We start from the raw sequence: 72,089 nt of genomic DNA on the forward strand, positions 1-72,089 counted from the left end.
ACTAAGTGGATACAGTCCTTGGTCTGAAGAAAAAGCCTACAGGTTAGTAAGAGAGAGGCTTATTCAATAAATTAGCAAACTGTGTCATTTCAAATCTTAAGAAGCACCATGGAATATTACTCAATTCTAGGAAACGACAGCGAGCTAACGCCGCTTATACTATCCTGGATTAAGCTTAAGCCGATTATCCAAAGTGAGGCAACACAAGATCAGGAAAATGTGTTCCACATGTACTCGCCATCAAATGAGTACTGACTGATTAAAACTATGATGCCCAAATATGGTAGTATTCATTGGGATTCGGGGGTGGAGGGAGGGTTAGACCTACATCTCAGGGATGTGGTGAGCCTTGTGGAGGGGAAGGACATACCTCTAACCCTTCCTAGGGCGAGGCAAAGATATAAAATGTAACCAAAATGTCGAAAGAAAGAAAGAAAGAAAGAAAGAAAGAAAGAAAGAAAGAAAGAAAGAAAGAAAGAAAGAGAGAGAGAGAGAGAGAGAGAGAGAGAGAGAGAGAGAGAGAGAGAGAGAGAGAGAGAGAGAGAGAGAAAGAAAGAAAGAAAGAAAGAAAGAAAGAAAGAAAGAAAGAAAGAAAGAAAGAAAGAAAGAAAGAAAGAAGGAAACATTTATTGGGTGTCGGGCAGGTGGAAGGGGGAAGGAGGGGATGAGTGTATACCTACATAATGAGTGCAATGAGCACCACCTGGAGGATGGATGCACTAGAAGCTCTGACTGAGGGGGGAGGTGGCAGGGGCAATATATGTAACCTTAACAATATTTGTACCCCCATAATATGATGAAATAAAAAAAATAAAAATAAAGAAAAGAAGCACCATGGACAAAAAGGGCAGGTGCCAGGAGAGAGACTAATAGGCAAGACTACCTTAAATTTGGCTGATGAGGGAGGCTTTCCCGAGGGAGTGACATTTGGGCAGAGAACTGGAGAATAAGCAAGAGCTGGCTAGGAGAGAGAGGTGGGGAAGGACATCACAGGGAGAACAGCCTTTGCAAAAACACGAGGCAGAGTCATAGAAAGAGAAAGAAGCCCAGCATGACTCAGTAGAATGAGGAAGTGGGAGAAAGGGAAGGTAGGCAGTTGAGTTCTGGGTGGGAGGAAAAGCTAGTAGAGGTATTTTAATATTTTTTGAAAACTCTCTATGGTTTTTATGAAAAAGAAATTTGCGCTCTGCACTAGGGAGAGCAGAGAAGCTTTTGCAAGGGAGTCCTGGCAGTCTGGGGAAAGAGTGTTGGTGGCTTGGACTTGGGTACGACGGTGGAGATGGAGAAAACAAGTGGTGATGGGCAGAATAAAGAGCTATTCCTCCCTCAAGAGAATGTGGTGGTGGATTAGTTTGAGGATGAGGAAGAAGCAGGAATTACATCTTGAGCGTTTATTCACCCATTCAACAAATACGTATTGAGGGCTTACTACAAGTAAGGGCAGTCTGCAAGACAGGGCATTCCAAAGATTGATAAGATTCCACTCTGGCCTTTGAGTGACTCACAGTCCAGTAAGGAAGACAGAGAAGTAGACAGACAACTCCAGCAGAGGGTAGGAAGTGCTATGATAGCTGCACATTCCAGATCCTATTACAAGCTATCACTATTAAGGTTACCTCCACCCGTCCAGATGACCATAATATGTATTCTGCTTGGGTGACTCTAGAAGACTATTTTACCAGTTGCCCAGAATACTTTAGGAAATTGAGTCAGAAAGGAACTAATTGCTCATGGGTTCTTTCATCCTCACTGGTTAATAACTAGCCTCTTAGCCACCCAGATGTATTGAGTTTAGTCTAGAACATTCACTCGTAGAAATGGAAGTGCTAAATGGATCAGAGATCTGGGACAAATGCAGGGTCAGTCACTGTGACGAAGTGTTCCTGGCATCATACATTGGTAATTCCTCTTCTGTTTTCTTGGAAGCCCTTGAAGCCATGACATGCCACTAACACTACTGTCCTCCAGCTTACGGTTATTGGCCAATCATTCCAGGCTGCATTATGAAGATGACTTTTACAAGGATTTCCCTCAAACCTTGCTAAGTTTGAGTCCCTATATCATGACCATTTCCATGAAGGTGCTTCCACCTGATGTAGAATTTGCATTTTAATTTGCCAATAAGATATCATCTGGCACCTCCAAAATCATTGCATGCATGCTTTGTGTCAGGCACTACGGGTCAAAATGCAAAAAGAACTATTCCCAGAGGAGTAAAAAGATTGCTCAGCACCATTAAGAATAAGGAAAGTATTGTACGGGGCACACTTACAATAGCTGAGAGCCGAAGACTGTGTAGTCTCTCATTCTGGCTGGGAAGCCAGGGAAAAGCTGTGTTTTAACTTCCTTTTTTGAAAATTGTAGCACTATAGTGAATCAGTGATGATGGTGGGAACACTAAATGAAGTGTGCCTTTAATTCTATGTATTGACTCTTTTTCAGTCATTTTTTATTTTTTACCTTCCATTCAATATCCTAAACTCAAGCTATATTCACTTGATATCTACAAGATTGAATGATAATCCTAGTGACAGTCCCAAGGTTTGAAAATGCAAAGATAAACAGTTTTCTTATAATACGATGCTGGAATTAATTTTTCTTCTAGGTTCATACAAGACAATTTTGTTGGATTTTAGTCCACTGTTCACAAATATACTTCATATATTTATCTGAAGATATCACATGAGAAGCAAGACTTGAGTTAGACTGCTCAGCTGGTACTGATTCTTAGTAATGACAAATATCAGGAAAAGGAAAGAGGATGGAGGATTTTCTTCTATCATCACTTCCTGTGGCCCCATCCTGTGGATGTTGACCCCTGCATATGACCCTGATGTGGTCCAGACTTGACCAATCAGAGCATTCTGTCCTCAAGGAGGGAGTTTGGTTCAGAGATGAGCATGTGACCCCTGTGAGACCAATCAGAGACCTTCCTGGGCCTTGCTGGAACCATGATAAAGGTACTTTCTCTTTGATCTCAATCTATGAAGCAAGTATAGGCTTGAAGATTTAGTGGTCTCTTGCTGAGAGAGAGAGAGAGAGAGCGAGAGAGAGAGAGAGCAAAAGAAGAAATATTGAGACCTAAAGGCAATAGTTGAAACCCTGGAGAGATGGTTGCCTAAAGAGAGCTCTTAGTTATAGAAGCCAATGAATTCACACTTATTTGTGTTTGTATCTCTTACAACTGAAAAGTCCTGACAACCACATGGAGTCCAGTTATTACTACAGATATTAAAATAAGGGACACAGATAAAAGTCACTGCATTTCAGTGAGAATGCAGGCTACCCTGGGTGCTAGAGCAAAGAGTTCTTGTGTTATGAAACCATTGCAGCCATGAAAAATCATGTTTTTCGGATATGCTTAATGACATGGGAAAATTCTCATGAAAAAAGTCAATTGCTTCCTGGGTGCCATGGCACACACCTGTAGTCCTGGCTATTTTGGAGGCAGAGGTAGGAGGATCGCTTGAATCCAGAAGTTGGAGACCAACCGAGGCAACATAGTGAGACCTCCATCTCAAAAAATAAAACAAAACAAAAATGTCAATTGGAAAACAATGTGTTAAGCTGTTAATACCACAAGATTTAGTTGTGTTTTTTTGTGAAATATGTATTTATATAATTGTATAAAAAGTAGACTGGAAAGATATATACTGAAATTTTAGAAGTGATTCTCTCCATAGGTAGAATTAAAAATAATTTTAGTTTTAATTGTCTTCTTTATACTTTATTTCCTAGATTTTCTGCAGTACACATAAACTGTCCATGTAATCTGGAATACACAGTATATTAATAAAGTCTAAAAATTCATACTTTTGGGTTAATCCAAGATAGCTTCATTTAGCTCACGATGCACCTCAAAATGTATCAGAGGTTGTATTTCAAAACATCCTATCAATTGAGTATTTGATTTCCAAAGGTAATTCTTGGGGTGCTTGTGTATTTTATTATAATGAATCCTTACCAACTGGATCTTGCCCTGTTCCACTTTTAGTTCAAACTAGTAATGAAAACAGTACCTTCCACATGGAGCAAAAGGGTCCAGTTATTACCACAGATATTAAGATAAGGGGCAAGTTCATGAACCCTCTATGGATAGGGCAGCTGTGTCATCTGGAGGACATTTCTTCTCAATTTCATCTGACAAAAAGGCTGGATGTCAAATTCTTAAATAAACAATGGCAAGCTCCTGTGGGGGAAGAGCAAGTCAAATCGGAGATACTTGTTCTTGGCATAAAAGTATTATATATGTTTAAGAATTAACTTATCACATTTCACAGCTAACTATAAACTAAGAGGGCTAGGGAAGAAAGGGTCAAAGCCTGCCCTAATCGCTCTCACTTTAGCAAGCAGAATGAAACGAAGTTTCCTGGGGTAATTAATCAAGTTGTGATGAAAAGCGAACACACACTGGACACTTTTTTTGGTCGGGGATTTGGTGGAAATTGCCACTGCCTCACGAAGGACACTGTCATTGGTCTGGCAGAAGGTTCTCACTTAGGAAAGAATGTATAGTAAAGCAGGGCCCAGCCTTCGAAATAAAGGCTTAAAGAAAACAGCAGCAATTATCTGGCATTGCTCTCTCTGAGTTTTGGCTTCAATTCTTGCTGGTAACAGGAGGCCTGCGGGTTTCTACGGTGTGTTGGGTGGAAACGGTCTATGCCTGGTGATTTTCACAAACAGATGAATATACTCCTATTTTCAAGCGTGCGATTCAGCCACTTGGACTCCAGCAATAACTGCCACTCGTTTCAAAGAAACTGGTGTAATGCAGTCCTTACTATCTGAGCTCATATCTATTACGAAAATCAAGCTGCATGTTTTTCCAGGTGCTACCATCTTGGAAACAAGGCACAAGGGGACTGAAAAATGTGTTTCAGAACCTAATGTGAAAGCCTCCAATTAGGCTTTTTTTTTTTTTTTTTAATCTAGCTATTGCAAGCTGTTTTGGCTAAAACCCGAGTGTACTTAAATGTCTTCAACCCTGTATATTTGCCGTTGTTACTACTGATGTGTTATTTTGAAAATATTCAAAAATACCATAAAATTAAATGTATATTTCACATTGAAGTTTACTTTGGTCTTCTTTATTCACTTCAGTGTGAAATTAGGCAATGCCTGTTGATTGTCAGTAAAATGAGTACAGTAGAGTGACTAAATAGCAAATAGTCCAACTGTCAGAGGATTTCTGAAACAAGACCAGGAAAAACAGCAATATGGAAAGAAATGCCATTCAGGGACTTTGATTCTCTATCTGTCTCTTTCCGGTGTCCCATATTTCAGGCCAATCCTACTCCATCCCCTTCCTAATCACACCCCTGTCCCCCTCCAAGCAACATGAAAAGCAAAGAACAACTCTTCTGATGAACAACTTTTATTCTGAATTATTATATATTTTTTAAACTTTTTGCCCAGTTAGTCATATGTCTGAAAATGCATAGAGTATCCTCTTAAGCAAGAGTGTGACTCAAACTCTCACTACATACTTGCGAAAGAACTTTGGCATGCCCCATCTCTGAGGAGGCTGGTGGGGTTGAGACGGGACCGAATAGTGGCAGAATGCCTTCATGAACATGGAGGTCACGCCTGACATCAAGGCTGGGTGGATCTGAAGGGTGGGGTAGCCCACTGTGCACCACCTAAAGTGGGAGGGGCTGAAATGCTGGGGAAAAATTGAACAGACACTGAAGGAGTCAATCCATGGCTCCTGCCAAGTGTCTCCTCCTCTTCTTCTACAGTAAATTTGGAATCCACCCTTATCTCTTTTACCTCACGCCCCGCCAACTCTTTTCTGGAGTCAGTATTTGTTCTCTGCGTGCAACCATATTTTATTCCATCTCCCAGATTTAAGCCAGTGTCTTGGTCATAAATCTGGCCACTTCCATCACACTACAAACCTTCCAGCTTGTACAGCCCTTATAATCCTGCAATGATACCGGTTGCTTTCCTGAATGTTTCATGAAGCTTCTTTGTAAGGCTTTCTCTTGCATTTTCAAACCTGGATACCTTACCTATTCTTTCCACATTGCTCATCAGAATTATCAATCCCAAATAAATAGATCATCTGTAGGTTTACTGTGAAATAATAGGTTAGATCCTTAAAAAAGACTAAAAATTATTATATGATGTAAAAGCAGTTGAGTTGATAGCACTGGCACCAAAAATCAATGTAATAGTTGTCACTATAGAATGACTGAAGGTGAACTAAGAGATACTTCTCAGTAGCTGTTAAAATGGTATTCTTTTTTTTTTTTCTGAGTACTTTCAAAAATTACTTTTGCTGCTTAATGGTTCATAAGAAATACATGATCACTGCAGAAAAATTAGAATACATAGATAAAAGAATTTTAAAATATTACCCATAGTCCTATTACTGGACCATTGATGTTTTTGGCATATATTCTTCAGGACTTAATAGTATAATAATATTGAATATACTAATGTATGTGTATAGAATATACTTTTATACACAAAGAGATGTGAGTAAGTATCCTAAGTATGCCAGAGCTCAGATTCAGGTACACTTGCTACATGCTATATCCGGTGTCACTGCCTACTCTTCCCAAATATCTATTTGCTTCCACATGATTCACAGAGACACTGAGAAGCCTTATAAGAAATGAATTCAAAATATGTTCAGATTAGAGGTTCACACATACATATGATAGTTATGACTGGAAAACTCAGTATGTGTGTTTGGGATAGCGTTTACCCCAGTATCAAAGAGGATCTATGGGGTTCCTGAGAAAAAAATGCATCTTAAGAGTCAAGTTCATTGGTCCAAACTCAGAAACGGGGACTTCAGGAGAAAGTCATGATTCTGGATTCAGCACAGAGCTATGATGTCAGCCCCCACCCACCCCACTGCCAAGGCCCCTCCTCCTAGGGTTGTGCACTCTGGGGACAAAGACACCGAGCAAGCAAAAGAGTGAGATGAAAATCTAGGATTCAAACAACCCTGTGTTAGGGCTCCGTTACCTGACCATAAGAAGAGAATTGAGGAGGTGGTAGAAGTCAGCCTTACTGGTCATTGTCCTTAACGGAAACTCCATAGACTGTTGACATGCCCCTCCCCATACAAATATCACGTTGTACTCTGTAATCTGCTTTTTAAAATCTAACTTATATAAATTTGACCACAATTTATGTATAAATGGTGGTTTAGTAAACTCCCTTGTAGTAAAATCTTTGGGCATATGCTAAATAATTTCATCAGGATGAGTTCCTAGAAGTGGGTTTGTGGGTCTTATGGTGTGCACATGTTTAAGACCTATGACATGTACCATATGTATGTTTGTTATGTGTCCTCTAGAGAGACTGAACCCACTTACTCCTACCAGCACTGAAAGAAAGTGACAGATAAAATTGTTATCCTTTTAATTCCTTTACCTGCTAGCTGACATCCCGGATAGCGCATCCCTTGCCTTTCTAAAGCCACCACCCACTGTAAATAATGGGGAGCTATTAAACCAAGTGGACCCATCTGTGGTTTGCAGCCCTAGTCCCACCTTAGACCAGGATAGCAGGCACCACCCCATGCGTAAATCATGAATCTTGGCTGATCTTTTTCTTCTTCACTCTGCAAGCTCGTATCTAACTTGGCTATTCCCTGGCATTTTTTTTTTTTTGAGTACTATATTTTCCTCCTGCTTAGTATCATGTTGTTGGAATAATTTTCTTCCCTGATATATTATTTTACTTCTTCCCAGATCTACTCTTATTTGGTATTTCCATACAACTTTTCCAACCTCCCTGAGCATGTTGACTTACGCAGTATGAATTCACTCACATTTGAGCCACTTTAAATTAATGTGCCAAATAAAAACCTGTGAGACACTGCCATTACCAACTGTGCCCCAATACTGAGTCTGTTTCTTGCTTGCTTTCTGTTTCTTTCTGTGAACTCATTTTTGGTTTCATCAATATTCTCTATTCCTGTTGTCCCTGTCCTATTCAATTTTAGAAATGCATTTTTAAGATACTCAATTGTTTAAAAGGGAGCCAAAGAAACATAAAATGGGCTGAGGAATACATTATGAATGTAAACTTTTTTTCCCACTTGGCAAAGGTTGTAAAAAAAAAAAAACAATGGTATTTACATGGAAACAAAATAAATTTGCACTCTTATACACTAGTGGGTATAAATCGATACAGTGTTTCTGGAAGGTAAATTGGAAATTCATATATCAAAAGCCTTAAAAAGCATTTTGTGCATGCAATTCTATCTCTATGAATTTATCTGGAGAAAATAACTGAACAAGTATACAAAGATTAATGTAAAAGTGTGCTTATTGCAGCATTATTTATAAGTAAAAATTGAAACAGATGATTCAATAATAGGGAATTGTTTAAATAAAATGGGGTTCTATGTGCATATGGAAATATATGCAGCTATTGAAAATGACGACTTAAATTTATGTTTACAGTAATGGAAGAACGTTGATGATATAATGTTAAATAAAAAACGGCAGGTTGCAGAATAATTGGTGTAGTATGATCCCATCTTGGTAATAAAGGCATTTGCATTTATGTAACCAGAGTAGAAAAGCTGGATCCCATTTCTATTGGCATGCATGCTTAGCATGGGAGAAAAGGACACCACAGAGAAGTGTTAGGGACACTTGTGCCCAGGGGAGGAAAAGGAGAAACAGGAGAGAAGGCTTGGCCAGACTTTGTAGAAGCATGATCTCCATAGAGAGGAGGGCATTCCCCCAGTGCCAGCCCAAGGCAGCACATGGTTCTGGAGCCCTGAGCTTGCTGGGAGTGGAGGCGCCAGTTCACACCTGGGGAGAGACAGCTCTGGAAGCACCGGGAGAGAGCGTCAGGCAGGGCAAACTTGGCCACAGTGACAGCAGGCAGCTTGGTGCGCAAATGTAAGAGACCTCTGAAGAAAACGGCATAATGGTGTATTCTCCTTTTCTGTCTGTGAAAGCAAGTCTTATGATCATAACAAAGTCAAGAGAAGGGAAAACACACTCCACCTCTTCAGTGGCGGCCGTGCAGGTAAACCCATATGGCAAAGGGCATGAACTTAGGGGAGGTTAAAGAATGGAGATCATTCTTGCAATCCACCAAACCTGCATTTTCTCATATCTTGAACAATAATCACATAATATTTGTGTATTTATGCTTATATAAACAGATGATGTCGTAGATGGTTACACTAATGGTCCCCAAAGAACCATGTCTGTCTAGAAGGTAACTTGGAAATGTATACATTTCCACAGTGTTCATGACCTGTGTTAATTTTCTAGGGCTTTTGTAACAAAGTACCGCAAACTGGGTGGCTTCAGACAAAATTGTGTACTCTCACAGTTCTGGAGGGCAGAAGTCAGAAATCAAGGTGTTGGCAGAACCATCTTCCCCAGAAGGCTCTAGGGCAGGACCCTTTCTTGCCTCTTCCAGCCTCTGATAGTTCCAGGTGCTCCTTGGTTCATGGCAGCAAAACTGCAGCCTCTGCCTCCACCTTCACCTGCTCCTCTCCCCTCTGTGTCTCTGAGTCTCTCCCTGGTCTTATAAGGACACTAGTCATGTGGTTTAGGGGCCCGCTTGACTCCAGTATAGTGTCATGTTAACTTGATTATTTCTGCAAAGGCCCTGCTGCTAAATAAGACTGGGTACTGAGTACTGGGTACTGAGTACTGGGTACTGGGTACCGAGGTACTGGGTACTGGGTTAGGACTTCAGCTTCTCTTTGAGAGGGACACAGTTCAGCCCCTAACAGTGCCCAGTGTTGTCCACTCATCGTGTACGGGCCGCGTGACTTGCTTTGGCCACCAAGAGAGCGGTAAACTCAGCACGGAGAAGGCTTGCCCCCTTGGAGGGCCGCCCCACGCGTGAGGAAGCCTGCTGCAGCTTCTCTGGGGATGAAAGGACGACAGCCCAGCGAGGCCCAGCCACTGCCGGTGTCCCAGCTGCGCCCAATGCCCAGCCCACCCTCCAGCTGAACCTGCGCCCATGAGGGAACCCAGGTGAAGCCACAGAACTGCCCAGGCACGTCACAAAATTGTAAGAAATCATAAATTATTGTTTCATAGGAGCCTCTGCATTTTGGGGCGGCAGCAATAAAAAGAAAAAACCTGATACAAATAGTTGTTGGTTTTTCTTAAGTCTAAGCCCCAATCAGAGTTGATGTATCCCAGCCCACCAGTTCAAAAGTCACCAGTTTTATTGCAACTGAAAAAAAAAGAGAGAAGAACTTTAGAGATAACCCAGACTGACTTCTTCATCTCACAGATGAGAAAATTGAGACCGGGGAGCTGCAACCATGCCCCTGCAGAGGCAGGCATGGGCCTGCTGACACGGGTTCTGTGCTCTCCCGATATTACCAGGAGGTCACACGCTCTAATCTGAAACTACTGCTCCGAGGGTGGGGCTGGCTCATGGTCACACAGCTATTTAGTGTCAATATCAGGGCTAGCAATCAGATTTCCTAACTCCTCATCTAGAATTCTCTTCCTTTTGGGGGATGGTGGGTATACTGTGTGTGTCTTTTACTCACACATTTAGCTGAGTATTGTCCTGTGAAGCGTTATCTTCGTCCCAGAGTGGGCTTCAGGGGGAAAAAGATACCATGCCTTATCTTCCCTAGCTCTGAAACCTCTTTCTTTTCCTTTTTCACTCTCCCTTCCTAAATCCCCCAGCCCTGGAAATATGAGTAAGAATTCCTACCCCTCCCCATCAGCCACCACTTCATGCAGGATGGATTAATGAGGTTATGTCTCCAAAGAACTTTGAGTTCCTTGGAAGAAAGGCATCAACATGCAAAGTGGTGGTTGTTATTGCGATTACTTCACTGAGTAGGGTTTCACAGCTGTCCTGATGGAAAAGGGGCCAACAAAACAGAATGCCAGTTTCCCCCAGCAGAGGAGCAGCTGGGATGGATTATAAATGAGACCTGTGTGCCCGGTTCTCTTTTTCGTCAAAGCCCATCAGCCTTTCTCAATGCCCAGCTCTCCCCTTGACAGCCCAGCAGGCTCCCTGAGCCAGGCAGGTGTGGGCAAAGGCACCGTCTGAGCTCCACGTGCGTAAACCTGCTTGGCAGGGGCTGCAAAACCCTATATTCTGAAATGGGGCCAACCCATTACCAGTGCTCAGTAATGCAGTGGATTTCTCCAGTGGTGATTCGGGGTAAGTAAACATTCTCATTGCTCAAACTTCCCTCCACTTTACAGGGCAGGAGGGACGGGGGAGGGAGAGGGAAGAGGGTGTGCAGACTCAGACAAGTGTCACTTTGCCAGGACCAGAGCACCTCTACTCACACTTCTGGCCTTTTTGCTCCTTCCTTCCTCTTTCTCTCCTTCCCTTCCTTCCTTCCTTCCTTCCTTACTGCCTGCCTGCCTTCCTTCCTTCCTTCCTTCCTTCCTTCCTTCCTTCCTTCCTTCCTTCCTTCCTTCCTTCTTTCCTTCCTTTTCTTTCCACGTAACACATATTTACTGAATATCATGTCAGGCACCATGTTATGTCCTGGAGAAATAATGAAAACAGGCTGCAGTCCTTGCCTTTTCAGGAGTGGTGATGGTGTTGGAGAGAGACAGACGAATGGACAGAACATCACATTCCACAACACACTCCAAAAACCACATTGCTACGGCCAGACTAAGTATATGGTACATGCAGTCCCTAAGTACAGGGACATGCAGAAGAGCCACTCACCCTGGTTGTACAGGGATTTTGGAAGGCCCCTGCAGGACTGATGGGGGATGGTCAGTTCACTGGTTCTGTGATAGTATAAAAATTGTCAATGTTTTACATGTGCATAGAAAAAAAACCAGATTCTGAGCATTATAATAGTATTAATCATACTGTAATCATAATATTGTTCTTTCATTTATTGAATACTTTCTATGCACCAAGTGCTACTGAAAGCTTTAAATACATTGCCTTATTTAATCCTCATAACTATTTCGTAAAACAGGTTCCATTACTGTGTTTATTTTACTGAAGATGAACCTGAGGCCCAGAAAGATTAAGCAACTTGCTCGAAGTCACAAAATTCGTGAGTATGAGCATCAAGTTTGCTCCCACAGGGCCTCACGCCTGAGGCCACACCTGCAACCGGACGCAGCAGCCCCTTCGTACAGAGACCTCCCACCTCCACACGCAGGTTAGGTCTGTCTTGATCTGACTTTAAAAAAACAAAAAGGTCCATAATAGCAAGGCATAATACTCATACTGGGTTCTCAATAAATACTTCCTAACTAAAAAAAAATTTTTCCTGAAGCCCAGGTAATGTAGATTTTCTAGTGCATTAGGAAGGATGGGTATGTAAAATGATTTTCCTCTGATTCAGCAACCCATGCATGAAATAGCATTTTTGTTTTTGATTTTTAGAATCAAATCTTCCTGTATTTACTTTTCCCAGGTTTACTGAGGTATAATTGACAAACAAAATTGTATATATTTAAAGTGTACAATGTGACATTTTGATATACATAGACATTGTGAAATGATTACTACAATCAAGCTGTTAACATATCCATCACATAACACAGTTACCTGTGTGTGTGTGTGTGTGTGTGTGTGTGTGTGTGTGTGAAGGAAATAGAATTTTTAATCAACACAAAATTGAATGTACAAATAGATTGGCAAACAAATTGGAAAGTAAGTTAGGAAGAGAGTTAACTATGGACTTAGGGGCAGCTTAGTCAATTTTAGTTATAACTTGTCTTTAACTTGTCAAACTTTTTCTAATCCCTTTGTCCTGTCTATTTAACTGGACTGTAATCCTCTGGAGATCAGAGACTTGTCTGTCGTCCTTTTCTGTCCTCGACAGCACCCGATCCCAACCTCTCCTTTGTGCTCCAAGGGTGATCTTGCTGCGTCTGCATTAGGGGAATTTATCACAGCATCCTTCAATGGGTGAGTTAGTTGTGTGCAAATTTCATATGAACTTTTGAGGACATTTATTCAGGCACATAATAGATTCCCAGTAAATGCCTTTTAATTTGAAACCAGGGGACACCTGATAAAAACTCAAAGCTGGTGGATAAACCAACCCAAGTCAAATCTTTCAACGAGCTCATGCACTTTCTTCAACAACTTGTGCTCTTACAACCCTTCCGTCCTCCACGGCCTTTCCTTCACTCCCACCTCTGTGCAGCGTTCCTCACCTGCATGTCGAAACCAGGTTTTTACTCTCCTGACTGTGATGCTCAGTTATACATTTCCTTTGGGGGAATCACCCAATTTGAGAATGTTTTTTTCCTTAATATGATGATCACCTCAAATACCAATAAAAATATTTTGCTTTGTTTTTAGATTTTTTGCATGTGCATGTTCATTTTTATTAATGTCAGGTGTTCTGTTTAATGTATCCTAATAATCTGGCTTGCATAGCATCCTTAGTGCTTCCTACTCAAAGAAAATTTCTTTGCTGATACAGACAACAAAGATGACATATTTAATCAAAAAAGTAAATGGTTAATGCTCCCTTGCTTCTAGCATAGAGTTGGGCTCAGCATTTTAATATATTACCTCACTGGAACTTGACAACACCCCTCTGAGGTAGACACTATTATCATGTCCATACTAAAGATGAGAAATTGGGACTTGGAGGTTCTAAGTGATTTGCAAATGAATTGCTGGGATTCAAGTAGATCTGATTCCCTGGTACTCTTAAAGACTAGACACTTCTGCCTTTTCTTATTATATTTACCTAGAATCACTGATTTCTCCTTGAGTTGATCTCATTTGCCTTCCACCTACAGAGGTGGAAACTGACAGACCCGGGTAGGTGTTATGCCTACAACCCCAGGCTGTTGGGTGTTGACTGTGGTTTGTGGGTGACACCCCACCATTCCTGCGCGTTTTGGATAATGAGGCTAAAAAGGGGAGGGATCGAGTTGTTCCGCTTGCTTTGTGCAGACACAGGTCACGTCTGAGTGACGGAAGTAAACAGACACTTAAGTATGTCTGGGCTCTGTAGAAATTAGCTGTGAAAACAGCTTCTGCCTTTCTCAGTTCCCCAGGACAGTGACAGAGAAAGTGAGTTGGGGGAACGCCACAGAGCGCCACGTCTTTCTGTGGTTACTTTATATTGTAACTCAGGCATATGTAACCAAATTGTCATTTCCTGGACCTTTCTTCCATGTGTGGCATTTCCTCTGAAGCAAGTTGAGCTGGAAGGGGACAGGGACTTGGCAGGCTGCCTGTGGGCTAATCAGCCCCACAGAAATAAAGAAATACAGAGCTCGGACTTGGCATCTGGTTGGAGTCTATCCATTATACACTAAAACTATTGCAGAGGAATCTTCCCTTTTTCAGTTTTTCTTCCCTTTGTTTACCTAATGCCACATAGGGACCCGGCAGAATATTTGGTGTCTCTCTGATCTCTGCACTGTGCGCAGGTAGAATGTGGCAGTGGATGTGGGACAGGCTATAGGGTGGCACTTGAGGACATCCAAGCCACCACTCCCAGGACACCTCCCCTTCTTACGCCAATTCAGGCTCAACATTATTTTGAGGCTTTGAAGAGTTAATCCACATAACTGCTGAGAACACTGCCTAACATAAACAAGTGCTCAGTAATGATTAGCCATTTCTCTCCCTTATCTAGTCCTCGCCCCTGCCTTCTCATGTTAGATCTGTAAACACAGGAACTCCGAGAGTTACTGCATTTATCGTGTTCTGTTGTTGGGGATGGAATAGGCAGTGACAGAGGACCTACTATGTGCAGGCACTAGCAGCTTATGAGGATCAAGCAGATTTAAAGTGAAAAGCAAAATTGGTAAAGAACATTAAAGTTACAATGATTCAGATAGATAGTGAAATGTTTGGGGACATTTCCACAGCACTGAAAACTGGGTTTCACTCCAGGGAGATGGTTTTATTGAAGTTTCTGGGGACAGGGGATATAGAAGTAGTGTTGTAACAAAAGGAGCTGATGCCGTCGTTAGATGTTTCCCAATTATGAGGCCTGACTGTCCACAACAGGCATACCAGCTTTCCCTTCTCACTGGCCCTTTGCACGTGGCTTCCCTTTGAAGTGCTTCTTGGTGATTGGCTTTATGAGCTGATGGTTTCCTATGAGGTATGATTCGAAAAGAACCAGGGAAGCTTCCACCCAGAAATGGCCTGTCTTCCCAGTGGCTGGTGTGTTCATACAGAGCTAGGCTCTACCTTTTTCTGCTCCACCAGCTCCTTCTGTTCTTATTGCAACTGCCTGTGGCTCCCTGAACACTTCATGCTGGTGATCACCCTCAGGCCTGTGCTCTGGCTCTTCCTTCTGCTTGCAAACCTTTACTTGCTTATAAGAAAACAAACAGAAAAAGAATAAACTGTGAATATTCGAAGGTGCAATTAAGTCACTGCCTTCTTCGTCACGTGGTCATCCTGAGCACTTCCCCTTCAACCCAGGACAACTTGACCAAGGCTTTGCTGGTGCTCGCTGCAGCTGGGTTAATGAACCCCACATAGAGTCCACTGGCAGAGGGTAATGAGAACACCTGCAACCTGGCATTATGCTCGCCATTGAAATGTCTATGTTCCTTATGGACTAGAACTCTCTTGAGTACAAAAACATATCCTAATCATCTCAGCTTCCTCAGACGCTAGCAAAGTTTCTGGCATTTAATAGATAATCAATAAGCATGTGTTGAAAAGATCAATGAATGAATGAATGAGGCTAAAATAACTCTTGATCTTCAGAAAGCCAGGAAGAGGAAACTGAAATCAATTATTTTTACCACTTTGAGCAGCTTTGGGTAAATGGTCCTGGAAGAAAGGCTAAAATTCTTAGCTAAAATATTTTCTGGCAAATTTATTTTACCTCATTTTCTTTATTTCTGTGCCACACAGCACTTGGACCAGTATTACATGGTAGGTGCTTAAGACATGTTTGATGAATAGATGGAAGATCAAAGAGATTTTATTTTCAGCCACAGGATCTTGGTGGTGTCCTGGGGTGGGGGTAAAGTGGCCCCTTAGTCTAGAGCCAGGATGGAGAGTGACAAACACTTTCTAGAGAATGGAATGGGAGCTGCTATCCTGAAAACCCCAACAACAATCATACACATTAGCCATTCTGAGGCACAACCCAAGGAGGGCATCTCTTCCCTCACTCTTTCTCTAAACATATATAACAACATAATAGTTTGAATGATATTAATATTATTTATCTTTTCATTTTATGTATTCATGATCAGCTTCCTAATCAATACAAAGTCATATTATTGCAAAGTAATAAAAACATAAAGGAAAATTATTATTGGGGTCTTGACATTCAATATGGGATTTTGCAGTATGGCAATGGTCTTGAAAGCAAGCATTATTGAGTGAGAATTTTCTAAATTCCTCTTGTGCCAATTTGACATGTCAAGACTATGTTGGTGGAACACATTATACAGTTTCATGTAAGGGAGAGATGAAGGGGACATAAAAGAAGAGTTTGCACCTTCCAGAGCTGAGGGATTATGGAGCAGGCCAAGTGGAGCAAAGAGCAGAAAGAGGTGAGGAAGAAAATGGGGCAGCTGAATATCTCCTCTCTGGATCTTTGAGGTTCCAAGAGGTGAGAAGGGGGAAACAGACAAGTTGGGACCAGAATGAGACCACACGGATTCTTGACCCACCCCTTGTTTGGGGTGGAGACAACAGGCCTTAAAAGTATTCAGGGGCCTTCTGTAATTCAGAATGTGGAGTGGGCTGTTAGGTTGAGAAAGGGAGAGGTTTGTAGGCTCATGCACCCGAGTTTCCCCCTTGTTCTCCTGCAGCATGGGTGACAATTTGAAAAGCCACAGACCTGCCACAGGCTGCTGGGGTGGAGGCTGAGATGACCTGCAGCCTCAGGACCAGGGTTGCAGGTATGGCAGAGACTCACAGGGGTCTTCACCAGCAAGGGTGAGGTGGGGCGTGGGGCACGTCTTCAGGGCGGGGCCCCCACACTCTGAGCAAGCCGAGCAGAAATAGACCACAAGTACATCAGCCGCAGATGTCAGCTGCAGGCGCCAGCTGTGGATGCCAGCCATAGGGTGGTGCCAAGCATTCCTCAGCAGACACCAGGCACCTCAGGCCCAAGCACAAGTGCAAGCCCAGGGGCGCCCTTCCCCCAGCACCATGGGCATGGGACCTGGAGAGAGGAGCAAGAAAGGACTCTGAAGAGCTGAGAGGGAAAACTAGTTAATATAAGGATTCTGCATAAATGATTAGGCCAAACCAACGCTAAACTAAATCAGACTAAATATAGTTTTTTTTTCTTGTACCCAAACAGATAGATGGTCTCATTAAAAAAAAAAAAAACTAGATCAAGTAGCTAATTTTCTTTGAATACCTGAATATTATGTGGGTAATTTTGGGACTGTGCTACTCACAGGCAGTTTTGAGCCCTGTTGGCTTAGTCATGGGGCTCAGGAAGGACATGGTTTGCAGGGTAAAGCTAGAAGCAATTCTATTCAACATCACACCAGGAAGGTTCCAGGGCTTGGGATACTACATCTGTCCTGTCTCCATCTCTTCCATTCTCGCCTCTGAGCCTTCTCTTTCCCTCCATCCTCTCTTCTTTCATCTCTTGACTCTTTTCTCTTCCTCTCTGAAGGAGTGAATACACGCAGATGGGCAGCTGTGTCAGAATGCTTCCTTTGTGAGCTTTTCCAATGTTCAGAAGGAGACGTCAAGCTGAACTACATAAGCCACCCAGGAAGCACCTCTCTGAAAGAGTTATAGGTGTCCCCAAAGCGCCTTACAATGAAATTAGTAATCGAGCATATATTTCCACTTCAGAGCCAAGAGAGAAATACGAAAGGGAGAGACAAAAGCTCTTCAGAGGACTTCGCATTTAGCTGATGAATATGTTAGTGAATTGAAGAAACCCTCAAAAAGTTTAGCAAGTGGAACATTCCTGATGTAGTACGTTAACTTGAGTAACCTAATATAATAACCATAAGGAAAAAACAAGTCATGCTCCCCTGAGACGACCTATAGTCATAGAAAGAAGATGTGGAACTTTAAGTAAATAACTAATTGGAATGATCCAAAGCGCTGTTTTGACTAATAGTGGGGTCTCTATTTGGAAATGTGAACTGTCCTTGCTTTGAGGTTTTTCACACACAAAATAATCCTGCTGCAGTGAAATTTTGGAGTGTTTAGCAAGTGACACAGTCTTGGAAAATAGGGGGGAAGATTAAAACCAAGCAATTTCAGATCCCATCTGCAGGACAAAGACAAGCAGGTAATAGTAATAAAACGTCCATGCTCTGCTCCCTCTTTGGCCTCTTTTAGTTTGTGTGAACTTTTAACCTAAGAAGGTTAGGTTTAAAATCAAATTCGGTTTGAAGCAATTTTGAGCCACACAAGTGGGCAAGGATGGAGGGTTTTGTATTAAAATGACCTCTTCCCTTAGGGATGACTTCTTGGGTGTCATAATCCTTTGGTCCATGGCAGGAAGGAGTAGCATTAACTGAGCCCCTAGTACATGCCAGGCATGACATTAATTATCCTTCTACATGACTTAGTCCATTTAATCCTCACCACGACTCTAAGACTTGAAGAGTTATCTCCATTTTAAAGATAAGGGATCATTTGGTCCAGCCCCTGGGTGAATTCCTGAATTACCAGGATGGATGTTTGTCCTTTCTTCTCCCAAAGCCTCTGGGAAGAGAAGCCTCCCAACCTCCCTTTCTGATATTTTGAACATAAATTCTGATTTGCGAGCCAAGTCTTCCTTATACCACTGATTCCTTAGTGATTCAACCACCACACAACACCACCTGTGTTTTCCTGACCCTGGCTCCCTGGATAAGACAGCATCAGAAGGAGGAAGGTCAAAGGACAGGAGAGACAAGGCATAGATTTCAGGTCACTGAGCCTTGTTCTTTAACTATGAAATGCAAACTACACCCTTACCATTGCAAAATATATGCCCTTTCTTTTAAAAAGTAAATTATTATATAGTATCTGATAAAGAGAGTGGAATTCCTCTGACATCCACCCTCAGTGTATTGCCACTACCTGTTGGTCTTTAACAAAGAACTACCCAGGGAAGGAGTGTGGTTATATCCTTGGGCTCAGCTGCTACAAGTTAAAAACAGGACTTTAGTCAGTTAGAAATACTGAAAAGAGGACGTTAGTTTTGGAGCCAGACAGACCTGGACTTGACTCTCAGCTCTGACCTTGGGCGAGTTCTCTGAATTTCAGTTTCCTAGATGTCAAACGTCACAATAACACTAATTCATAAGGCTATGGACAGGCAGAAAGGTCAAGCATAAGCTCTCAGCATGATACGTGGCACAAAGTAGGCATTCGATAATTGCATCCAGTTCATTATCCCAGATGTTCCAGATATTAGGATCCTTCTGCCTGCGGCATAAAATAACCAGCTGCTGAGACAATTCCCCAACCTCCTCATTATTATTTTGTTTTCACTGAACTAATGGCTGGACTTCAGGCGTATAATTTATAGAACAAGCTCTTGATAAAATTTGTTGATTTTTTTTTTTTTTTTTTGAGACAGAATCTCACTCTGTTGCCTGGGCTAGAATGCAGTGGCATCAGCCTAGCTCACAGTAACCTCAAACTCCTGGGCTCAAGCGATCCTACTGCCTCAGCCTCCTGAGTAGCTGGGACTACAGGCATGCGCCACTATGCCCGACTAATTTTTTTCATATATATTTTTAGTTGGCCAATTAATTTCTTTCTATTTTTAGTAGAGATGGCGTCTCACTCTTGCTCAGGCTGGTTTTGAACTCCTGACCTTGAGTGATTGGCCTCCCAAAGTGCTAGGATTACAGGCGTGAGCCACCGCACCTGACCAAAATTTGTTGATTTTTAACACGAGGTGTCTATAGGAATTTTCTTCTGTTTGTGTATCTTTATTGAATAATTGGAGTTACTCATAATAAAGTAAACACTAGAATTAGTAATGATTTTATATAATTTTCAGACTCTCAAAATAAATTTCATTTCTGTAATGAAAGTCAACCAGCCCCACTTTTGATAAATGGAAACCTTGGGGCTGTCCTCTCCCGTCCTTGATGGGGAAGGAGGGGGTTGATGCCATGAGAGAGCCTTGAAATGGGGAAGGCTGTTTCTTCCTAGTGAATGCCCAGCCATGCACCTGGGTCTGTTGGAAAGCAAGACTTGAAAGTCTCAGGCTCTGTCACTGCCAAGACCCTGTCACTCCCAATGTGCTCCTTTCCAGCTGTGGTCCATGATGCATCTTCAGACAAATTATTCTGCAGCCATTGATCGTGTCCTACTCCCTTGGGATGGGGCATAACCACATTTGAGAGCTAGACAGAAATACTGCCTGACAGATGATCCGCACTGGGGCCAGAAGGCTTGAAGTGCAACATCTCCCAGCTGACTTGCCCGTGTGGGCTCTGTCTGGGGCCCCCGCCTAACAACTGTGTCAGTGGCAACAGGGCCTATGTGCCGAAACGCTCCCCACTTCCCGTCTGCGTATGGCCTCAGGGCTGCAGAGCGATGGCATGTCTGGACTTTGCATCCTAAGGCCCCACGCACCTCCATCAAACAAACAAACAATCCTGTCTCCATCTAGCTGGACGATAAGCTCCATAAGGGCAAGACATTTTTTTGTTTAGTTTATTGCTCTATGTCCTAGATGTGTGCCTAGCAGATAGATAACAGGTCCATATTTGTTTATATGAACAAAACTGACAAAAATCCCTGCTTACAATCTAGCCAAGGGAGAAGAAAGTTAAATAGTCAAACAAATAAACTCATGTTAAACAGCAACAGTTGGAACATAAAGCTCAGTTTATGTCTGTTGAATGAATGAATAAGAGGAGTTTTTAACAGTAATGTCTTTCCTGAGTTTTCCTCAAGGGAAGAAAAGTTTTAATAGAAATAAGCAGTTAGTGAATATGCTGATTATGGGAATTTGCTTTATTAAAACATGAGATACTTCAGGATACCTGCTTCCCATTATAAAATGTGTTCTTTATTTTTTTAGAGACAGGGTCTTACTCTGTCCTCTAGGCTTTAGTGCAGTGGTACAATCATAGCTCACTGTAGCCTCCAATTCCTGGCCTCAAGTAATCCTCAGCCTCCTGAGTAGCTGGGACTACAGGTACATAGTATCATACCTGGCTAATCCATCCTTCCTTCCTTCCTTCCTTCCTTCCTTCCTTCCTTCCTTCCTTCCTTCCTTCCTTCCTTCCTTCCTTCCTTCCTTTCTTTCTTTTTCTTTCTTCCTTTCTTTTTCTTTCTTTCTTTCTTTTTCTTTTATAGAAACAGGAGTCTTGCTATGTTGCCTAGGTTGGTCTCAAACTTCTGACCTCAAGTGATCCCCCCACCTTGGCCTCCCAAAGCGCTGGGACTACTGATGTGAGCCACTATTCCTGGCCGTCATAAATGTTCTTTATTCCGAGGTTTGGTTGTGATGCAGTAACTGATGTCGTTTCCAGATTATAAGGCAACATTATAGATGAAGACAAACGTGCTCATTTTTATCATATTTACTTTTGCTATTCCTAATTACTGAAGGATTTGAAATGGCCACTTAGATCATTTTATAATAAGAAGAATTACATTTCAGTAATTTATCTGTCAAAAGAAACATGATTTATTCCATAAAATTCAGTGTGAATTTATTGTTTATATTTTGAAGCATGGGAGTGAGTTGAGGGAGGTTCTAGAAATATTTTGTGCTCTGATGAAGTCTGAGGACCAGAACAGTTTAATAATTCTTTCTGTGCTTCTTTAAAAGGATTGACTTCCTATAATATCTAGCTATGACTAACTCTGACCATGCCAAAAAGCTGTTATTTTTCCTCATGGCACTATCTCCATATGTTCTGACCATTGCTATTTAATTTACTTGTTTGACTGTTTAACTTTCATCTCCCTTGGCTAGATTATAAGCAGGAATTCTTTTGTCATTTTTGTTCTTGCTTCTCCCCTGGTATCTAGAATAGTGCCTGGGATGTGATCAGTGCTTAATAAACAATTGCGAAATAAATGAATTAGTTAAAATTCACATTACAGATCCCAATATCTGTGCAAACATATCTTAGACAGGAAGTGATGGTAGGAAGTGATGTAGAAGAAGAATGTCTAGACTTGGATAGGCAAGAGATCAAGCCAGGTCCACTCATTTTTAGATGTGTTGTCATCAGGCATTTAATCTCCCCAGGGGGCTCTGTTTTGACATTGCAAAGTGTGCATAACAATAACTGTTTAATAAGATAGTTATGAAGATTACATGAGATCAGGGATATAAATGTACTTTGCACAAAATTGCTAAGACTTACAGAAACATCAGACTTCATCATGCATTGGTGCACATGTCTGGTAATAGAATGAGAGACTGAGTTGCACTAACCAATTACTTAGTCCTATCTGTCTGCTAAAGAGGCTACCCATGGATGCTCAGTTGTCATAGTAAGTGCCTAAAGGAAGATGCTTTTGTTATGAAATAGCAGGGATCAGGGAACTCATCAGAATCCTATAAGGAGCTTTTAAAAATAATATATTCTTAAGTGTAATAGCTATATTACTTGTTCATTATCATTTGTCTCCCTTGCCACCCCCCAGGCTGCCATATATGTTATGCTTTCTTGTAGGTGGAATTTAGTCCTCACCCATGAACACTGAGCATGGCCACAGAGTTGCCTTAGTCAATGAATTGTAAGTGGAAGTGATGCATGCCACACCAGTGTAGAAACCTTAGATGTGTTGGCATGGTCTGGCTTGGCACCCCTTTAGGCTTCTGCCCTCAGTTAAGAGAAAAGCATGCCCTAGTTAGTGGATGCTCCTCTGCCTGGGTTCTGGAATGAGAATACACATGCTTCTAGGTCAAGCCCAGGCAAGCCAAACAGAGCTGCAGCAGACTCATAGCCCTCATGAAATATGAGCACAAACATTTGTGTGAGCCACCGAGATGTCCAGGGGATATGTTACCTTAGCAAAAACCGACTAATATGCCAGGATCCATTCCACATCCCCTGAAGTACATCCTCCGAGACTCAGGAATCTGTGTTTTTAAAAAGTTCTTTATGGACGGGAGAGACAAGATGGTTGACCAGAGACACCAGCTGCTAGATCATCTCAGAAAGTAGGAAAAGTTTTAGATGAAAAAGAAAGGACAAACAAACAATCATAGGTTGGATGTAATTTTAAGGGCAAAGTATCAGAACCTACAAGAGATTCCACAGGAAGAAGTTGTAGACCAGAACAAGAAGGAATGAGATATCAATGGAGGACAGCCCCCGAGAGGCTTGGAGACTGTGAAAAGGTGGAGTGGTTTGTTTTTCCCTGCCTCACATCTCAGACAGCCAGCAGGCTCCTGAGCTGCTGTAAAGTCTTTCTACTCTCACAAACCCAAAAGCTGCTGCCTCCAGTGAACTGGGAGCTTCTTGAGGACAAAGCACTAGCCTGCCAAGCCCCTCAGGTTCACTTCCCATCACCACAGACCTGAGACAAAATAGTTTCTCCACCCTCCATGCACTTTTGTCCTCCCCAGGGACCTTCAGCCCATCAGTTTTTATCTTGCTCATTCCCACACAAACATTTCCCAACTCTGGCCCAGACTACAAGAGCCACGAGGAGCTGGTGGGTCCCTGGGGACCTGTGTGACCCCAGAGCCTGGACATTCTGGTGGGCTGCTTTCTGGAGAAAGGGACAGAGATGACCACAGTGCTAGCTTTTCTCTATCCAGACTCTTATCCTCCCCTTCCACTACCCAACCAATGGCTATGGAGAAAGAAGATTGAGCCAGGGCTCACAGGAGCTTCTTTGCCTCTCCTTTACCTTATATACTACACTGGGGCTTCTGCAGAGAGAGAGGCCCAAACCTTTCCTCTTAAAAGTCTGTAGAGGTCTAAGGGGTGCTCAGACTGTGAGATCTCTGCTCACTGGCCCTCCCCAGTGCTGCTTGCCCAGATGTTCCATCAGAGCAGAGCACACACCAAAGTGTAGGGACACCAAACCTGCTTGAGCACTCTATAAGGAACTCAGGAACGGCATGCCTCCCTCTGGCATGGTCAGGGATTGATCTCTGGGGACAAGCCCACAGGCCAGATCTTGTACCCCCAGGACATAATCATGTTATTCAGGGGCACAGAGGGGAGATTTGTGAACTTAATCTCAGGAGGCAAGTAAGCCTGCTTGGGCAGAACTGAAAAGAGAGCACAGTGTAGGTCTCAGCCATAAGTGCACTCATGGAGTATGCCTCCTCCCACAGGAAGGCCACGTTCTCAGCCCAGGATGGGATCTTGGACTTGGAAGCTCCCAGCCTGCAGTGCCATTGTGGGGGAGCTCAGCTTGCTTGAGCTTCTGCCTCCTAGCATATGCCAGAGGGAGACCATGGAGCAAGGGAGTACAGAGAAGAGTGAAGCCTGCTCCTAACAGCTGGACTGTGAACCTCAGATGGCCCTGCCTCCACAAATAGACTTTCTGGCTGGGTGGGGACACTTTGACCCTCCCTGGAAGATTTCTCCAGAAGCTGGGAGCAGACCTTTGACCCCTGCTGAAACAGCTACCTTATGAACTTTTGTGAAGCCTTCACCCAACCCAGCCCTGTCCAGCCTCACTCCCCCACCCACCTACCCACCTCTGCTGTGGTGGAGAATGATGCACCTAAGTTACAAGGCTCCATCCACCTCTTGGAGCATTCAAGTGCTTCTCCTGAGTGCCTAGAGCTGGTTAGATGTCCTCAAAATAATAGTGCAGATTATTCCTTCCAGCAATCACCACCTACTGACAGGTATGTTAATTTTCACAGTCCTTTACAGCATTTACTGACTAAATCATACAAAGTGTGGTTGATTTTTACCCACAAGCACCACCTACTGTTTCAGAGATTAAACTGGGCATGCCAATACCATTCATGCTGTTAAGAGGACCACAGGACTGGGGAAAGAGAAAGGATTTCAAAACTCCATCCTCCCTCAACAAAGAGAGACAGGGAATCTGCCCACACACATAGCTCACCACTGGTACAGCCTACAAACAACTAGCAACTGAGAAAACCACCACACTAAGTATATCTATAACCAAGGCATCCATCTAGAACCTAGGTCACCATCAAAGCACCCACAAGCAAAGCCAAAGTTTCTTACCCAACATATGCTACAGACACTCCTTTGCAAGTGAGGTGGGGAAAGCCCCATCTAAACAAAAGAAAATCCAAAAATAAGAAATGACAGCTGACCCAGATGAGAAGGAATCAGTGAAAGAATTCCAGAAATATGGATACTCAGAGTGAAAGCACAACCCCCAAAGGGAACACAAGCTCTCTAGCAATGGATACCAACCAATGTGATAATATTGAAATGACAGATAAAGAATTACAAATATGGATTATAAGGAAGCTCAATGAAATCCAAGAGAAAATTGAAAACCAGCTCAAAGAAACAAGAAAAACAATACAGGAAATGAAGTAAAAAGTCACTAACGAGATTGATATATTAAAAAAAGTAGAACTTCTGGAAATGAAAAATTCATTTAAGGAAATATAAGACACAGAGGAAAGTTTTAAGAGTAGATGAGACCAGGCATAAAAAAGAATCTCAGAGCTTGAAGACAATTAAATTCTTTCAAATTAAATCAGTCAGTCAAAAATAAAGAACAGAAAAATAAAAGGAATCAACAAAGCCTATAAGAAATATGGGATTATGTAAAATGGCCAAATATAAGAATCATAGACATCCTTGGGGGTGAAGAAGAAAACATACAAGGAATGGAAATCTCCCTTTGAGGAAATAATTGAGGAAATGCTCCCTGGTCTTGCTAGAGATTTAGACATCCAGGTACAAGAAGCTCAACAAACACCTGGAAATATACAACCACAACGAGTAAGATGTGCAGCGTTTGGAGGATGGACATGCTTGAAGCTCTTACTCGAGGGGGGCGGGAGGCATGGGCAATATACGTAACCTTAACATTTGTACCCCCATAATATGCTAAAATAAAAAACAAACACCTGGGAGAGTCATTGCAAAGAGGCAGTTACCAAGACACATAATCATCAGACTGGCCAAAGTCAACACAAAGTAGGAACTCCTGCAAACCATGAAGTGAAAACATCAAGTAACTCACAAAGGAAAACCCATCAGGCTAACTGTAGACTTCTCAACTGAGACCTTACAATCCAGAAGAGATTGGGGCCCCAGCTTCAGCTTTAAACAGAACAACTTCCAACCTAGAATACTGTATCATGCAAAACTAAGTTTCATATATGAATAAGAAATAAAGAATTTTCCAGACAAGCAAACATTGAGGGAATTTGTCAAAGCCAGATATGCCATGTGGGAAATAATCAGAACCACATTAAACATGGATCAGCACAGTAGACATCCACCAGCATAAAACTACCCAAAAGCCAAAGCTCAGATCTCATATAAAATAATAGAACAAGAGGAAAAACAAAGCAATAAGATATACCCAACATGATGAACAGGACAGCATCCCACATATGAATTCTATCAATCAACATGAATGGTTTGAATGATCCACTCCAGAGACATAGGCTGGCTTAATGGATGAAAAAATACAACCTAAGTATCTGCTATCTCTTAGATATGTGGGAAACATATCTAACTCACATGGACTCATACAGACTCAAGATGAAGGGATGGAAAAAAAAATTTCCTGCAAATGGAAACCCAAACAAAGAAGGTATAGCCATGCTTATAACAGATACATTGACTTTAAATCAATAATAGTAAAGAAAGACAAAGATAGTCATTATATATAATGGCAAAGGGAAAATTCAACAAGAAACATAACAATCCCAAATATTTATGCACCTAACACAGGAGTGCCCAGATTCATAAAGCAAACACTACTAGATCTAAGCAAAGAGATAAACAGCAGCATTGTAATTTCTGGGGACTTCAGCATCCTACTGACAGAACTAGACAGATTATCCAAGCACAAAGGAAATAAAGAAACACTGGACTTAAACAGCACTCAGGACAAATGGGCCTAACAGACATTTACAGAACAGTTTACCCAAAAACTACTGAATATACAATCCTTTTATCAGCACATGGAACATTCTCCAAGACTGATCATATCTTAGGCCACAAACATGTCTCAATAAAGTAAAAAAAAATAGAAATCATACCATGTTTTTTTTCTCAGACCACAGTGGAATAAAACTAGAAATCAACTCCAAGAGAAACATTCAATTCTACATAAAGTCATGGAAATTAAACAACCTGCTGCTGAACAAGTATTGGGTCAATAATGAAATTAAAATGGAATCCAAAGATTCCTCAAACTGAACAAAAAAGGGGATACAAGGTATCAAAATCTATGATTTTACTTCAGCAAAAGTAGTCCTAAGGGGAAAATTCATAGACTTAAATTCCTACAACAAAAAAGACAGAAAGATCACAAATCAACAATCTAACGACATATTTCAAGGAACTACAATATGAAGAACAAATCAAACCCAAAGCCATCCAGAAGAAAAGAAATAACTAAAATCAGAGCAGAACTAAACAAATTGAAAGCAAAACCAAAAAAAATTACAAAGGATCAATGAAACCAAAAGTTGGTTATTTGAAAAGGGAAACAAAATTGATAGGCCTCTTGCTAGGTTAACCAGTAAGAGAAGAGAAAGGACTCAAATAAGCTCAAACAGAAATGAAAAAGGAGGTATTACAACTGATATCACTGAAATACAAAGTATCGTCTGTGAATAATATGAAAATTTCTATGCACATAAGTTCAAAAATGTGGAGGAAATGGACAAATTCCTAGAAATACACAACCTTTCATACTCAGTCAGGAAAAAATAGAACTCCTGAACAGACCAATAATGAGCAATGAAAGTGAAGCAGTAATAAAAAAAACTTCTAACAACAACAACAACAAAAGTCCCAGGTCAGATGGATTCACAAATTTTACCAAACTTACAAAGAAAATCTGGTACTCATACTGCAGTAATTAATCCACAACATCAAGAATGAGGGAATCCTCTCCAATTCATTCCATGAAGCCAGTATCACCTTGATATCAAAGCCAGGAAAGGACACAACAAAAAAAGAAAACTACAGACCAATATCCCTTATGAATATTGATGCAAAAATCCTCAATAAAATACTAACAAATGGAATTCAACAGCACATCAAATGAATAATCCATGACCAAGTGGGATTTCAGGAATGCAAGGATGATTTGACATATGTAAATCAATAAATGTGATTCACCACATAAACAGAAGCAAAAACAAAGACCATATGATCATCTCAATAGAAGCAGAAAAAAAATTCAACAAAATTTAGCACCCTTTCATGATAAAAACCCTTAACAAACTAGGAATAAAAGGAATATCTTTCAAAATTATAAAAGCCATGTATGACAAACTAATATCCAACACCATATTGAATGGGGAAAAGTTGAAAACATTCCCACTAAGAACTGGAACAACATAAGGATGCCCAGTGTCTCCACTTCAATCAACACAGTGCTAGAAGTCCTAGCCAGAGCAATTAGGAAAGAGAAAGAAATAAAGGTTGTCCAAATCAGGAAAGAGGAGGTCAAACTCTCATTTTTTGCTGATGATATGATCTTATATCTAGAAAACCCCAAGGATGTCACCAATAGACTCCTGAAATTGATAAATAAATCCAGCAAAGTCTCAGGTTACAAAATCAATGTACACAAATCAGTAGCATTCCTATACACCAATAACAGTTGAGCTGAGAGTCAAATTAAAGACTGAATATCATTCACAATAGCCACAATGAAAATATTAATAAAATACCTAGGAATATACTTAACCAAGGAGTTGAAATATCTCTACAAAGAGAACTAAAAAAACACTGAGAAAGAAATTACAGATGACAGAAACAAATGGAAAAACATACCATACTCAGTGATTGGAAGAATCAACATGCTTAAAATTTCCATATTACCCAAAGTGATTTACAGATTCAATGCAATTCCTATCAAAATACCAATAGCATATTTCACAGATCTAGAAAAAATAATTCTATGCTTCATTTTAAACTAGAAAAAAGCCCTAGTAGCCAAAGCAATCTTAAATAAAAAGAACAAATCTGAAGGTATGACATTACCAGACTTCAAAGTACACTAAAAATCTATAGTAACTGAAACAGCATTACATAGGCACAAAAATAGAGACATAGACCAACATAAACCAATGGAACATAAGAGAGAATGCAAATATAAAAACATCTGCATATAACCAACTGATCTTTAACAAAGCAGACAACAACATACACTAAGGAAAAGCATCCCTATTCAATAAACAGTGCTAGGAGAATTGGATAGCCACATGCAGAAGAACAAAACAGGATCCATATCTCTCACCACTCAAAAAATCAATTCAAGATATATAAAAGACTTAAATGTAAGGCATGAAACCATAAGAATGTTAGAAGAAAATGTTGGAAAAACTTTTGCCTAGGCAAACAATTTATGAAGAAGACTTCAATGGCAATCACAGCAACAGCAGAAATAAATAAATGAGACTTGATTAAATTAAAAACTTCTTCACAACTAAGGAAATAATCAACAAAACAAATAGACAACCTACAGAATGGGAGAAAATATTTGCAGCTAAACATCTGATAAAAGGCTAATAACTGGAATCTACAACTCCAGAAAATCAGTAAGAAACAAACAAACAACTGCATTAAAAAGTGGGCAAAGACACAAACAGAAGCTTTTCAAAAGAAGATAGACAAATGGCCAATAAACCTATGAAAAAATGCTCAGTGTCACTAATCATCAGGGAAATGCAAATTAAAACCACAATGGAAATAATCGATCAACACTTATGTGCACATATGGAAGTAAAACTCAACAGAAATCAAGCATTTAAGAGGAGGCAGGAATGGATGGGTAAATTTCCACCTAATGGATACAATGTACACTATATGGTTGAAGGGCACATTTATAACTTTGACTCAAACTGTTCAAAACAATTCATGTAACCAAAATATGTGTAGCCCTGTAATATTCTGAAATAAAAAACAAATAAATAAAAAATAAAAATAAACCCACGATGAGATATCACCTTAGCCGAGTTAGAATGGCTTTTATTAAAAAGTCCAAAAACAGTATATGCTGGTGTGGATGCAGAGAGAAAGAAATGCTTATAAACTGTTGGTGAGACTGAAAATCAGTGCAACCTCTATGGAAAATAGTGTGTAGATTCCTCAAAGAACTAAAAATAAACCTTCCATTTTATCCAGTAATCCTACCACTGAGTATTTATCCAAAGGAAAATAAGTCATTTTACCAAAAAGACACCTGCACTCAAATTGCAAAGATGTGAAATCAACCCAAGTGTTCATCAATTCATGGGTGGATTAACAAAATGTGGTGTATGTACACTATGGAATACTACTCAGCCATAAAGAAGGATGAATTAAGTTCTTTTGCAAAAATTTGGATGGAACTGGACACCATTATCCTGTTGTAAAGTATCTAAAGAATGGAAAACAGACACCATATATACTCACTACTACATTGGAACTAACAGATGAACACACATGTACACAGAGGGAAATAAAACTCACTGGAAATCATGCAGGGGGATGGGGAGGGTGTGGGCAAAAACCTACCTAATGGGTACAATGAACACTATCTGGGTGATGGGCACACTTATAATCCTGACTCAAGCATAACAAAAGTGATCCATGTAACCGAAAACATTTGTACTCCTGTAATATTTTGAAATTCTTAAAAAGAAAACATAAGGAAAAAAGTTTTTTATGTGATTCTAATAATCAATCAGTTTGGGGAACCTCTCTCCTGGACTATCTATACATCCTTCTCTCCTTCCTGCCACCTGCCTATGTGAACAGGGCTTGACTAAAGCATCCATAGTTCCTACAACTCGGCTAGTAGCATTCCTGGTTGTCAGACCAGTAGGAAAAGAAAAGAATGCTCCTCTGCTTTGGAGTAGGGATAAAATGTGGTGCTTCAGAGTCTGAATTGAATCAGACTTTAAGGTCACCTGACCTTTCCTCTCCAGAACTTTATTGGGAATGTGATAGAATAATTTATTACTGGAAAGGCAAGATAAAACCTATGGAAGGACATACTCTGTTATAGGCCAGATGGTTTGGATTTGTGTGTGGTAATTATTCTAGTTTCTGACAATCCCTAATAAGTCTGCCTACATTAGCTACTAAATTATTATTGGCTAATCAATGCCCAGCAGTTCCGTCTGCTGACAAGGTCTTGAGGCATCTACAGGGGAAGGAGAGCACTGTCAATGGTCGCTGGCCGAGACCAAGCCTATGGTTTCCAGGAAGACGTTTCATTTTACTTATCAGGATCTCCGCAATAAAACCAAAGCCTGCATATTTGGATTCTGCAGAATAATGACCATTTTGTTTGCTGACCACTTGTAATTAGGCTATACGAAAGACCCCGGGCAAGGATAAAATCACTTTATTTTACATGAGTAAAGAAATTTCTTAACATTTGTTGGACAATCTTTCATAATCATGGTTTTCTCTTGATAAAGTTTAGACAAGACGCCATGGAGGACAAGATCTGGAACAAATAAACTTCTTTCACTGTCAGTGACACTCCAGTAGGGAGGCTGCTTGGTTTGATTGTTTATTTTTCTTGTGTGAAGGGGAACAAAGGGGTAGGGAAATGTTTTAATTGTTATCTTTTGTGAGATAATATTAAAACTTGAGTTTCTGTTCTAATTTTGGCTTTGTTGGATTGATTGTGTAAGTTGTAGCTAACTATTCTTTAGTAGCTATTAGCTACCATAGCTAATAGTAGCTAACTAATAGTAGCTAACTATTTACTTCATGTTATAAAAGTAAAATTTCCATAGTCTCAGGATTATAGTCAATAGGATAAAAAAAAAGCTATTTTATGTACTTAGCTATAGTCAAGAGGACTTTTTGAAAAGCATGTTATTACAGAGCTGACAGTTAATCAATTAGAATCCCCTGAGCTTTTTCTTTCACTACCCGGGTATCTAGTAGATCCAGAGGTACAATCACTCATGCCAAGCAAAGAAGTAGGCTTCTTGTACATTTATTTCACCAGCACAAGAAACTTGGGAATATTCCATATTCAAATACGTTGAAATGGGCATAATTAGAGAAAAAACTATGTAAGTCCCATTACCCCTTGCAAATGGACGGCTACATTCTTCTGAGTGTAGCTTTCCTCAGCTCCTGTTCTCCATGACTCCCCAAATTATAAAACTGATAAATATCTAATTATCCCCTGCAGAGGAGACTTAGCAACCAACATTCATATTAGCTTCACTTACTATTTTTTTTAAAAGTGTGACTAACTTAAATGTCATTTGGATGATAAAACCTCAGCCTAAATCACCATGGGGCTCCAGGATGCTCCAGCTGATGATCACGTAATTTGTTGAGAGCTTTTTATCAAGAAATGATGCTGAATTTTATCAAGTGTTTTTGCTATATCTATTGAGATGATCATATGATTATCCTTCATTCTGTTAATGCAGTGTATCACAGTTATTGATTTATATATGTTGAACCATCCTTGCATCTCAGAGATAAATCCCACTTGACCATGGTGTATAATCTTTTTAATGTGCTGTTGAATTTGGTTAGCTAGTATTTTGTTGAGTATTTTTGCATCTATGTTCATCAGGAATATTGGCCTATAATTTTCTTTTCATATACTATCCTCATCTGTTCTTGTTGTAAGTTTAATGCTGGCCTCATAAAATGAGTTTGGAAGTACTTGTTCCTCTTCAATTTCCTGGAAGAGTTTGAAAAGGATTAGCATTAATTCTTCATTAAATGCTTGGTAGAATTCACTTGTGAGGCCATTTAGTCCTGAGCTTTTCTTGGTTAGGAGGTTTTTGATCACTGATTCAACCTCCTTATATGTTATTGGTCTGATTGGATGTTTTATATTTCTTCATTGATTCAGTCTTGTACATTTCTAGGAATTTATCTATTTCTTATGGTTATCCAATTTATTAGTGTATAATTGTTAATAGTAGTCTCTTATGATCATTTGTGTTTCTGTCATAAGATTGGCAGTTTATTACAACACTAAACATACTTTTTCTTAGGATCCAGCAATAGCACTTCTTGGTATTTACAAAAGAAGTTGAAAACATATGTCTATACAAAAATCTGCACACAGATGTTTATAGCAGCTTTATTTTAAATTGTCAAAATTTAGAAACAAACCAAGATGTCCTTCAGTAGGTGAATGGATAAATAAACTGTGGTACAGCCAGAAGATGAAATATTATTCAGTGATAAAATGAAATGAGCTATACATTTTCAAGCCACAAAAAGACATGGAGGAACTTCAAATGCATATTACTAAGTGAAAGAAGCCAATCTGAAAAGGTTACATACACTATGACAATCCCATTACATGACATTCTAGAAAAGACCAAACAATGCAGGCAGTAAAAAGATTCGTAGTTGCCAGGGGTTGGATGGTGGGAGAGGAGCCATGAATAAGCAGAGCACAGAGGATTTTTAGGGCAGTGAAAATACTCTGTATAATGCTATAGTGGTAGATACATGTTATTATATGTTTGTCCAAACAACAGAGAATGTACAACACCAAGAGTGAACACTGATGTAAGCTAAGGACTTTGGGTGACTATGATGTGTCATGTGCTCATCACTTGCAACAAATGTACCACTCTGGTGGGAAATGTTGAGAATGTGGGAGGTTTGGCACGCGTGGGGGAAGAGGATATGTATCCTTACCGATACCTGGTACTTTATTTTTTTTTTAATTATATTGCCATCCTGGTGGGTGTGAAGTGGTACCTCATTGTGATTTTACTTTGCATTTCTTTAATGACTAATGCTTATTGGCCATTTGCATATATTCTTTCACAAAATGTTTATTCGATTTCTTTGCCCATTTTTAATTGTTTTTTTTTTTTTTTGTCTTATTTTTTGTTCAGTTGTAAGAGTTTTCATGTATTCTGGAGACCAGACCCTTGTCATATATATGACTTGCAAATATTTTCTCCCACTTAGTTTATGTTTTCACTTTCTTGATAATATTCTTTGTTGCGTGAATGTTTTTAATTTTGTATTAAAATGTATTGTTTCTTTTGTTTCTCGAGTTTTTGGTGTCTAAAAACCCATTGTCAAATCCAAGATCATGAAGATCTACCCCTATGTTTTATTCTGAGAAGTGTATGATTTTAGTGCTTACATATATGTTGTTGATCCATTTTGAGAAAATTTTTGTATATGTTATGAGGTAGGAGTACAATTTCATTCTTTTGCACATGGAAACTCCATTGTCCCAGCACCATCTGTTGAAGAGACTATTCTTTCACATTGAGTTGAATTGGTACTCTTGCAAATATTAATTGGCATATATACAGGGGTTTATTTCTGGATTCTTAGTTCTACTTCATTGCTCTATATGTCTATCCTTATGCCAGAGCCACACTGTTTTGAATATAGTAACTTTGTAGTAAGTTTTGAAATTGGAAAGTGTGAGTCTTCCAACCATGTTCTTCTTTTTTAAAGATTCTTTTGGCTATATGGGGCCTCTTGCAATTTCATATGAATTTGAGAACCAGCTATCCCATTTCTGTAAACAAAAACAAAACAAACAAACAATTTTGATAGGGATTGTGTTAAATCTATAGAACACTTTGATAGTATTGCCAACTCAATGATATTAAATCTTCTAGTCCATGAACACAAAATGTATTTACATTTTTTACGTCTTTACTTTCTTTCATCAATGTTTTATCACTTTTAGCATATAAGTCTTCCACTTCCTTGGTTAAATTATTTCTAGATATTTTATCTCTTCTGGACACTAATATAAATGGAATTATTTTCTTAACATCCTTTTCAGATTGCTCATCATTGATGTACAAGTGATTTTTTTGTGTGTTTCTCTTGTATCCTGCAACTTTGCTGAATATATTAGCTCTAATAGCTTTTTAATGGATCCTTTGGGTTCTTCTGCACATGGGATCCTATCACCTGCAAATAAAAATAATCTAACGACTTTGTTTCCAATTTGGGTGAATTTTATTTCTCTTTTCTGTCTAATTGCTCTGACTAGAACTTTCAATACAATGTTGAGTAATAGTGGTGAAAATTGGCATCCTGCTCAGAGGGGAGGTTTTCAGTTAGTCTCCATTGAGTATGATGTTAGCTGTGGGTTTCTTAAAATAAATACCCTTTATCATATTTAGGAATTTCCCTTCTACTTCTAGTTTTCTGAGAGTTTTTAGTCATAGAACAATGTTGGGTTTTGTCAAATGCTTTTCTGCATCAACTGGGAAGACCATATATTTTTTCCCTTTCTTATGATAAATTACATTGATTGTTTTTGCTAGCTGAACCACTCTTGCGTTCTTGCCACAATTCCCACTTGGTCATCCTATATAATCCTTTAAATGTGCTGTTGGATTTGATTTGCTAATACCTTGTTAAAGAAAGTATTTTTAATTATAATTTCATTCAAATTTTCGTTTTAGACCGTGAATAAGGAATTATAGACCTATAGCTCAGAAAAGTGGCTAAACAGTCAATGCAAAGGAAGCAGATCAATGGAGCCATATTAACAAGAAGAAGGTCTTCAACAGTGTGTCCTTGTGTCCCAGGCTTCTGAATGGCTCTCTTCAACAATTTATCAGTGGCTTGAAGACAAAGAGGACCTGCTTATCACACTTTCAGCTGACAGGACAGAGAGGTATAGCTAATATTTGAGAGAGTAAAATAAAGGTCCCAATATGTTCTGACAGCCTGGAATAAGCAGGCCAAATTAGCAAGATGCATTTAAAACCCAGGATCCATATTTTTGGGTTTAAGAAAATCGTTGGCAAAGGGGAGGGGCTGCTAGGTTAGCAGCCATTCACGTGAAGAGAGCTGGGATTTAGCCAATTACAAACCTGACATGAGCTGAGCTATCCCAAAGCTCCAGAAGAGGAGTGCAAGCTGGAGTGTGCTGTCACAGTGTCATGTCCACGGTGTATGTGTGCACATGTGTGTGGTGCGTGGGGCTTATTTAGTCCTGCTCTTGGCTCTGCAGGCCCATCCACATCTGGAGCATTTATTGCCTTCAGTTCTGGGTGCCAATTTTTAAGTGACAATCTGGAGCCCATCCAGAGGAGAGTGACCAGGACAAAGAAAGGGCTAACAATCATGTCAGGCCAGGAAGTATTGAAGGAACCAGGGATGTTTAGCCTGGGGGAGAGATGATTAAGTGGAGGATTTGATAGTTGTTTTCAAATCACGTGAAAGGAGAAACAGATTTGGTCTGTGTATTTCCAGAGTGGGGAAAAGACCCAGAGGTGCAAGAGTTAGACAAAGGGAGGGGGGGGTGCCGTCCACAAGAAAGACATTTCCAACAGTCAGTGAGATCTGAACAATCTATAGGTTGGACACATGGTGGGTGCCAGAGAGAGTGTTTTAGCACTTAGCACCCCACCCCCCGCTTCTGGGGAACCGCTTCACAGGAATACACTGCACATTGCGCCTGACCTAAGTCAGGCCAACGAGCCCTTTCTCTGGGACTTTGGGATTTGGGAGTGAGGAAGAGTTGAGTTGCCTGTAGCTCTAAGAGGCAAAAATAGGGAAGAATTTCTCACCAGGCGAAGATGTAACATGGCAAGAAAGAAAAATAAAACTAGCACTCAGACAAAAGAGAGAGGAGAGGAGAAAGAGATGAAAAACAGAGAAAGGGGTACTTGAGTTCTGAATTCCAGATATTTCTGAGGCTCACTATCCTCTTATCCTCCCACAACTTGGTCAGTAAACTCTTTCATGGAGTTTTTGAAGTACCCTAGTATCATTCCAAAGGGTGGTCTCTCTTTTTTAAATGAGTTGAGTTTTTGTCATTTTCAGTTCAAAGGACTCTAACTAATACCAGCTATCTCAGGAGGTAGTAAGGTCTCCATCTCTGGAGGTGTTTAAGAGAAACAGGGCTAGTATCAGCTGCCAAAAATTCTATGACCTGAATGAGAATAAAAATGAAATAGGATTGGCCACAAGTTAATAATTCTTGAAGCTAGAAGATGGATTTATTATCTTATTCTCTCTGCTTTTTTTGTATGTGTGACATTTTCCCTAAGGGGGAAAAATGATATGGAAAGGACACCAGGACCGAAGTAAGTTGAACTAAATCAGTGGTTCTCAAACATATCAGACTCCTTTGGGTAGATTTAAACAGTAAGATCCTAGGGACTGGCCCCTGGAAATTCTGCTTCAGTTGATCTGGCATAAGGCTCAGGATTCTATACCTTTTCAAGGCTCTCTAGATTGTTCTGTCATCTGGGCAAACTCACTGTTGGATTAGATGACATTTAAGGTGTCTCAAAATCTAAGATCATAGGTTAGAGGGTATTAAAGGTTAGAAGTGACCAACAAACACCTTCAATTTTACCATGTGGACACTGAGACCCAAAGAGGTCAAATTACAGTTGCAGAGGTAGTAAGTGGCAGTGGAGTAGTTTAGGCAACCCTGTATTCTCCATCCTGTTCTCACTAATTTCCAGGCAACCCTGTATTCTCCATCCTGTTCTTACTAATTTCATGAAATTATAAGCATCTTCTTGATTAATGAGGTGATACAAAGAAAGCTGACCTTGAATCCATGCTGCTTGGTTCAAATCCTGGTTCTGTCACTTTCCAAATTCTCTGTGTCTCAGTTTCCTCATGTCTATGCACTTCACAGGATAGTGGTTGTAAATTAAATGTTGATACACGTACAATGCCTAAAACAATGATTAGCACATGATAAACATGAGTTTGCTACTATTATCTTTATTATTAATACATGCATTACACTAGGGAGAAAATTGTCACTGAAGACCTTCAAGAAGACTTTGGATGGTTATTAATTGTTGATAGATGAGAGCAGGGTGGAGTACTGCTAGCTCACACCCAGGACTTGGCCTATTGCTTCATGTCATCCTGCTCAGTTGAGAGCCTGTTGCTTAGGCCACAGAGCTTGAGTTGTCACTTCACCCCTAGTGAGCCACCCTGGCTGCAGTCTGAGAAGAACAAGAACCAGAATGCTGATAAGGGATGCTTGGCAGCTGAAAACATAAATGGTTAACTCATATATTCCAGAAGGGTTCTTGTTTTATTAATATTATTATTCCCTTTATACCCAATCATCAAACAAAATAACACATGACTTTAATTAAAACAAACAACAACAAAACATCTAAGAGAGAGATATGGTGGCTCCTAAGGCAACTGTGAGATATTGTAGACATTCCTAAGTGTCTAAAGAATAAAGGCGGGAAACTAAGAATGTCAGCTCCAGGCGGGCAGGGTTTTTTCTGCTTTGGTCACCTTCATATTCCTGGAAGCTAGTGTGGTGTCTGGCACATGGTGGGTGTTCAATAAATATATGTTAATTAGATAATTTTTCAGGGAATGGCTTATAAATTTAATAGACAACTGAAACAATTTATGGTTCAAAGTGTAAATCTACAAGTTTAGTTATTCCTTTTAAAATATAAAACGTAAAAATTGCATGCAAAAATATTTTTAAAACATTTAACTTGAAATTAAAAATAAAAGAAGTTTAAATCTTTCTTACCATCTAAGAGGGCTATTTCTAAATAAAGAGAGAATAACTTTCAAGAGCAACCATAGAGAAAAGCAATAGTGTGAGAAAAGCTCCTCCACCATCATATAATTCTTGATTTCTCCTTTCTCTTTCTGAATTTTGTCCTCTTTATTTATCCTCTCCCCCAGACTCTCTTCCATACCTTATTTTTAAAACGCTGTTCTCTTTCCTTTCTTTTTCCTTTTTCTCTTCTTCTTATTCCTTCTCTAACCCAGTCTCTTTTCTTTTGGCGATAATATGGGGCTGAAATATTAGGTAATTAATTCCTTTAATCAATACTTAGGAAGTTCATACTATTGCCAGGCATATTTTTACCATAGACCCCCCTGCAAGGAAATACGTTCCAAGAGCCCCAGTGAATACCTGAAACCTTGGATAGTACCAAACCCTATGTCTACTATCTTTTTCCCCATAAAGTTTATACCTATGGTAAAACGTCTATACCTATGGTAAAGTCTATACCTATGGTAAAGTTTAATTTATAAATTGGGCACAGTAAGAGATTGACAGCAATAACTAATAATAAAATAGAACAAATATAACAACACTGTAATAAAAGATGTGAATGTAGTCTCTCCCTCTCTCTCTCCCCAAATATCTTATTTCTGTGTACCCACCCTTCTCCTACTTGTGATCTATCTGATAACTGAGATGGCTACAAAGCGACTAAGGGCAGGTATCGTCCATAGTGTGGATATGCTGGACAAAGGGATGATTCACGTCCCCGGGCAGACAAAACAGGACAGCATGACATTTCATCACGACACTCAGAAAAGTGCACAATTTAAAACATATGAATTGTTTATTTCTGGAATTTTCCATTTAATATTTCTGGACCACAGTTGACCATCGGTAACTGAAACAAACTGTGGGGAAAGTGAAACTATGGACAAGGAGGGACTACAGTATTACTATATATTTTTTTGTTGTTAAAACATAATTTAAATGCATCAAAGTGCACAAATCTCATGTGTACAGCTTGAAGAATTTCCACATATGCACATACTTACTTGTTAGATTAACAACAGGTCAAGACATAAGACATTTTCCAGTCTTCCTACAAGCTCTCTCATTCCGCCCCCATCAATACTCCCCTTAAAGTTAATCGCTATTCTGACTTCTCTCATCAGAGATTAGTTTTGAACCTATCGTATGATTAGAATCTTTCATGTATCTCCTGTATCTAACTCTTTTGTTAAACGCTATGTTTGTGGGAATTATCTGTGCTGTTACATGCAGCAGGTACTATCTTTTCAGATGAAGTTTTGTATACCTCTAAGAAAAGAATTTTTTTTTCCTTTCTAAAATTATCAACAAAATTTAGTTGCCTTGTACATAAGGTTGGTTTATGTTGGATTTTTTCCCTTCCCTATTCATCCCCAACTCCCATCCTCTAGTTCCATGTGGGTTAGTGCTACTTGATGAGAAATAAAAAGTTTCCCCTGCTAGGGTTATACCCCCACCTTCTCAGTTGGAGGTAGGGCTGTAACAGCTGAAGTCTCTTAGACTGAGGTTTCCACTGGTTATTCATAGCTATGTGTTACTAGTTTCCCAGATTGGCTGCCTCTGCGACTGGGCCTCACGGGACCCATGGACCACAGGGAACCTCCCTGGGTTAGGAGTTCAGATACTACCCTATTGTTCGTCTTGCTAATTCTTTCCCGCCACTAGAGGTCAGGGTTCAGTTATCACTACGGAGGGCTGAACAAGCGTGAAGGGCCAATTAGCAACCAAAAGGGCCCCACGTGGGGCCGTCTGGAGATGCCGTGTGTTGTGTGCTCAAGTTGAGACCCCGGATGAGAAGGCTGAGCTACTCAGGTAAACAGGTTGTCGCATCACCATATGGAAAACTGACCTCAAACATCGAGAATTCTATTTGTAGTTATTTATTTATTTATTTTTAATTGGCAGGGGCATCTTGTCTAATACATAATTGACATTTGACTTTATTTTCTTTAGGTGGAAGAATGCTTCAAACTCCAGAACAAATTTAAGCATTCTCATGCGGAAGTTACTGAAATGCTTGACTTTTGTATTTAACAACAATAGAAAGAAAATGTTTACTAAGGAGGGTTGGGGGGGGACTTCATTTTTTTTTTTTTCCAGACAACTAAAAATATTTAGTAGTTGAGCATTACTCGCATTTTATGGACCATATTTATCTGAGGATTCTAAAGCCTTGCTGCTTAAAACCCAGTTCTCTAATGCTGCCCAATTCTTTCCTCCATCACCCTAATTCACTATGACCTTACCGGGCTTATACCAGGAAGGCATAATGAGGACTATAATTTTAATCAGTCTCTTGAAAATTTAGGGCAAGAATGGCAAAATTTAGAGGAGAATGGTTTAGAGGTGAATGATACGGGTGAATGGTTTTCAAAGAAATGGTTAAGCTATAAAGCACTTGATTTTATTAAATCTCACCCAGAAGCTACATGTATAAAACAGATGAAAAGTAGATTTCTTCTGGGTAAAGTTAGGAAGTGGAACTGTGACTCTTGCCTTGTCAACTTCCCAAAGCCTCCTACTCAACTCTGTGGCCACTGAGGATATGCTTGTGAAGTCCTGTAACTCTAGAAACATTGTTCTAAAACCACTGATCTAGTCCAACACCCTCATTTTATGAATGAGAGAACCAAGATCCAGCACCTGCCTGGTTAGCATCACGCATTAACAAAGATATGATATCTGGCAAGAAATATGGCTGGAGACTAATTGTTTTATTAAAATTTGAGGGTATTTTTGAAAACATACATATACATAAGGTACATAGTATTTGTATAAAACTCAATAACGAAAGTTAGCTCAGTTTTGGCGGACATTTGGATTGGTAAAACAGCAACCCTGTCACACTCAGATGTAATGGGTTCAAATCATGTTCCGATACATTTGGAATTGCACTAAAGAAGGGGATTTGATCCCTTCAAAGAAGAAGACAGTTTTATATTTCAGCTGTGAACTAGAACTTGTTGCTATGGAGACCACTTGTTTATACAGGATGCTGGAGAGCAAAGGGGAAGTTTCCACAGTAAACGAGGCAGGGCCATACCTGTGTGGAAAGAAGGGAGCAGGCCATTCCTGCTGCCTGTGGGTGAAAGTGCTGTGCAACTGTGCGAAAGGGAAAGTCAGAAAAAGGGAAGAGTGGAAGATTCAGGAAGTATCCGGAGCTCTTTAACTGCCTATACCAGTCATGCAAGTGACTTAATCGCATGCCAGTGAGGGAAGGAAAGCAATGAAAATTTGAGAGCAACCTCCAGCAAAGGCTTAGTATCAATTGCTCACCACTCTTCCAGACCTATCTATATGGCCAAGTAATTGTTTACCCTAACTTGAGAGGGTCTAAGTGAGATGAACAATGTTGTACTCAAGTTTAGGGGAAACCAGGACAATTAAGACCAGGTAAGGATTAATGAATAAAGAATTTGCTTATTCCTAGGTGTCTGAATTTCTTTAGGTCTTGTTTTAAACTGTGCTTCATCTTTAAATTAAGAAACAGTAGTAATTATGCTTACTTCTTTTAATAAATAGTTGTATTTTGAATTTCAAAAAAATTATTGGAGTCCTGTGATACCTAAAACAAAAATATTTGCTATCCTTTTCCTCTTATTTTGTTAAATCTGGGGAGAGTCTACCTCTTCAGAGTATGTAAGCAACAGTGGATCATTCTGTGGCAATACATACGAATATCAGCTATTGGGCCTACATAGGAATAAATATATTCTTGCATACCTAACCAGCTGGCCAAGTCTAGTTCTTCCACTTGCACTTAACATCAGACCCTCTCCATTCCATGAGAGCAGAACTGGGAGAAGACTTCAGAATTTGGATCCTTCTTACAGACATGTGATATTTGTATAAGTATAGGCTTGGAGTTGTTAAGTCATCTAGGTGTGTGTTGAGACGCGTGCATGAGATGAGGGATGGAAGTGTTCGTTATGTGATGGAAGTATTAGAAACCACATGTTCCCTCCCAACATTTTGTTAGTGATGGGAAGCAGGAGAGTCTGCATGAAGATACATTGCACGATGTGCTCACTAAGCAAAGCATGTGAGGTTCTGCTTTTCCACTTTGGCTACCAGCTGTTTTGCAAAGTTGGAAGCCAAGAAGCCAAGAACTAATCAACTAAAAGGCTCCAAAGCTGAAGTATGTGGTTCGAGGTGCTGCTCTGAGCAGGCCACATTCCCAGTGTTCTGATAATCACTGTCAGAGTGAGATGCTTTCCTCAACAGACAAAACTAAGGATCTTTCATCACCAGGCAGTCAGAATATGGAACCAAAGGTTAACACAAACTAAAGGACAGAGGGTTAATTAACCCTCTATCTAGGGCTTGTGATGAACGTACATTTCTTGCTCTCTTCTTTGGAATCCCTCTCCTTAAAATGGCTTTGGCTGGGTGGAACCGCTTTCTGGCAGGTATATGAGTGTTCGATATATTTGTGATGCTGAGACATTTATCTCCATTGCCTTAATAATTGAGCATCTGAGTCAAATCACTAGTCTGACTTCTGACTCCTTTGTTTATTGACATTCCAAGTCAAACCTTTAGTTTGATCCCCTCATTGGGGAAGGAGGAAAATCTAGCTTGCAATGCTCTTGTGAACATTTTCTGAGTTCTTCAGAAGTGGTCCTGCCACCAATTTTCTTTATAGACTGATTAAGAGTATGAGCTGTTGACAAGAGCAGGGACTTCATGCATAATCAAGGTGCTTCCGGGAGGCCAGGCATGACACATGCCTTGGGACTCACAATGAACTCAACTAGTGAAGCTCGAGCCTCAGCTGCCCTGTCTAAGTTAGCACACCAAACCTACGCATTGATGAGAAACAGCAGCTTAGATAGCTAAGGATGAGGGATGGGAGAGTTCCTGCCCCTCCTCTAGGAGTGAAGAGTAAGAACAGCTTGGGAAGAGCTTTGGCTCCAGCATGGGTCAGTATCAGACCCCCCCTCCAGGAGGAGGAGGTAGGGGTGGCAGCTGCAGAGCCCAGACTGGGAGAAGACTCCATGGTGGTCAGCAGTATTCACCAACATGTGCATAAAATAACAAAGACATGAATTACCCTTACTAAGTTTGCTCCACATTCACATCTGAAGGCGGAGTTCCCTCCATAAAGATTGGGAAGTTTATCCTAAAAATCACTCATTCACATGTGCAGCTTTTATTCAGAGAGGATTCAGTCATTCAGAACATACTTACTGAGCAGCTACTATGTAGGTTTTAGGTCCTATTCTAGGCACAAGCAATACAATGATAAGCAAAACAATTCTCTGCCCTCATGGAATTCATAATCTAGTGGAATAAACTAATATGAATTAAGTTAATCAATATTAATCAACATATAATTAAAAACTGTGAAAAGGTCTTGGTGAACAGAAATCCTTTCAATTTGTATTCTTGCAGGAGGGCCTTCTCTGATTCCATGCTTATGCCTTAAAATAGCCTCTTCTCATGAGCTATTTTTTCCCTACTAGTGCTTACTTAGGGGATGTTTTTCATCAGTCAGTGGCAGAAACTCTCCCCTAAAGGGGAGTGAAAGAAAGTCTTTTGCCTCAATCACAGGCCGGGAGCTCTCCACTTCCCTTTTATGAATAACCAGAGTGCACAACAGCACCTACTTACAAACGCATTGAAAAATTGCTCTGTGCTTATGGCAGGATGCAGATGGGGAGACTGAGATGGAAAGACATTATGAGACTCACTGTATGAAGGCCTCGGATTTAGTCATCGGTACCAAATACCAGAAAAATTGGACTAGAGCTTTAACTCAGCTGGGCCACGGGAACAGTTAGGAAGAGATTTCAAGCTTCTCCAGGGAATCAAGGATACGTGGATCGGTTTTAGAGACTGGGTTGTCTCCCAAACAGTCATCAGATTCCTGTCTTGCATCCCACAGCCTCACAGGTGTAAACCACATGAACAAATATGTGCTTGGGGGTGTGGGGAAGGGTGGGGGGGGGAGGTGATGACAGTTCTGAATTCATAATGCATCATCTCAGGTGGCAGCTGTGCATCTGTTACGTATTTTGAAACCTCCCTCTCATACCACCAGAGCTATTTCAGCAGATAATATCTAGGATCTACTAAAGAAAAGTCATATGTTACCCAGTGTCCTGAAATGGCTCAAGAAGATGGATAAGGGGAAGGTGTTGGGGTTGAAACTTGTGTGTTACCTCCTGACTCTCCAAATCATTTGGATGACAGCTTTGATTCAGTCTTGGAAACTGGACTTAATTAGTGGGAACCAGCCGTCTACGTGGGAGCTCTTGGACAGGCTCTCTGCGTCCCTGCTTCCCCAAGCTCCCTCCCAAGGATAGGGACTTGAACGGTTGCAGCCCGTGGGGCTCCTACAAAGTACTTCCAGCACATATGTGGCTAAAAGCGATAATCCCAACACGTTTTGCAGGAAGAAAAATTGTGCTGGGAACAGCAAGTCAAGCATTTGCTGAGTTTTAGTAGGAGGTGTGAAAAATATGTAACTCTACTTAGGGTCATTCCCCTTGGCCTCGCCGCTAGCCACAGTGTGTGAGGGGAGGCAGGGGCAGCGCCAAGCTTACATCCATCTTTCTGTGGCCCCATTAATCTGTCCTCTTCTTGAAAACCAACTTATCTTGCAATTGGTTTGAAAACCTCCCAGGGCTGCATGTAGGGCTGCTGCTAGCACGGAAGAGCCTCTGTGCTAATTAGAAAAAGACGTTCCCTCCGGGAGTGAGGCTTGCAGAAAGACACCCCCTCTGGGCAGACCAATTAGTGAAGAGCCCCCTCCTCCTGCAGGCAGACTTGGACTGTGCTGGGATGCGTGGCTCAGCAGCCAGGCCCCCAAGAGTGCCCTCAGCTGGACCCACCCCTCTGTGCCCAGTGGCCATGGCCACAAGTCATCCTTTTGTGGCTCACAAAATTGACACTCACTAGTCTCCATAGTTGGAATGCACTTTCTTCTAACATGAAGTCCTTTTGCTGAAGTCTGTATTCTTAACCCTCTGTATTCAACAAGCACTACATACTCAGAATTCCTCAGAGATGCTGACGAACATCAACATGGAGCAGAAGCACAAACAGGCAACAACACTGATTTCAGCTGCACCGTCCCGGTCAAGGAGGTAATTACCAGCTCTTTGGACACAAATACTTGCCTAGGCTCTCTTTCCCCCATGATGTTTTTTACTAATGTGTTATTTCCCCCTGAAGAGTAGGCTACAGGTTTAGTTTCATACTTTCCTTAATATTGGGACCAATTTTCTGTTTTGTTTTTCTTTGTTATTAGTTTGAGTTTGTTTCTAATTTTCATAAGCCATTTCATCTTTTTTTTTTTTTTTTTTGGTTTTCAAGTATGCCTGCTGCCTTAAGACTTTGCCCATCAATAATAATAGTTACAATAACAGTGATAGCAGAAACTGATTGAGGAATCTCCACATGCCATGTGTTATACTCTGTGCTTTCTAGGAATTAACTCGTTTTGATTGTCACAGAAGCCTTATGAGGTTGATGTTATTATTATTCCTGTTTTAAGATGCGGTAACTGAGCCCCCCTAAAAGTTATTTCCCAAAGGCACACATCTCGTGAGCAATGGAGCCGGGGTTTCAATCCAAGCAGTCTGGCTGCAGAGCTCACATTGTTTAGCCAGTCTACTGTATTGTCTCTATCTGTCTCTTCATGAGTACTCTGTCCACCCCACCACTCATCTCCTTAGTTACTGCTTCATCTACTCATTTGTCCTACAAATGTGTACTGAATCCCCACATACAAAGCTCATGCTAGGTGCCGAGGGTGAAACCATGAGTAAGATACAGACTCTACAATAAAGGCATTTTAAGATAATGAGGTTGACAGACAAGTATTCAGGCCAGTGGGTTTTGTACAGTTTCATACAATTTCATAGTATCTCATCTTGGATATCTACCTTGACACTAGTGTCCAACACTGGGAACTTTCCTTTCCCACTGCTCCTATTAATGGACAAGCCCAGGCACCATATTCACAGCACGTTGCTACCTACTGGCCACAGATGATTGGAACAGAGTGGATGCTAAATCTGTGACCTACCAATGCAGTGGGTGTAAACCATCAGTGAATTCTCCTAGGGAGTTTGAATTAAGAGAAACGGTGGAGGTAGGCCCGTGATCACGGAAGGGCTGGAGCTGGCACTTTGGCAGACCCACAAGTTGAGGAGGCTCTGGCTTGGGGCCAACCATGGGAGCTTGTGGACCTTTGAAGACTGCCTTGCTGCCAGGGAAATGGCCTGAGGGTAATAAGATACAAGGTGTTTAGATATATCCCCAAATATTAGAATATTAGGAGTCATTTCCATGAGCCACAAAGGAACATCTGTCTTAGTACTGTGTGTCATAACTAATGACTGTGGGAAAAGGTCCTGCTAAGGGAGGGCCTGGAGGGACAAATGAAGATGGTGGCACACGATGCAGAAGACTGTGGCCTTCAAACAATTCTTTTTTCAAACTAAATCTCACAGAGTGCCCCAGTATACAATGCATGTAAAACGATAATGGTGCTATTATAAGCAAGGGCTAAGGTCATAGAACCCATTTCTCCTTCCATACAAGGTGGATGGAGTCCACTGGAGTTGGACACCATCCACCTTGCATGAAACATTGGTTTTGCTTTGGGAGTTTTTGATCAGAAGAACATAGGTTAAGAGGAAAGATCCTACCACGGACTGTCAGGACCAGAGCTTCTGGGGGCCCAGACTTGGGGCAGGGTACCCTCCAGGACTCCTGCACTGGCCCAGGGGTGGAGGGAAGGGCAGGGAGAGGGCAAAACTTCCAGCTACTTTGAAGGACAGGCTAGCAGCCAAGTTTGTTATCTTCATCCAGTTACTCTCAGAGGTTTGTGTGAACTTCTGGTCTTTGTCACCCAGCTCAACGGTCATCTTAGCATTCTGGATAGCACAGTTGGTCATAATATTTATTTAGCATGATTTGAGCTTTGCAGTTTCAAATAGTGGGCTCTAAGGCCATTCTGAACCTCAGTTTAATTTGCAGAGTTACAACACTGGAAATAGATGTCTCATGTTTACTGAAATATTGAACTTGAAGTAATTATAATGAAGTAATTGGCTACATCATAATTATCATAAAATATTGGTAGCTAGTGGGAGGGAAGCCCTGTTCCTCTACTGCAGGAAATTTTAGGCATAATATTTATTTAAGTAAAGGAATGGGTAAAAAATTATGAAACTATATGTCTTACACCTCGTATCTGTCCACATAAACCATGGCCTTTAGAGTTAGGTAGACATGGGTTCCATGAATTTCCCTGGAATTCTATAGTAGTTTACTATTATTGATAACTGCGGACATGCTATTTATTAACAAATTCCTTCAGTCTCAGTTTCTAAACTAACGAGAATAAATCCCACCTTCTAGGATAGCTCTGTAGATCAAAGGAGGTAATGTGGGCAGGCAGTAAGTCCAGTGCCTGGCATACAATAGGCTTAGATACATGTTCAATGAAGCAAATGAATACAAGTTATTTCCCCTCTTGTCTCAGTTTTCTCTTCTGAATAATATATAATAATTGCACATCTTTGACAGGCTTTTGAGAAACTAAATGAGATAATGTATGTAAGAACACTTAGCACTCATACTATTGACATTAAGTCGAATAAAATGGTTTGGAATGGATGATCTGAAGTATAACAGAAGGGAAAAAATTGAAATCTGAGAAGTAGTTAAAAAGAGCATTTTCTACTTCTTTGTAAGTTAAAGCAAAACAAAAGCAATTTTATGGCACAGTCAATGCATAGGGGAGCTTGGGCAGTTAACAACAAAGCAGCAGGTGATCTGTGGGTTTGGGGCCACATCTCTGTCCTCCTGGCAAGCAAGCTTGCACGGACCCCGGAGCTCTGGCCCCAATCCATGCAGATGCCTGAGCAGCTATGTCAGTAGAAGCAACCCGGTCTGCGTGTGGCTGACTCAGAATCTTCTGTGTCTGCGTTGGTTTGTCCCCTGGGACAACACAGACTGTGCCTGTATCATTTGTGCTCTACAGTAAATATTATTTTGGTGCTGCCTACCAAAGCAAGTTCAAGGGGGATTCCTTCCAATAGCCGATCTTAATGTTTCTCCTTGTCTTTCCTGAGTCTGTGTGTCATTTTATTTGTGGGTTCACTTACTTATTTTGATTAGTGTGATGTGGTTAGAGTTTGACTTTTTCTTCAAGTATTTGAAGTAGCCTATAATAAAAGATGCATATAGGAAAAGACCATTGAAATAAAGGTAAAAAAAAAGAGTTGGTGAATTTGGAGATAGGTAGAGAATGTAACGAATGGTACTAAATGTTTTAAAGCATATGAAAGTGTCAAAGTCATAAATCACTATTCAAAGCCATTGTTTATCAATATCTACAATTTTCTATTAATATTTAGGTAATCACATCATTTTGCATACCTTTCCTAATACCACCTAATACCAAAAATAGCTTAAAGACTATTTTTGGCTTTCACACCACAGGGTTTATAGCTACTACAGCAGCTGTAAACAAAGAAACAAGGAAATTCAAAACAAGGAAAAGATAGGTAAATTAGTATGAGAGAATGAAAAACCACAGAGCAGGAGTAACTTATTACTCACTATTGTCTGGTCTCAATTAGGTTATTGAAATAACAGTTGGGTTGGGGTGGACTTGTCCATGGATTATAGCCAACAAATTCTAGACATCAGAATGTAATGAAGGTCTGGCAGTTTTAGCTTCATCTAAATACCAGGCACAGTATAAAGGACATTATCTTGTTTTGTTCCTAGAGCCTTGCTGGATAAGGTAGCCACTGTCCATGTGTGGCTATTTAAATTAATTAACATTAAATAACATTAAAAATTCAGTTCCTCACACCAGCCACATTAGGCATCTACTGCAAGCAGAGAGCTGGGTGCTATAGACAGAAGGAGGGTGCTGTTTTTTTAATGATGAGAGGCAGTTTGGTAATGAATAAACCATGGGCCTGTGTGGGAGACATCTGGATTTGAATCCTGGATCTGTCACCTAGTAGCTACGTGACCTTGACTTATTCAAGTTATACCATCTGAGCCTCAGCTTCCTCATCTGTAAAATGGGACGAACAATACCTACATTATTAGCGGCAGTTGCTGTGAGAACTATAAACTACATGTTTGTAAGTCACCTAGCTGACTGAGGCGAGGTAGTTCATGATGATGGTGATGATGGCAGTGATGGCGATGATAGAGAAGTAGGAGGAGAGGATTCAAATTCTGTCCTCAAAAAGCTTCTCTTATGACTATGACAGCACTTTTGTCATCTCCCGTGAAATAAATGTGGTTTCCACAGTACAACCCTGAAGGGAAACCTCTCCTTTTCAATACCTTCCTACCATTCCCGGAATAAATATCATCTCTCCATGACACAAATCACTTTGATAACCCCACTTACTTAGGCTATTGCCCCACTTCTCCCTATTTTTCAGGAAAAAATCTGAACACTTAGTAAATCACTTATAAGGTTTGAAGGTATCACAGCCCAAGAATTAAAAATCGTAATTGGAATCAAATCTAACATCAGCTCGCCTATGACAGGGCAACCTTAAACAAAAGAACCCAGTCTCTGGCTGGAACTCCAAGAACCAGTGAGTAGATATCGGAAATAATTTGGGGGCTTAAGCAAAGTTCCTCCTCCCAAAACTGTCTCTGATCACGTATCTTCTCTTTTTCTTATTTCTTTCAGGACAATCATTGCCTAAAAATCCCCCTTGCTGTTAGAAGGCTGAAGCAGCCACTCCTTCAGAGACCAACGCACCTGCGATTGTTCTGCTTCCTTCTGCCACACAGGCCATTGTGCAACATCTGGATAAGTAGCTACAACACAGCGCCTTTTCCTGTCTTGGGGCTCAGCCTCCCATGGACTGTGGGGTCAAGTGTTTTGCTTAATTCCATGGCCTCCTCTGCTGTCTCTTCAATCAGTGCTGTCATTTCCCCAGTTGGAGCGTTGATGACTAGTCTGGACAATAGGTTTGCTATAAGCGAGTCTTTGCCTGGGGTATAGATTACTCGTAAATCATATCTTTATAACAGTAATAACATTCCCTGTCGTCTAGCAGGTGCGTGGCCTGGTGGTTTGTGATCTGTCTGGATAGTCAGGCTTCTGCCAAATGCATATTTGTGGAACTCTCGTAGTGCATGTATCATTGCCAACTTTTTTTTCTTTCTTGCTCAAACAGACTTTGTTTTTTTCAGCCAAAGCCAGCATTAGAGATGTGCACGTGACTACTGAACAATCCAATTGCTTGGTGAGAATCTCACTATAGGTTCTCAATGGCCTTGTACCTTCCTTATCAGACAGTTATTCCACAGTGTTAAAGAACTTTAAATGAAAGAGGAAAGGAACTCAAATTTGCGAGGTACCTGCAATGTGCCAATCACTGTGCTAGCTGTCTCACCCAGAATATTTTAACACTTTAACTGCCATGAGAGTTGTATTTAACTCACTCTAATGTTGACCCTGGGCTATGTGAAGCATATATAAAATCTTACTTGTTAGTGTTCTTATTGTTACAATTAATATTGACAGTTTAATTCTAAAAACGTGGGCTTAATGAATAAAACTCAATAAATTTCATTTTTCTATTTATGTTTACCTTTAAAGTACACTCGAAGTTTTTATTCTATTTTTGTAATAAAACAGTGTGGCCCCAAGGAAAACTGTTTTTTCTGTGTGGCAGTCAAGGTGTTAATCTTCCCAACAGCCTCACAAGGTAGGTTCTATCCTGAACCCCATTTCACAGATGAGGAAACTGAGACTTTACGAAGTTTAACATCAACACCAGCTAGTAGTTTTTGAGCCCTGATTGCCAGGCATAGTGATAAAGGATATTATCTCATTTAGTCCCTAGAGCTGTCCAATAAGATAGCCACTGGTCACATGTGGCTATTTAAATTTAAATGAATTCAAATGAATAAAAGTTAAAATTCAGTTTCTCATTCACATTAGCCACCTTTCAAGTACTCAGTATCCACACCTGGCTAGTGGCTGCTATCTTGGACTACACAGATGTAGGACGTTACTGTCATCACCGAAAGTTCTATTGACCAGCACTACCCTAAAGCAATGCCATAAGGTAGGTACAGGTATCATGGTATCCACCTTATGGATGCAAAAATGGAGGCATCCACTGGCTATGTGACTTGCTGAATAATGGTGACAGAGCTAGTGAATTAGATCCAGGCCTGAGTCCAGTTCCAGAAGCTTTGCTCTCGAGCACAACCCTATTCTGTACCCTCAATGACTTACCTAAGGTCCCTCCCTCCCCCGTAAGTGATAATGCGGGGGTCCTGGGCAGGGGCCTCCTTGAGAACTCAGGACAGCTGCTGTAGCCTCCCAGCAGATGCTTTCTGCAAGCCTTCTCCCCAGCGTGAGGCAAGCAATTCATATTCCTGGCACTGCCTTGATCTGTTTCATTTCTGCGGTCCCCAGGTGCCCTGAACTCCTTGTCTGCACTGGTTATATGCATGTGCTTCTTCAAGGGTCTCCTGCCTCTGCCAGAGCCCATCTCCTGTTGGCTTGCACAGTGTCATCCTGGCCACGTGGGGTTTTGTTTGGCTTCCCCATCTGCCCTGGTCATCTGTCTGGGTGACTGGTACACTTACCCCTGGAGACTCCCCCAAAGATTTTGTTATTCTCTCAATGATCTTGGAGGCTGACTCAATCCCAAATAGTAGTCTGAGTCTGTGACTCTAGCATGCCCCTGGGGTGCATGTAGGATACAGAACAAAATGGATTTTCGCCTGTGGGTGTGCAAAGCTCTTTTGCTGGCTCAGAACTCCCTGGCCCAGAAGAGGGGTGTGGCAGGTGGCCAGGTTCTTCCTCTAATTCCAGCCTTGGGCCTGTCTCCTTTTCTCAGGACCATTGAGCAGAGCCAAAACCTTCACTCACTCCAATACTCACCATAATATAAACATTTTTCTGAGATGTCTAAGAGTTGCAGAGGCTGTACAGCAGGAGCAATACAGCTTGGTGAGCTGCCCTGACATATCAAGGTTCCATTCTAGCCAGTTTGGGGAAAATCTCTAACACTTCTTCAGCCCATACAGTGTGTCAGGGACTCTGACAAATACTTCATGTTTCCAGGGACATGGGTAATAAGTGGCTCAACTAGAAATCACCATAATGACATGAATATATATTTTAGCTATTTTTAAAAGTCCTATTTTAAACAATTCAGTTTTAAAGTACAGATGTATTTTAGGAATAAAATGAGAAGTGCTTTGTGAAATGTAAGTCACTCTACAAATTTAAGGTACTCTTTTTTATGTAACAAACTCATAATTAATTATTTTAAATATCACTTCCTGATCATACTCTTTAAGTTAGTAGCACCAATGGCATTTACTCTAATAAGAGCTCAACACCCAGTAAAAGAAAACAAGTTTGTCAGTAAGGATTAAGTTAAGATGCATTAATAAAACAAAGTTCCTTAACCTTGATAGAAGTTTATTTTTCTCTCGTGTAAGGGAAGTTCAGAAGTGAGAAGTCCAGGACTGGTGTAGGTGGCTCCTTTGTGGCCTGCACTTGCAAGGCCAAGATGGCTACTACATTTAGGGCCATTGTGTTGATGTTAAAGGCAGTTGGATAGAGAAAGAAAAGAAGGATGGATATCTTTCCTGTTAAAAACACTTTATTTTTATGTGTACCCATTATACCATTGGTAGTCTAGGAAATGAATTCTTCTGGCTATATAGGAATACATCCAGCTAAAACACAGAGTTCTGTTCCTAAGGAGAAAATGGAAAATAGATGCGGGGTAGGCAATTAGCCATCTCTGTCACAAGAACTAATTTCTAGAATAGAGTAGAAATAATGATGCTGACCTACTAGGTGATTTAGGCCATCACCTCTTTTTGGCCCACCTCCCAGCCTGATTTTTTCTGAATAAAACAATAGAAACATCTTTGATGCTACATGGAATAATATCCTTTGATTCTTTGGATCTTAGAAGCAGCAAAAAAATTCACATGTGGTTTTTCCTTTTCCCATCCTTTGCAGGGTCATTTTCCTCTAAGGATAATCCTGGAAAACCATATTATCCTTCTATATTTCCTATTCTATTTCCCAATTCTGAGATATTTCTCAATTTTGAATTTAACATGGATTTGTTTGGAGGCAGACCTTATTTTTCCCATTCTTTGCTTCTGATGTCCAGATTGCCACCATTAGATTTGGCTTTGGCAGGATGTGAGTCCTGTTGAGATGTTAACCCCAGAGGGGGCCTTCCCTTTAGGCCACCACCACCGAATAACTTGGAGCAGCAGCCTTGCTGAGTAGAGATCCTTGGGAAAGCACTTTACTTATCTTCAGTTAAGATATAAATTGTTTGAATATCTTGCCTTCTCTGAGGCTCAGTTTTCTAACCTTTCGTATAAAGGAGCTGGGAGTTCAGTTAGATCATCCTGAGGTCCCTTTCAGCTGTGCATTCCATAATCCCCCAGTCCTGTGTGGGACCCAGGAGAGCCAACAGCTGGAGTATAGGGGCCAGAAATAAAGAACACCACACTGAAAGGGAGGTTGGAAGAAGCCAAACTTTTCATGATTTTTGCCTGGGTTCAGTCTTTCCCACTCTGAACTTGAATCAGTCATGCCCAAGGGACTGCTTCCTTCCTGTAACAAGAAGCAAGTGCATGGAGGGCCGGCATGCCCAGCCATCCCCTGGCATGCCCTTCTGCATCTTTCTCTACTGCTCTGCCTGCTTCCTCTTAATCTCTATGACACTTCTTGCTCCATCCTTATGTTTCAATGTTCTCCAGGATTATATAATCCATTTCTTTTATTCTCATTCAATACATTCTCCCTTGTCCATCTTACCTACACACATCTTTATCTCTAGCCCAACTTTCTTCTGTTGGGCTCCAGAACTGTAAAATAAGCTTCACAGATCGTGCAAAATAATACATAAAAAAATGAACTCATCTCCTCCTCCACAAAACATCCTAATTTTCCAATATGCTCAGTTTCAAAAAGATTCTCTACCACCCTACTCAACTGCCTAGTTCTGAAACCTGACAGTCATTTGACAGTTCTCCCTTTCCTCCCCCCTCACTCCTCCCCTGGCCTGTTGGTTGGAAAACCCACTCACTTCTGTCCCCTCCTCCCCATCACCAAGGGCTCATTATTTTTATCTACATTAATATAGTAATTTATGGTATCAGCATTCTCTAATTTTTCCTCTATAAAAGAAACTTTTAAAAAATTATGTCTGTTAATAAAAGTAACAATAATAGCAAAAATAATCACCACCACTTATATTTTTTCCATTGGGTACAGTGTTTTACATTTATTGTCTTCAATAGTCACAACAACCCTGCCATGTATTTATTGTTTAACCCATTGAACAGATGTGAAAACTAAGGCTTAGAGAGGTCAAGCAATATCTCTGATGTCATCACACTAGTAAGTAGTAGAGCCAAGATTTGAATTCTGTCCTCTCTAGCTTTAGATCCTGCTCTGTTCTAAAATCCATCTGGTCCTACCATTTGTCCCTCTCCCGTTGCCTTCCACATGGAGTTTCAACCTTGCCGGTGTGCTATTCATGGGCCTTGGCGATCTAGATGCTGCTACTTCTCAACTTCATCTCCTGCCACATCCACTCCCTGCACCACATTCATCCAGAACTACTGCCAGCCTCGGGGGCTCTCCTGCCCTTTCGTGTCTCCCGCTTTTCCAAATGCTGTCTTTTGCCTGGAAAGGCTTTATCCATGGTTCACAGTGCTCTAGATCCACACATCCAATTCGGATATTCAGATATCACCTCCTTGTCAAAGCCTGTCTGGCCTGCTGAGTCTGTTGCCTGCACAGCCCCCTGAGTTAACCACCATTGTGGCCTTTATTATTCCAACTTTTCACTGTTTTCTTTCCTCTCCTTCTTACAGTAGTGATTCTTTTTTCATCCCTATGTTTCTCTTGAGCCTAGCACAATTGTGCCTAGAATATTTTGTGCTCAATAAATAATGATAGTGATCATGACAATTTTCATGATAATGCTGAAGACAAAATTGATGGTAAGCCAATAAAGAGAAGATTGCCCTGGGACTTAATCTGGTTTTTCTACAAGCTCTTCCTAAGTCATGCTATCCAATCCATGGCTTCGCATATGACTTTATATTGATGGCTGCAAAATGTTTGCCTCCAGGCCTGACTTCTCCCTTGCCCTTCAGATGACTATATCCAACTGTTTCCTTACTCCCTCATTTGTCCATCTAATCAGCCTCTGAACCAAACATAGCTAGAACAGAACTCTGGAGTATTTCCTTCCCAAAATGCTTCTCTTCCAGTCTTCTCCATTGCATTTAATGGCACCATTTTACCCACTTGTTTGGGCCAGAAAATGAAAATGTAACCACTGTCTCTCATACCCTATATCCAATTTATTTGCTAGTCCTGTTGGCTTTACTGTGCACCAAAGTAATAATAAACCCTACACCCTACCATTATCACTTATCCTTATGACTGCTACTATCCTGGTCTACACTAAAGTCATCTTTTAATAACAGGCCCCATCTTCTCCTGCTTCCATTCTATTTACTCTACCATCCTCCACACAGCAGCCAGAGTGAACTTTCAATAACAGAATCATGCCATTTCATTGCTCTTGATTAAAAGTCCTCAATGACCTCCCATAATTTTGGAAACTAAAAGGCACTATGTTCCCTACTAGAATCCACAGGACCCTGCTGCCCACTGCCCTGACCTTATCACCACTGTCTCCTTTCTCCACCAGGCTCCAGCCACAGTCACCTTTCTCTCCCTTTCACCAAAAGAGCCTGTTTCTGCCTCAGGCCTGAGTACTCGCTGTTTCTTGGCCTGGCGTGCTCTTGCCACCAGATCACTGCATGGCAGCTCCTTCTCCCTATCCTCTCTCAAATATCCACTTCTCAGAGTAATAGCCCCTGAGCACTCCACCTAAAAGAGCTCCAGTCCCACCATTGCTCTTTTCCCCATAACCTCTTTTTCTATTAGCTTCTTAGCACTGATCACTATCTGAAATGATTAACTTGCACATTCACTTTTTATTGCCTATCCGCCCTCCCCCACAACCAGAATATAAGCTCCATGAGACTAGGGACCTTAAACTGCCGTGTTTTAAGGCACTGACATGTTTTAAGTCACTCCACAGTGACTAGAATAATTCTTAGCCCACAGTAAAAGCTCAACAACTATTTATTAAATGGATAAATGTCTGAGGAACTGATGATTGAAAGAATTAATGGGAGCTCTTCACCTGTGCCAATTTCTTAGTTCCAATGAAACAGTGGCAAAAGAGTTTGCAACAGCCTTGCCCACAATAGATGCACCCAGAATAACTTTGAAATTCCATTCACTATATTGCTTCTTGGAAGACTGGGCAGCTTAAGTCCTGGTGTTTAATCTGATCATCTTGATTAGGTCTGGGAGGGATTTTTTTTCCACATGTAGCCCTATAAAATCTGCTGATTAGTCCTGAATTTCAATTTAGTGGAGAATTACTTGCCTGTGGATGATATTTCATTATAAAGTCAATATGTTTTTGTATATGCATATATATACATGAATGTATATAAGTAAATAAACCTACATTTATATTTTAGATCTATACATGCATATACATATTATATAAAATCTCCCCAAATCTCTTTCTGATATTACCACAATAAGAACAACAACAAAGACTAGAGTATAATAAGTAAAACAGTTTTTTCTCTTTAATTTGGTGTCACCTCAAAAGTCCCTCTTCAGGAAATCTATTGCACCTCAACAATTATTCTCCAAAAGAATATGATATCCAAAAAGATAGTGGTATGCTACATGTCACAATAGGGATAAAACTCGAAAAGATCACTCTAAGTAAAAGAAACTAGTCGGAAAAGAATATGTGTTATATGATTCTCTTGACATAAAATTCAAAAATGGACAAAACTGACCTATGGTGATAGAAATTAGAAGCATGTTTACCTTTGAGGGCTTTGACTGACAGGCCAGAGAGAAGCTTCTGGGCACTCAACTGTTCTCGTTCTGTGCAGTAGTAATACAGGTATGTGCATTTGTGTATACGCACACATATAACACTTTGTCAACCCCTACACTTAGGATTTGTGAAATTTACTCTTAGCAAGTTATATCTCAATCAATCAACCAATCAAGCCAGTGACAATAGCCATTCAGCCACAGTGAAATCAGAAGCTTAAAGGGATTTGTTATAAAGTTTAGGCAAAAGTAATTTTTAGGATGCGGTTCAATTCAGTTTCATTCTAGGCAAAAATCCTTTGAAAATATAAGGAGATAACGGTTTCAGCACATCAAGTTGTGCCCTTCCTGTGAAAAGGAAAAATCTACTTAAGCCTTTACATTTGCTTGCCTCGTTCCCTGTAGCTCTCAAGCACAATAGTGAATGTAAGCTACAATAAAAAGGTCATTTTCTTCTTTCAGCAACAGTAACACAAGTGGCTACATTTCCTGATTCTGGATTAAGTTCAAGATTTCAAATACAACTGGACTCGTTTCTGATTAGAAAGTTTGATATTTATCATAGACTTCCCTGTCTTCCATAACCAGTGTGAGAGAGATTGCGAAAAAGCAAAGTGAAAGGGACCATTCTTTTATTTAACAATTAACCCCATCTGGGTAAATAATACGGTGCGGTGCACTTGAGCCATTGCTGTTAGGCTCTGAGTTCAGAACTCAACACGGCTTCAAAGCGGCGTCCATGAAACGATGACAAGATGCTACAGAAATGGCTTTTTATGTGGAATATAATGCGCAGCTAGTGTTACATAGTACAGTAATGAGGAGAAGAGGGCTGTAAAGACAGAGAGGATACAGTGTCTGGAAGTACTTACCTGAGGGAAACACAATCTTGGTTTAGTTCAGGCCCTCGGGCCTAGAAGCACAGTATATGGTCTAGAAACTTGAATATTCGAAAACAATTTCACCCAGGTTGTAAGGTTTCCATCACAGGCAAATAAAAACAAAATTCCCTGGCAGTCACCAAAGCAGCCAAGACCTGAGATGCTTCTGAAAACCTGAGCTTCATTCCCTCTTTTATCAGATAATTTCATTATACAAAGGGGCATATGTCTTTTAAAAGTATCAAACAGCACATTAGAACCGGGAAAGCCCGTCAGTCAACAAATCCTTTTGATAAAGATCGATCGCTCCCTGAATAAGGGAAAACATAGTCGAGGTCAATCTGTCAGCAAACGCATTCAAAAATCTATACTCTGAATTGAGACAAGAAACCCTAATAAACTGAGATTACTTTTCAAGAAAATATTTGGGTATCCCGACAAGCCCAGGCCCCACACCTGACTGGGTTCAGCATGCCCGGGAAGAAAGGGCTGAGAGACCCGCGGAGCTGTGCGGGCATCTTTGGTTACGTCTGAGAAGCAGGCCTCACTTGATTTCCACCCACCTGTATCACTTTTAGTGAATGGCACAGGGCTGGAAATCAGAGGGGAACCAGCTCGAGACTTGTCAGCTCCAATTTCTCAAGTGGCTTTTCCATTGTAACATGGGTAGGCTGAAGACCACATGAGAATCCCAGGGTCTGGGGGCTGCTTCAACAGTAAACTGCTTGCAAAAGCCCTCCGGAACAAAAAGGACTTGTGCATCTAATTTCTGTAAGTTACAGATGTCTCTAGAGAGATCCATGAGGACAATAAAACATGGATAAAATAGATTTGGATCATCTTTATGACCTAGGAAAAGCGACTATCTTTGTCAGTTACTTGAGGTACTGGCTGTGTCTCCCATGGAGGACAAAGAGGGAGAAGCTGACACTGTTTGAGCGCCTACTATGTGTGCTTTGTAGTTGGCAACCATTCTCTCATTCCTGGGATAACACTGGAAAGCAGGTGTCATTATACCCAGGTAACAGTTGGCATTGGAGGCATAGGGAGTTAGTGATTCTTACTCAAAACACTGAACTAGCATCAACAGTGGTATTTAGACACATGTGTCCTGGGCATCAGGCTTGTCTACCAGGGTGACTGCTAACCTCTTTCTCTCCTCTAAACTTTATGGTCAAGGTCACTCACCCACCATCCCTTCTGACTCCCTCCTTAGTGGTTGGGCTGACCTCTGGGGTTTTTTGTTTTGCCAAACAGTAAAAGATATTGGCTTAACATGTCAACCAGGTAAGGAAGGATGGAGGATGAGAGAGGTCCATCTAAGCTGTGAAGTTGGAAAAACCATCAACCAAAGTCCAGACATGCAGTTCAGAAACAGAGGAGCAGAATATTCTCCATTGAGGTAGTCCGGGGGGTCTACAGGCTGGATGGGTGGTGAGAAGCCAGGGGTGAGGAGAAGGGTAAAAGGCAGAGACTTTGTGCTGGGCTCAGATAGACCAGGTACGCCAGCTTGCCATCCAACCTCCACTTGTCTTTACTGGCAGGAAAAGAGGTGAACTTTGATTTGGGAAGGACTGGCTTCCAATAAAAGCCCTGCTTCAGACACCGCTGTGGGTCTTGGGGCAAAGTAATTTACCCCACTGAGTGCCCCCTTCATCGTTTGTATATTCAGGATAACGGCACCACCTGATGGAAGAAAAGTGAAGATGAGAGGATCATCCATAGGAATCACCTAGCCAAGTGCCTGGAACACCATAAGCCCACAGAAATTTTAGGTTTCCCCATTTTTCTTTCTGTTCTCTTCAGCAAGAACCAAGTCTACAGTGGCATTGGCCCTAAGACCTAGTATAAGAAAATAAGTGTTGATCCCTGGGGCTGGGCAGTTCAGACACAAGGTGTGATGCAGCCCACAGTGCAGGAAGTTCTAAGCAGTAGTCACTTGAGGAACTACCCACCACCCTGTCCCTGCAAAGCACGGGACATCGCTGCTTGGGAATACATTTGGAGCAACCAGTACTGATCATTTCACTTCCCTGCCACCACTTTGTGCAATAGCAGAGAGAAGTGTTCTGACAGTCACCTTGGGCAGGACCCTCACGTGGCGTCCACCTGGGCCCCAACCTTGAACTCAGCAGTCACTGTCACTTGCTACCATCTCATCCTGAACAACAGCCACCGTCCCTGCTCTCCACCCCCAGTCCCTCATCCCCACACTCCACCCAGCTCCCCTTGGCTTCAGCCTGCATTCCCATCTGGCTTTTCAATGGCATGGTCAAGTTTAAGCATGTGGCTTGAGCTCATGAGCCTACAAATAAAGAATGAAGGGGCAGGTGGGAGGTGTATACCCAGAAATGGAAGGGAGAACCACATCTTGTAAATGAAAAATGAGGTTGTTTTACCTTTTTCTCGTTATTTTTGTCTTAATAATTTTGTAGAAAAGTAATTAAATTTGGAGTCTTGTATGTACAACCCTCCTTAAGTGGCTGTGGTAAGTCAGAGACTTCAGTTTCCTGTTAGTAAAACATGGGAGTTTGAGATACCATCACTGAGGTTCCTACTATCCAAGCATTCCATGAGTCTTTTATTCTGTTTCATGGGGCTAGTAGCCATCCTTAAAGAGGATGAAGGAGACAAAAATAATAAGGGTTAGGAGGCTGCACAAGAAGTAGCACTAGACTTGGAGCCCTGGGTTCAAGACCACAGTCTGCCACTAACTCAATATGCTCTCAAATGGGGCACTTCTACTTTTGTGAGCCTCCTTCTGCACAATTGTAAAAGGAGAATTGCTATCGGGTAACTATGAGGATTCTTCAAACTCTAATATTCTGCAATTCATTCAATAAATCCTCATTCTGGGGCATAATCCATATTTCAGACCCTTTGCTAGGTGCAGAAAAACCTCTGTGGACGAAGAAGTATTAATATAAACTCTAGCAGGGATGGGCTTCCTGAAGCCCCTTAGTATTCCTGGTAGACAACAGAGGGCACTCTTGGCATGTGCGCATATGCAGGGTCCCTGGAGACCCTTGGTGTGAGCTGCTACTGCATACAGATTTTTCAGAGCTAGAATTTTAATGGCATGTTTCTATAAAGGTTCTATTTGTCCTATTTGCCTGCCTCTGGCTTACTGAACCATATCTATCCTGAGTTCTCCCTCCATGAATTTACTAAATTCTGATATTTATCAGGAGTCAACATAGGGCCTGCCCAGTTCTTCTATATTCAAATTCTCATGTAAATATCTACATAGAGCTGACACCATCTCTCCTCTCCTCCCACCACGCTGAACATATGTTCACTCTCTTACTTTTACCAGGTTCGACACTATTTTACAAATTAAAAGAGACATTTTAAATCCACAAAAATGATAGTAAATTCTAAGGTTGGTCTTATTGTAAATTTTTTTTTTTCCTCATGGGTTCCTTTGGAGAATAAAATGAAATAATGTATGTGAAGAAGTTTTAGGAAGAGACAAGTATAGAAAGCTTTATAGACTCTACTTAAAGTCAAGTGGATTACTACATCATTACTATGACCATATTTTTAAGAAGAACTTTACTATAGGTATATTCTCCTCTTTTAAAAGCTCAATATTTAACTATGAAGCATTATGAAAATTCTTGTCGACTACAAATTATCAAATGCATTCATATAGGAAAATCAATCCATATCTATAAGAGGCATTTTGGGAATTTTGGCAGAAACAAGATTCAGAAAGGTGTGGTCAAGTAAGCACATTTGGGGTTAGCAGGTACATTTCTTAAAACCATTGTTTGTCCATAAGTAGTACTATCCACTTAGGGACTATGCCAAGGCCAACTACATTTGGTCTTAAATCTGCTGGTCTCAGGTGAGTCATTTAAGCCTTGCACACCTCAGGTCTAACACTATGGGCTCCACTAGGTGTTATCTAGGCCCCTCTCTTTGTGGATGTCCATGAACGCCTGGTTTAAGGGAAGAGTGTGTCTTTGAAGTGTAACAGAGCTGAATGGAAATCCCTGTTCTGCCACTAACAGGAGGCCTAGGGAAAGTTACTTCCTTCTCTAATCTCAGTTTTCACATCTTCAAAGTGGGGATAAACATACCTACCTTTTGAGTTTTTTTCCAAGAATATAACGAGAGCCAATGAAGGGCCAAGCCCACTAGAAAACGTTCAGTAAATGTTCGTTCTGTTCACTTGCTCCTCTGTACAGTATATATCTAGCCTGGGGTTTCACCCGTCTAGATGTTCCAGCAGAGCTTACCAGTCATCCAATAGGATTCGTTTATGTGTCGCCAAGGGTGAGGGTACAAGTTAAGTAAGCATGAAGTTTAATCTGAGGGTCCAAAACATTGTCCTAAGATTCTCTAGAGTGGAATCATGTAGGGTTTTGAAGATTTAATTCAGAAGTTTGAGCCTTTGGTGAAACGGCCAGCAGACAGCTGTGGGAATAATCATTCTGCAAGCATCCTGCAGCATTCTACCAGCTTTTCAGCCAAGGCAGCTCAGGGCTACCAACCCATCTGTTTTGCTTGATGAATCCCTTTGGATTTGAAGGGGAACAGAGATTCAGGCAGTGAAAACATAAAGGTGTATTATAGAAGAGTTTTAGAGCATCCCAACTTGACATGCAAACAGCCATTATTTCACTTGGCCTTTACAATAATAATATACTTACATTGTGGCCATAAAGCAGCAGAAGAAAAAACTAAGGTGGTAAGATTTTTTGAGTTGAGCAGGTGGACTCTGACTGACTTGCTGGGCCATTTGCATTGAACTAATGCAAAAGACACAAATGTACAGCAGAAATACTTATCTCTGAAGCAGCAACCATGCCCCTATTAAGTACAGATCATAGGATCTAATATACATGCCATATGACTTTTGATGGTGCCTATAATTGCCCATGGGAGTTTCATTTTCTATTGAATCTTGACTTTTTCCTAGAACTAGAATCAATGCTCATTTACAGGTTGAAATGTACTTAACAAAAAAATAATAATAATGTTGCATTTTTTACCATTTCAGCCATGTTTCTACTAGTTTCACTTTAAGAAAAAACGTTTTGACAAATTCAGCACTACTTTTAGCAAAACAGGGTGGCAGTTTCAATCAGGGTCACAATGATGTTAAAATGCAGTAGCATTCAAAGGAAGTGTGGCTATAGGCCCCAACCAGGTGCCTTAATAAACCAGACAGAAATTCAATGATCTTTGTTTTTTTGAGGTTGATATGTTCCCTATATTTTTTTCCTCTGATTCCAAGAGGAAATGCTTATAATTATTGGCTCTCCATGTAATGATTATCACATTTTTTATTTCAGAGCAAACACCCCTGGAAACACATTCCTTGTTGGTAACCTGAAACCCTCCATTTGGGCAAGATTCTGATTGATTTCAGCAGAACAAAGGGACAATTGCATCTCATTTGAAATCCAGATGAGGTGCTCCATATTTCATTTTAAATTGGGAGTGATAATGGTTGGGTGGCCAATACTTCAAGGGAAGGGGGAAAAAAAACAACAATATCAAACAGTGCTAGTGTACAGTGGCTATTTTTCTGGGCTGGAACTGGTTAACTAAGAATTGAAAAGTCATCCTCTGGTAGCCTGAACAGGAACCTGTAGTCTGCAAACACTTATTCCCATCAACACTGCTCCAAGGAGGTGCCGAAATGCAGGGTCCCTCATTCTGATCTTGTGTCTGTCCTGGTCTGAATTAACAGAGGGGAACAGGAAATGGATCGACACTGTTCATAAGTAAAGAGGCCAAGCAGGAGGGGGGGTCCTTCTGCTTTCAATCAAGAGAGAGGGTACAATCTGAGGCGTCATCAGTGCATCTCAACCATCGGTAAACCCAGGCTTCTGCAGGGAGCTGGGATTCTTTATGGATGGAATTACATACTTTGTGAGTGAGAATTATTCCTTTCATAGAAGACTCTTAGCTTACAGCAAAAATGTGGGTGGAGGGCAACACATGGGACTCATGAATTTGGCATTGGACCTGACAGAGAAATCATCATCATCATTATCATCATTCTTATTAATGGTTATTTAATAGCAATATTTTTCCCAATTTCTAATCTGGAATACCCAGAGAAAGATTAAAAAAATTATTGCCTTTCATGGAGACGTTTAGAATCCAGGAACTTAGAAGCAGTTTCCCCTCTGCCTCTGTATGATTTGTGTCATAAGCACTGCTACACTTGCTTCTAATATCACTGACGCTGATTCTTGCTTTGTTGACATCTTGGGTAGCTACTATTAAGAGTTAGGAACTAGTTTGCTTAATTTCAGTTTACTAATCCAATAAACTTCCCTGTTTGCTTTGCTTGCACAACTAGCCTTTGAATCCAGACATTTAAGCCACTTCCTACTGCAGGAAACATTTGTACATGGGCACTTGGTCTGAATCAGAGAGAAGATGGACTTGTCCCAGGGTGGATGTGGTTGGAGGTGCTGCTGAACAGGGGCAGGAGCAGAACACTGGAAAACTTCCAGCCACCTCCCGAGTCCCATCTTCAATGTGTGCCTACGTGCTTCCATTTGAAACAAGTTCCCCCAAACCAAAATACTTCCATACATAAATGTGAGCACAAAAGCAGAAGACACGTTACCTTTTGTTATTTTCCATTTTATTAGCTACTTTGCAGTTTCTTTCCTCTTGTGCAAATCAGTCAAATTTGCCTGTATTTTAAAGAGCATGTTGCAAATGAGCTGTGTTTTGAAACTTCATTTTTATTCAGCAGTTTGATACTTTAGCATTGGAATCACCAAGATACCAGGCATTTCATTACTATAACTCAGGTATATTTGAAACTGTAGTACTATTGATTACACCACTATGGTCTTTTATCAAAAAGACCTAGTTTTTTTTTTTCCTCTCTAAAAATCATAACACAGTAAGTTATTTAGAAACACCATGTAAGTGCCCATGAGAGTGTAGAGTGGGTCTGACTTCATCAAGGTATACTCTAGGACCTAACATGATGTCCTGCTGATGCATACTAGGAGGAGTTCAATAGGTATTTTACAAATAAAGAATTTGTGCAGATTGCTGACCTGACAATTGGCTCTAAGTAAATGCATCATGCACTCAGAAAATATCTTGTGTCTTTATAGAAACACATCATAACTGTGTCTCTATAATGCCAAAACTTTTTTTAAAATTTTTAATTTTTTTTTAATTTTTTTCTTTTATATATTTTTTTCTTTCTTTTCTTTTTTAACGAAAAGCAGGATATTCTCTTGCATGAAAGCCAAAACTACATTTAAAAATTATCCACCCCAATTCTTTGGCAATATTTAAGCAAAACTCATGGACTACTTGTTCCCCAACCAGCCCTCAGCCTCAATCTTCAGTGTTTGCCTTTGTGTCTACAAACATAGACCTGGAACAGGATTCCCCATTATTACCTTACATTTTGTTTGATTTTTTTTTTTTCTTTTTAAAAGGAGAATGGTTCTCTTCTAGTCCAAATGAAGGGTGGTCCTTTCCATTTCAAACTAATCATAACAGTATGATTGGAGACGAAGAGCCAGGCAAATTCTATTTTACTGGCCAAAAGATCAGTCCAATGTAAAGAGGAAATTTCTTGATTCTGGGACCAGGGAGCTGTGGGGGAACTATTGGATGAAAGTCATAATCCAGTGGAGAAGGATGAAAGGAATTTAAAGGTGAATTTGGGGACTTTGGAAATTTAATACTGTGATTTGGTATCAGATTTAAATTCTTTCCAAAGCCACTGTGAAATCAAGGTGGGGGAAGGGTTACTTACAGAAAGTTGAACATTATTAAAACTATATAGAAAAGTATTTACCAGTCCCTTTTGTTCCCCCAATCAACACAATTTAAAAGTTCTCCATTTAAGTTGCTGTTGTATTTTTTTGAGGTACATGTTCTAACAAATGAAAGGGCTGTTGTGACTCGTACTAAAGATAAAAGTTTATGTAAATGTATAAACTGCAAAGTTAAAAAGAAATATACTACAACAATTTTGTAAATCCTCAGATCTAGCACAATTTGAGAAGATAAAATACCAATAAAGCCGAGAGTTGACTCAGTTCTTTTGTAGTGGAGAAAAGCCAGATATACCAGGAACTTAAATTCCTAAAAGAGCAGCTGAATGGATGGCTTCAACATGAACATTCCTCTATGCTCACGGGAGTTTGGAAGACATTCCTTTGTGTTCCCTATGGGAGAACCCAGAGACAGGGAAAATAAAGGAACATGACTGCATTGCATAGAAAATACCTTCAACAAAGTTGCAGATAAAGAGTGCTCAGTTTCTCAAAAGCTGAACACTATTGGTATTAGGGTTTTTTTCCCCAGCACGCCCAATTGCCCATGGTCATTTATTCAGTGCTGCAGCAGTGGTTGGTTTCAAAGAGTTGAGCCCTGAGGGTGAACTATGGTTCTAAATGATAACTACTCTGGTTTTCCTATAGTTCCTGCCACCAGGGGTCGTCCTTCTTAGCTTCAGTGACTCTCTAGTTGAAACAGTAGTCAATGGGGTTAAAACTGCACAGATTTCAGACTCGAACTGAGATTTTGATCCTGGCTGCCCCTCTCTCCAGCCTTCATGCCTTTATCTTACAGTGGAGATGATAACACTAAATTGGTTGGCTTACTGTTAGGGACAGATGAGATAAGTGTGGAGAGTTGTTAGTATAGAATTTGGTTTAAGTAAACTCGCAACGCATACCAGCCCAGGATCACCATCCTAGATTCTCAGGAATGGTAGGAATGTGACCTTAATCGCTCATTTGATAATATATCGCAATCAAATTGGTATCCAGTTTATAGTAGGTTGTGGATGAGGAAGTCAAAAATAAAACAATAAAACTTAAATGTTTAACTTTGTTAAATTATTTTATTTTTATTTGACATTTACTATGAATTCTTTTTTTGTAAAGATTTGTTTATATATTCATAAAGATTCACGTTTCCTAAAATTCTTTAATAATTTTACCTTAGTTATTAAATAATTTATTGGGATATTTACTTTCAGTGTATTGGTTCACCCTTTTAAAAATATAAAGAGGATCATATGATTTTGCACTAACCAACACTAAAAGTAGTAATTTTTTCCAAAGCAATATCCTTTAACTTGGAGATTTAAATTCTTTTCTTTCTCTTTCAACATAAGTTTCCCTGTTGGGAGAATTTTTACTATGATTCTCTCCAATTGTCCCAGTTTCTTCTCTAAGAACACCTGTTGAACTGAATTCAACTCAGTTTTCTGTCCACCATATATCTAGTATGTTCTTTTGAATCATTTCAATCATTATCCATTTTCCATTTCAGGTTTCTCTTCATTGAATTACCAATTCACCTTTTCCTCTGGAATAACCATCTTTTATTCATGCTTTGCCCATCTGTACCTATTTCGAATCTACTTATAAATATGCTTATATGCTTTTCTGAATTGAATTAATTCTACATTGGAATGGAACATAGATCAAAAGTATTTTCTGCCAAAGGGATAAGTCTATGCAAAAATAAATGCGTAAATAAAAACTAACAAGAGTTTAGGATAAGTAGATTCTTTTGTTTTATCTTAAATGTTACTAAAACTGGAAATGTCCCCAGGTTAGCACAATGTTCACTAGGAGAGGCAACTACAGAGCACTCATACTCACCTGCCCCATGCCTGTGCCCATCCATGCAAGATACTGCTAATGGGTCAGAGCTTTCTTTATCACGGATCCAGTGTGAAAGTTCATAGGCCTTCATCACAGCTTTCTCAGCAGCTACCATCAATCAGTTGGAATTGACATATGTCAAGAAATCCATTTGCCACCACAAACCTACTAAAGCATTTTTTTGTTCTGCAGTACCAAAACATGTGATGCAAAACTTTTTTCCAAGCTTCCAGTGAAATTTTTGAGGATCTCTGTTTTTAAGTGACTCTATTGGCCAGACCTAACTCTTACTTTTAATGTCTGTTGGACAGTATTCCTGGGTTTTACTCCTGAGAGTAGGTAATGACCACAGTGTTCTTCAAATTACTGTTCCTGACTGTGTCCCTGAAATTGGGATCAATTTAAATACGGCTGCTAATTCTATGCTTAGAGTGTTTTTCTAGTTTCATTTTGGGTCTTTTTTCCCCAATGGCTATTCTGTGAGGCAACCTACAAGGCAATTTGGACACATATAATGAGTTTATTGAGCAACTGATAATACATAAATATAGGGAGAGGTATGAGACACAGAGGTATAAACACTGGAAGAAAACACTGCATTTTGGATTTGGCATTTTATAACTCACAAGAATCATTTACTGAGTGTTAGTTATGCACCAAATGTTTCATCTATCCCATTTTTTAAATATCTGTGACCACCCTATAAGTTAGATATAATAGAGGCTCAGAAAATCTAAGTAAATTATCCAAGGCCATATAGCTGTTAGATGCCAGAGCATCGACATTGAACCATACCTGTCTGATTTCAGAATCCATCTCTTAACTACTGTGCTTTCCTGCCTAGGATATTAATAAAAATACTTTCTTTAAAAAGCTAAAAACTGAAGATGTTCTTGTAAGGCATCCAGCCAGTACTAATGTTCTTTCATGCAAAAGGCCAACAACTTCTACTGTGCAAATGGAGCATCAGAATGATGTACGTGATAAGACTTTTTAAAAACCCACAGGAAAGGAAGCCCTGCCGCTTACTGAACAGAAACATAAAAGAGAATAAGGAAAGCTTAGAGCAGGGTGGTTTCATATTTTACATTGAAAACAGACTACAAATATGTGTGTGGTCAGGTGACCTCGGTGGCCCCTACCCCCAACTCTTTTGTCTGTTCCACTAACCCAGGAGGGAATTGGGGGAATTCCTCTCCCCCCAGTGAAATTATCAGCTTCAGGAAGGTCAAGCCTGTGTTTTTTCTAGGTGTACTCAAGACCTAGCACAGTGGCTGGTACACAGCAGGCATTGAATAAATGTTTGCTGAAGGCATGGATGCTTAAATGCAAGAAATAAAAGGGGGACAGGAGAAACGGAGAGAAGAAAGAGAAGGATTGAAAACGGAAAGGAAGAGAAGGAGGGAAGAAATATAGTCATGTTCTTTAACACCCTGGCCTAGCCCCGTCCCACAGTGGACCCTTTCTATCTGTTGTCCTATGTCTCTGCTACTGCAAATTGACCTGCTCAGACTGCTGTCTATTATGGACTGCCAAACTCCTGAGTGCTGCCTACTTTGGGCTTTTCTACTCCTTCTTCATCACCTTGTTTGCAGTCAAGATCGTCTAGTGTTTGTTGCCAGTGGGGGTGGGGAGGACAGGGAGCAGATGGTAGGAGTCAGGGCCTCTGGGTTCCAGTCTTTGCCAAGTCGGCCTCTCTCACCTTTGATCAAGCTGCTATTAAAACAGCCAGAACCCCAGATACGAAGGACCCTACCCAGAGGCCCACTTTTGTCCAGACTCAACAGCCATTAGGGTCCAGTGGTCAGTATTGGCTACATTGGCCAAAGGGAGGCATACGCCGCATAGTGACAGCATCCTATCCAAGAGGCACAGCCGGAATGTGGTTTCCTCCCCCTAAAGTAGGCCATTTCAACTCTGGCCCACATGAGATATCCTGGACCCTTCATCCTCTATGAATTAGCTATGCCTTGAAAAGCAGACACTCTATGACAGACTCTTATAAGTTACACTTGGAACATAGTTTTGGATTTTCCCATCAGTCCCCAGGGCCCCCAAGCTAGCCGCCCCTCCATGCTCTTTCTTCCAGAATGTCCTTTCTCTATAATGACACCTACTTTCTCAACTATCATTCTTGACTTCTCTCTCTCATATCCTATGCTCAAACCATCATCAATCCTTTCACTTCTGTATTTGAAATGCATTCCACGTCAGACCACTTTTCACCACGGTGGCATCACTTCCCTAGTCCACATCGCTGTTCCCACTTACCTGTGTCCACTACCACCGAGTTAGACACCTAACTAGTCCCACAGCTTCTACTCTGACCCTCTTTGATCCACTCTCTGCAGAGCATCAGCTTGTCCTTTTTCAGACAAAGCCAGATCACAACACTTCTCTGATCAAAGCGGCCCATTGGTTTCCTCCATCACACTCAAAATAAAATCCAAAGTGATTGACTTGTCCCAAAGGCCTCCCACACACTGGTTACCTCCCAATCTCATCCCCTACCACTGTCCTCTCACTCGCTCTGCTCCAGCCCACAGGACTCCTTGCTGTCTGTGAACATTCCAGACACCTTCCACCTCAGGGCCTGTGTGCTCGTTCTTCCCTCTGCTTGGAATGCTCTTCCCCAGATGCATGGTTCAGTCTTCCACTCAGTCTAAGTCTCTGCTCATTGTCACCTCATTAAAGTCGACAGACTTGCTCCCCCTTATCCTGCTAAACTTGCCTTCACAGCCCTTTCCACCTGACAGGCTGTAGAGTTACTTATTCATTTATTGACCATGCATTATCTCTTCATTGAGCAGAAGGTTCATGAGAGTGAGGGTTCAGCATTGGGTCCTAAGGCACCTCAACACAAGGCTGGAGGCGAGGAGGTGTTTGACAAATGTATGTTGAGTAAGTAAAGGAATAAGTGTCCAGAGAGCTTTCCAGAGGGGCTCCAGAGCATCGGATACAGCTTTGGCCTAAAGAAAGTGAGGCCAGTGGCTCTCTGTACCAAACACCTGTCTCCACACTGCTGTCCTGCACCAAGGAGCCCTGCTGGTTACCATGAGGCCCTTTCTGGGCAGAACCAAGGTTTGGAAGTGGAAAGACATGGTCCATCTATACCACTGTCCCTTCACCCCATCATGGGCCCATGATTCCTGCCTAATAACCTAACAGCTCTGAGTGACAGTGAATGAATGAGTTCAGTCTCCCAAACAGCGAGGGAAGTGTTGAAGCATAAGGATGAGCCCAAGATCACACAGGCAGTTTGACAAGAAATTAGGATTAAGATCTAGACCTCATCCCTTCTTCTTTTGGGTGTTGGCTATCAAAAACATTGTGCTTGGACTTGGTCCATGTTTCACGGATGTTTCGTTCAAACACAAATGAAAGAGAGTCCCTGAAAAACAGACTGGTTTGTTAATTTCCAAAGCTGTGGTCATTGTGTGTGCGATGGGACCGAGGAGTTTCAGTGATCAGAGCATTAGCAAGCCCCCCTTTGGGCTTCTCTGACTGCTTCCCTCTGTTTGCAGACATAATATTCAGTTTCTCCAAAACATCTCTGGTTACCGAAAGTAAATTTTGTGGGAAAATTGTGACGACGGTCAAACAAAGAGTTAACGCAACCAAAACAAAAAATCCAGTTTGAAATATTTTTACAACGTTCTTTACACTAGAGAGCGGGGGAGAAAAAAACAGCATTTTAAGTGCTGCTCTTTTTCCCATTAGGTTGTCTGCTTTTACAGGTGGCAAGTTTCAGCAAGATCTAAAGGCGAGAGGCTCATGCAGAGATGGTCTGGAGCAGAAAGGCTTGACCCGCCTGACCTCCTGCCCATGCATACAACATAATCACTCACAAAATAGATACTAAAATAATGTTAGCAGCCGCCTGGCCTAAACTAATAAAACCGAGCACGTCGAGAGTTAAGGCAGAAAGCCTGTCCTCAACTCACCCCCTAAGGCCTCGGTGTTACCTCTTCCCTGGCCTGAATTAAGGGAGCTCAGACCAAATGGCTTTTTGCACCTCCTTCTTTTCCTTGTGTCATTCTGTCACTGTTTTTTTTTTTTTTTTTTTCCTAACAGGACCTGACTCAGTGAGTTTAAATGCCCTTCTCTTTCTCACTCACCACATGCAAACTTTAATTAAGTCTGTCTCTA

General features: G+C 40.7%; 1 long non-coding RNA gene across 1 annotated transcript; it reads left to right on the forward strand.

Annotated features, from left to right (window-relative positions):
* Positions 1-10,926: 10,926 nt before the first annotated feature.
* LOC105875682 (uncharacterized) lies at positions 10,927-51,073 on the forward strand. The gene is made up of 3 exons (XR_001156095.2): positions 10,927-11,130; positions 11,918-11,998; positions 50,171-51,073. It is a non-coding gene; the product is annotated as an uncharacterized LOC105875682 (long non-coding RNA).
* Positions 51,074-72,089: the final 21,016 nt, after the last annotated feature.

Source organism: Microcebus murinus, chromosome 7 (genome assembly GCF_040939455.1).
Source record: "Microcebus murinus isolate Inina chromosome 7, M.murinus_Inina_mat1.0, whole genome shotgun sequence".
Classification (NCBI taxonomy): domain Eukaryota; kingdom Metazoa; phylum Chordata; class Mammalia; order Primates; family Cheirogaleidae; genus Microcebus; species Microcebus murinus.